Genomic DNA, 72,089 nt, shown 5'->3' on the forward strand with positions numbered 1-72,089 from the left:
CTTTACTTTGCTTCTACCCTTCTCTACCAGTCTCTCCCCAGCTTCTGTGGGTGGAGCTCTCCTAACCGTTTCTGGTTTAGCACTGTCCAAATTCATCCAATTTTTGCTCAAAGAAACTCTTAAAATATTGAATCTGCCTTAGTCATCTTTTAACAGCCTGGAGATTTTTGAAACATTGATACGGAAGGAAAGCGAAATGCAGAGCCCTGACTTACAGGAAGCAAAGGCTTGAATACAGCTTTGAAGACCACCTCAGAGGCAGAGGAGGGAAGCCTCACCCTGACTGGGAATCTTCAATTATGCAAATACACTTCAAAGATCACAAGAAAGGAATCTCTGAAACGGTCTGTTCTGAGGAAGAAATTGCTCTGTGTAATAATAGAAAATGGTATCTCTGTATCATGTCGAGCTACTTTTCCTTTTGTTCTCTCGAGAATGCTTTTATTTTCTCCTAAGTTAAGGATTGGGATCATTATGTGTCTGAAAAGTGTTGCTTGTTTTTTTGAGATATCTTTTTTCTTTTATTTCAGTTGTGTATGAGAGACTGGCAGCTGAGGACCTGAAAAGTTGAAGATTCTCTTTTTCATGGGCAGCTGCGAGTCTGTTATAAGTGATGTTGAGCCGGGGACTGTGTGATGAAGGAAGCTGAACCAGGCCTTCTTTGGTGATGAAGGCCTTCTTCATGGGCATAAGAGTGAGCACCCTGGAACCCACAGTGGCATTTGCACCAGGGCCACTCCCTGCAGAGCAACATCGCTGTGTCTGTTGAACAGCCAGAGGAGAAGTGGAGAGCGAACAGAAAGCCAGAGCAGGGGAGAAACACAAGGGACTTCTGCCCAGAACACGTGACACACAGATCTAGGAACCTGCAGAAATTCCAGGGAGGGCAGCGGAGGCCTTGCTGGTAGGATCATAATGTAGGCATCAATATGAATGTGACTTTCTTTTTTGCCATGAAGAAGGCGGCAGAGTTCCCATTTCCTTGTTCATTTACATAAATACTTGGACAGGTTCTTTAAATATGAACATCATGTCAGGGTGAGGCCCAGCATTAAAGAGTTTATTTTAAAACATGACATCATGTCAACATTCGCCATGATCTGTTTTAAAATAATTTGATTAGTTTAGCTGAGCTATACCCCATGAAAACGCTCAGTGAAGGAGAAAAACCACAAATTACACTGGGAGTTAGGAAACTTGAAGGAAGAAGTAGGCAAATGTAAGAGAGTGGAAATCAGAGGATTCCAGTGGGCACCAGTATCACCACTGAGGGTCATTGTAGGTAATGACATGCCTGGAAGGGAAGGCAGAGAACAAGGACAGCGGTGCTATGAGTAAATTTCATTTATAACACTTGGTCTCTGGCAAGTCTGGAATTTATATTCACTGTTCGTTTTGAGAAAGGCTCACAAATTTTACCTAAAAACAAAAATCCAATACGAAGACAAGAAGTCTCCAATCCATTGTAAACCTTGTAATATTTCAGAGTTAAAACTTAGCCCCAAGTCAAAGGCCTCCAGAGAGATGGTCCGGCTAAAGGGCAGGGTACAAATGATGCTGATGCGAGTTGAGGTGATATTGATGGGCTGTTCGAAAGGCATCTGCTCGCTGTATCAAACCCCTGCCAGCCATAATTTAACGGGACAGAAGTCATTATTTTGCAGTGTTGTTCTCTTTGTACCCATAAAGCTTGTATTTGCTTTTCTTTGCAAGCCTCATCGCTCTGTGACTCCAGATCAGCCAGTGAGTATGAGCTGTCTTAGTAAGAATGACAGCCACAAATCTGGTCTTCTGGAGGCTAATCAACTCGAGTTGTTTTCTAAGCTGCACCTTTATTCTCAGTTCTGGCGAACTGAGAAGGGCAAAATTCTATGGTCTTTTATGGTCCACGAAGCTTCTAACATTTGTTTTCTAATGAGAGCAGTCGTACCTTTAACTCAAAAAGGAAACTGAAGTTATAGCCTCTTGTTTAACTGAATTAATACTTTGAAATTTGATCACAAAGAAATCAAGCGAATCTTTCTCTGATTTGTTTGGATGTAATCTAGCAGTCAGCTGCTAAATCCCTGCCCTTTGGAGAAGGGGTAAATTTAGCTTGAAACACCCAATTCCACAGCCTGTCATCCAAAGCCCTCCTCATGATTTATGTGAATTACTGTGAATTTATGTTCTCACGGTCCATTTCCCTGGACTCCTGTGTCTGTGAGCGCTGCTTCTGTTATATCCCATTCGACTCTAATGAGAAGTTTTTTTTGTTGTTGTTAACTGATAAAATAAAATTCACTTTCAACAAGTGTTCAGTGAAATTAGAGCACTTAATCAAAAGTAAAATTTGGTGGTTGTGGAAGGAATCACATTGTACATAATTCAGTTTTCCACCATCCTGACTTTCTTCTCCCACTGCTGCTCTGCTCCTTGCATCTCTTTTCCTTTCTTATTCCTATCAACTCCTTTCTTCATAATGACACGGGCAGTAGAGCAATCAGCTTTTTTGAAATTGAGATATAATTCACATATGACATTGTGCAAGTTTAAGCTGTAAAATGTATTGATTTGATACCTTTATATACTGCAATATGATTACCATGGTTATCATTATCATGGTTTACAGGGTTAACTAACACCTCAGTCATGTCACACAATTATCATTTCTTCTTTGTCAGAACAGTTAAGATCTAGGCTCATAGCAACTTTGAAATTTTATATAAGACAGTATTGTTGACTGGAATCACTATGCATTAGATCCCCAGGACTTATTTATCTACTGGTTGTATAAATTGTAAGTTTGTTCTCTTAAACAGTATCTCCCCAATTCCCTACCCCAGCCCCTGGTACTGCCATTCTACCCTCTGTTTTTACAAGTTTGCCTTTTTCAGATTCTACATTTCCTCCAATTAAATACAGGGTTTCCTGCCAACACTTGTTATTTCTTATTTTCTTGATAATAGCTTTTGTAATGTGTGTGAGGTGATATCTCATCATGGTTTTGACTTGTATTTCCCTTACGATTAATGATGTTGGACATCTTTTCATGCACTTGTTGGTCATCTCTGTGTCTTCTTGGAAACACATCTATTCAGGACCTCTGTTCATTTTAAAATTGAATTGTTTGTCTCTTTTGTCATTGAGTAGTATGAGTTCTTTATATTTTTTGGAAATTAACCCTTTATCAGGTACATGATTGACAAATATTTTGTCCAGGTCTGTGGACTGCCTTTTCGTTTTGTTGATGGTTTATTTTGCTGTGCAGAAAAAAATTTAGTTGACATAGTCCCACCTGTTAGATTTTGCTTTTGCTGCTTCTGCTTTTAGTGTCATACCCCAAATTCATTGCCAAGACTAATATCAAGGAGCATCTTGCTTATTTTTTCTTGTAGGAGTTACCTGATCTTATGTTTAAGTCTTTAATCCATTTCAAGTTAATTTTTTTGTGTGAGTGGTATTTTTTTGTGAGTAGAGCAGAGGTCCAGGTTTCCCAAAACCATTTGTTGAAGAGGCAATCCTTTTGCCATGAAGGGTTCTTGGCTCCCTTGTCAAATATTAGTTGATCACGTATGTGGGGGTTAGCAATCACCTTTTATAATCTGAGCGTGCCCTTGAGATCTCACTCTCCACTCCTATAGCTCACAAAAATATTTGACACAAATAATTAGAGTGCTCCTCCTAAGAGGACATATAAGGAAATGAAATGCTCCTATCTTTTTATTTATAGGAATATTTCATATTCATTCAGTGTCTAATACTTGGTAAGAATCTTTTGTGTATAAAATCTTCCTAAATCATCATGACTACCCTGTGAGGTAGAAATTATTATCCTTGTTTGCAGTTGAGGAAAATAAGGGTTTCAGAGTTGAAAGTCATGGCTCACACACATCCGTCCAGTGAGAACACTGGGACGCCATGCCACACGCACCTGTTTTTCTATGCCACCCTGCCTCTCACGGTATCCTGGACATCACTGCAGTACCTCCTATTTGTGGATAATCTGACTACTTCAACAGCGCTTCGTTAAACATGACTACAGTTACGTTTTAGCTCCTCCATTCAGGAGGTGGAAAATATTTCCCCATCCCCTGAATTCGGGCTGACCTTGTAACTTGCTTAGATCAAGTTATCAGTTATATCTCATGCCTTCCAAGAATTGGCCTCAAGATGCCTTGAAGTTTCCCATCTCGTTTTCTTGGAACATTGCTGACAGTTTGTGAGGAAGCCTAGGGTGAAACACCATGTGGAGAGAGAGGCCCAGCCGTATCAAGCATTTCAGCTTTCTTAGAAGTATGACAGCAGCCCATTAGGCCCGGTCACTTCCAGCCATGCCCCCTGCTGATTGCAACTGCGGGAGTGCTCCTAGGCGAGACCAGCAGAAGAAACATCATCGACCTACAGAATCAGAGGAAACAAAAAACGGCATGGATGAACCTACCCGCAGGGCAGGGACAGAGACACAGCCGTAGAGAACGGGGAAGTGGACGGGGGGTGGGGAGGGATGGGGATGAACTGGGAGATTGGGAATGATAAATGTGCACTGCCGTGTGTAAAACAGATAGCTAGTGGGAACGTTCTGTATCGTTCAGGGAGCTCAGCTCGGTGTTCTGTGATGACCTAGAGGGGTTGGATGGAGGGGAGAGAAGTCTAAGAGGGAAGGGATACTTGAGTACACAGAGTGGATTCACTTCATTGTACAGCAGAAACTAACAACATTGTAAAGTACATGTACCCCAGTTAAAAAAAAATTATTATTTGGCTATGATATGTTAGACATCAATAGATAACTGACACAGCAAGCATTACTAAAAACTCACTGCAAGAATTCACCATGTTAAAGGAAGAAGAAGTATTGAATGTTCATGCAAAGGATAGTCAGGTTAACAAAGGTTATTTCATATGTTCAGATATTATTATTTTTGTTTCCTAAATGCAATTTAAAGCATATCATGGGCCAATGTTGTAATAAGGTAAAAAAAAAAAAAACCACGATATGAGTGCACTATTAAAAACCACAAATTATTTTAGGCAGGATAGGATTTCAGTTGCATTGTGAGAATTTACCAGTTCTATGAAATGTTTTCATTGTTATTAAATGTTCACTAGATTTTACAGTAGCCATTATATTGGTTTGAATAGCATACATTTATAAAAATGGAAACTAATGAGAAAAGCAGTTGAAATATAGAAAATTTACTTGCTAAAAAGCCCAAGCCTTTTATATTTAATTGCTTCCCATGTGACCTGTGAGTCAGTTAGCCTTGGGTTCAGATGTGGCTCTGACACGCACTAGCTTTGTGACCTTTGGCAAATTGCTTAACCTCTCTGAGGCTCAATTTCCTTAAGTCTCAAGCGGCTGGCATAGTGCCTGGCATATAATAAGATTTGATCAGTTTCTCCCCTATCTTAGGATATCCCATACCGACATTTAAAAAATGAAATAGTGCTAAAATTCAATTTGGGGACCAGGATCATATTAGAGAAGATATATTCCCCTGGTTATAGACAGATTTTCCATTAATTATTTTGGTTTTCCAAGGTAAATAACAATATTATCTTCAAATAATATTCAATTTGAAGGTCATACCTCACTTATTCTAATTATTTTATGTTTTATTTTTACTTTGTTACTATTTATGAGCTTGTTTATAATGTAAGTGTTTTTTGTCTTTTTTTTTTTTATTAAACTTTTAATTTTGTATTGGGGTACTGATTAACAGTGCTGTGGCAGATTTGTGAACAGCAAAGGTAGTCAGCCATACCTGTACATGTATCCATTGTCCCCCAAACTCCCCTCCCATCCAGGCTGCCACGTAATGCTGAGCAGAGTTCCCTGTTGTAATGCAAGTCTTTTCTTTTTTTTTTTTTTTAATTTTATTTTATTTTTAAACTTTACATAATTGTATTAGTTTTGCCAAATATCAAAATGAATCCGCCACAGGCATACATGTGTTCCCCATCCTGAACCCTCCTCCCTCCTCCCTCCCCACACCATCCCTCTGGGTTGTCCCAGTGCACCAGCCCCAAGCATCCAGTATACTTAACACAATGAAGAGAGTTTAGTACCTTGAACAGCTAGGAAAAGGGTGATTTGAAGTTTTTAAAAAAGTAGCAGCAGAGATAAAGGCTGTATCCCAGGGGTGAGGAGATGTGATGTAATAACAATGCAAACTAAGCAGATAACCAGGGAAATCCCAAGACCTGTTCTCAAAAAATATAAGCAAACTCCACTCCCCCCACCAAAATGGGGACGAAATATATCCTGGGCTGCAGTGTTGTCATTCAGAAGTTCCCAAACACAGTGCCCCACCTCCCCTCTTAAACAAGCTATTTTTATTAAGCACAAGTACATACAAAGAAAGAACCCAAGTTAAACTTGGCACAGAAGACAATTTTAAAAGTTATGGAATCTGTTTACCTCTGGATCAGCAATTTTCAAATGTTTTAACTTCATTCTACATAAAATATGATATTAGCCTGTGGGAGAAACATTATTTAATAATTTCTAAAAGCAAAGCATTTGCAAATTTTTGCACTTTAAATATTATTAGTAACAAATTATTTGTCACCTCCTGTTGTATCTCACAGCTAGTAAGGACATCCCAGTGGCAGTATCCATATACTTCCCTCTGTAATTCTTTGTTCCAAATAGAGCAAGAACGGAGCAACCTGGTCATGCCATAGGCTTCAGCTTAGGGTGTTAGTTCTGCGACTTAAGAACAACCTAAACGTCCGTCAACAGATGAGTGGATAAAGAAGATGTGGTACAGGTATACAATGGAATATTCAGTTCAGTTCAGTTGCTCAGTCGTGTCCGACTCTTTGAGACCCCATGAACTGCAGCACGCCAGGCCTCCCTGTCCATCACCAACTCCCAGAGTCCACCCAAACCCATGTCCATCAAATCAGTGATGCCATCCAACCATCTCATCCTCTGTCGTCCCCTTCTCCTGCTCTCAATTTTTCCCAGCATCAGGGTCTTTTCAAATGATTCAGTTCAGTTCAGTTCAGTCGCTCAGTCATGTCTGACTCTTTGCAACCCCATGAATTACAGCACGCCAGGCCTCCCTGTCCATCACCAACTCCCAGAGTTTACTCAGACTCACGGCCATTGAGTTAGTGATGCCATCCAGCCATCTCAGTCGTCCCCTTCTCCTGCTGCCCCCAATCCCTCCCAGCATCAGAGTCTTTTCCATTGAGTTGACTCCTCACATGAGGTGGCCAAAGTACTTGAGTTTCAGCTTTAGCATCATTCCTTCCAAAGAACACCCAGGGCTGATCTCCTTTAGAATGGACTGGTTGGATGTCCTTGAAGTCCAAGGGACTCTCAAGAGTCTTCTCCAACACCACAGTTCAAAAGCATCAATTCTTCGGCGCTCAGCTTTCTTCACAGTCCAACTCTCACATCCATACATGACCACTGGAAAAACCATAGCCTTGACTAGACAGATCTTTGTTGGCAAAGTAATGTCTCTGCTTTTTCATATGCTATCTAGGTTGGTCATAACTTTCCTTCCAAGGAGTAAGCGTCTTTTAATTCCATGGCTGCAATCACCATCTGCAGTGATTTTGGAGCCCAAGAAAATAAAGTCTGACACTGTTTCCACTGTTTCCCCATCTATTTCCCATGAAGTGATGGGACCAGATTCAAATAATTACTCAGCCATAAAAAGGATCGAAATTGGGTCATTTGTAGAGATGTGGATGGACCTAGAGTTTGTCAGAGTGAAGGATGTAAGGAAGCAAAAAACAAATATCATATATTAATGCACGTATGTGGGATCTACAAAAATGGTACAGATTAACCTATTTACAGGAATAGGGATGAAGACATAGAGAAAAGACCTGTGGACACAGTTGGGGAAGTGGAGGGTGGGATGAATTGGGAGATTAGGTTTGACATAAATACATTACCATGTATAAAGTGGATAGCTAGTGGGAACCTGTGGTAAAGCACAGGGAGCTCAGCCCTGTGATGACCTAGAGGAGTGAGATGGGGAGTGGGTGGGAGGGAAGCTCCAAGTACAGAAGAAAATAACAGTGTTGTGAAACAGTTATACTCTAATTAAAAAAAAGATAACAAATACTGTATGATGTCACTTATATGTGGGATCTAAAAAAAATAATACAAATGACTACATAAAAAAACAGACTCAGATATAGAAAACAATCGTGGTTACCAGTGGGGAGAGAGAAGGGGAGTAAGACCGATTAGGGGTAATGGATTAAGAGATACAAATACTATGTATAAAATAGATAAGCAACAAGAGGATATTGTATGGCACAGGAAATTAAAGCTATTATCTTGTAATAACTTTTGATGGGGTATAATCTGTAAAAATACTGAATCACAATGTTGTACATTGAAATTAATAAAACACTGTAAATCAACTATTTTTTTTTCTTGAAATCAACTATAGTTCAAGAAAAAAAAAAAGTAAGCCTTGCAAGAATACTAGCAGTCAGATTGGTGATGAATGTGACAAATGGTCACTTTTTGCCCTTTACTGAGGTCGGGACACTGGTAAGGCAATTGAGTAAGGAAAAAACATAACCCTCCTGTGTGTTTCTGTTATTTTCATGCTACTACCAGACTCACAGCTCTCCTGACACCAGATGCACAGGTATTCTACATGGGAGGCAGTTCTGTGACACCAGCTGTGTATCTTACAATTCAGTTCAGACCTGACTACCTGTGCTTACTGTCAGATCCCACAGGTTAAGGGTTCAGTCGCAGAAGGCTGCCCCCACTTCAATGCCAATTGCGAATCCCAGGTTGTTACACATTTCTGACCAACGGACTATAAGTCCTAGTTGCCACAACCAGCTCCTTGGGTTCAACAGTTTGCTAGAATGGCTCATAGAACTCAGGGAAGCAGTTACTTATGTTTGAATGAGTGAGTGAGTGTTAGTCGCTCAGTCATGTCTGATTCATTGCAACACATGGACTGTAGCCCACCAGGCTCTCTGTCTACGGGATTCTGTATGCAAGAATACTGGAGTGGGTTGCCATTCCCTTCTCCAGGGGAACTTCCCAACCAAGGGATCAAACCCACATCTCTTGCATTGAAGGCAGATTCTTTACCATCTGAGCCACTTACAAGTATATAATAAAGGGGCTTTCCAGGTGGCACTAGTGGTAAAGAACCCACCTGCCAATTCAGGAGTCATAAGAGATTGGGCTTCAATCCCTGGGAGAAAAGGAAATACATACCCATTTGAATGCAGAGTTCCAAAGAATAGCAAGGAGAGCTAAGAAAGCCTTCCTCAGTGATCAGTGCAAAGAAATAGAGGAAAACAACAGAATGGGAAAGACTAGAGATCTCTTCAAGAAAATTAGAGATACCAAAGGAACATTTCCTGCAAAGATGGACACAATAAAGGACAGAAATGGTATGGATCTAACAGAAGAAGAAGATATTAAGAAGAGGTGGCAAGAATATACAGAAGAACTACACAGAAAAGGTCCTCATGACTCAGATAACCACGAAGGTGTGACCACTCACCTAGAACCAGACATCCTGGAATGCGAAGTCAAGTAAGCCTTAGGAAGCATCACTACAAACAAAGCTAGTGGAGGTGATGGAATTCCAGTTGAGCTATTTCAAACCCTAAAAGATGATGCTGTGAAAGTGCTGCACTCAATATGCCAGCAAATTTGGAAAACTCAGCAGTGGCCACAGGACCAGAAAATGTCAGTCTTCATTCCAGTCCCAAAGAAAGGTAATGCCAAATAATGCTCAAACTACCCCACAATTGCACTCATCTCATACTCTAGCAAAGTAATGCTCAAAATTTTCCAAGCCAGACTTCAACAGTATGTGAGCTGTGAACTTCCAGATGTTCAAGCTGGACTTAGAAAAGGCAGAGGAATCAGAGATCAAATTGCCAACATCTGTTGGATCATCAAAAAAGCAAGAGAGTTCCAGAAAAACATCTACTTTGGCTTTGTTGACTATGCCAAAGCCTTTGACTGTGTGGATCACAACAAACTGGAAAATTCGTAAAGAGATGGGAATACCAGACCACCTGACCTGCCTCCTGAGAAATCTGTATGCAGGTCAGGAAGCAACAGTTAGAACTGGACATGGAACAACAGACTGGTTCCAAATAGGAAAAGGGATATATCAGGTTGTATATTGTCACCCTGCTTATTTAACTTATATGCAGAGAACATCATGAGAAATGCTGGGCTGGATGAAACATAAGCTGGATTCAAGATTGCTGGGAGAAATATCAATAACCTCAGATATGCAGATGACACCTCCCTTATGGCAGAAAGTGAAGAAGAACTAAAGAGCCTCTTTATGAAAGTGAAAGAGGAAAGGGGAAAAGTTGGCTTAAAGCTCAACATTCAGAAAACGAAGATCATGGCATCTGGTCCCATCATTCATGGTAAATAGATGGGGAAACAGTGGAAACAATGACAGACTTTATTTTCTTGGGCTCCAAAATCACTGCAGATGGTGACTGCAGCCATGAAATTAAAAGATGCTTGCTTCTTGGAAGAAAGGTTATGACTAACCTAGATAGCATATTAAAAAGCTAAGACATTGCTTAGCCAACAAAGGTCCATCTAGTCAAGTCTATGGTTTTTCCAGTGGTCATGTATGGATGTGAGGGTTGGACTATAAGGAAAGCTGAATGCTGAAGAATTGATGCTTTTGAACTGTGGTGTTGGAGAAGACTCTTGAGAGTCCCTTGGACTGCAAGGAGATCCAACCAGTCCATCCTAAAGGAAATCAGTCCTGAATATCCATTGGAAGGACTGATGCTGAAGTTGAAACTCCAATACTTTGGCCACCTTATATGAAGACCTAACTCATTTGAAAAGACCCTGATGCTGGGAAAGATTGAAGACAGGAGGAGAAGGGGACAACAGAGAATGATATGGTTGGATGGCATCACTGACTCGATGGACATGAGTCTGAGTAAACTCTGGGAGTTGGTGATGGACAGGGAGGCCTGGAGTGCTGCTGTCCATGGGGTCGCAAAGAGTCAGACGTGACTGAGTGACTGAACAGAAGTGAAGTGAACTCTTGAGTCAAATTAAAGACTATAACAGTACACAGTTTTCTTGGATTACAAATGAAGCTAGCAAAAGTGGCTTCTATTAGAAACTCAACAACCATATCTTCTAGATAGAGAAAATTCCCCAAAGCAGATAAACAGAAAACATAAGAAAACACAGTGTCTAGATGTGAGATAATTCTTTTCCTAAATGTGCTAATTCATAGGTTGCTCTGTCGTTTGTATCACTCACTCTCCTCTTAAGATTCTCTGCCCTTCTACCTAATAGTCTTTATAATCTCTATTTTCCAAACCTTCTTGTTCACCCATCACCCCTTAACCCCATCTCCTTACAGAAAATATTCTTCAAAAAATAAAAGGAATAAAAATTCCAGCCATTCCATATTTCTTCTCTGTCCAATTTTTCATTTTAGGGAATGATTACATGAGAGGTTGTTGCTCAGTTGCTAACTTGTGCCTGACTCTTTGTGACCCCATGGGCTTCAGTACAGGCTTCCTTGTCCTTCACTATATCCTGGAGATGACCTTAATGGGTTAGATTCAAGAGACAGTCACATTTCTCAGCTCTAGAAGGTTTTCCTTTTGACACATGTCTTCCTGCTTTTTCAAAAGATACCGTACAGTAATCATGGCCTAGACATGGAACATTTATGAAAATTGAGATTATCCAAAACAAGACCCTAGAACTGGAGTAAGGAATGAGAAATTTTCTAAATATTTTGTTCTGTATTCATGGACATAATGAGTTAAACTTTTTTTTTTCCCTCAAATTGCATATCTATAAACATCTTTCTTAATTTTATTTAACAGAGAAATCTAGATCTTATCTGCTGTTCTCTGACAAGTTTTTTTTGCTTTCTTACCAAAGTCCAGAACTAAAACGTATTGCTTGACTAAATTCCTGGAGATAAAATATATCCTGGTACACTGAAGAGGAAAATAAGGTCAGTTGCAGCTGACCTTACTGCCAAATGCCCGTGAAAAGACCTGACCTTTTAAACATTGTCCGTGTCATAGAAACACTGACGTATATAAAGATAGTTGTGGAGACCACTTTATGGTCGAGATGTGAGAGAAGTCAGAAACCATTTTTGATTTCAGGCAACAAATTGTGCCTCAACTGTCTTTACAGCCAGTGTTTTAAAGAGATTAAAGTTCAGTGGTGTGAGGGTGATAGAAAGACTTTGACATCCATTACAGCTATGTATTTCTGAAGAAATATGCTCTCCAACAATGTAACATTTATTCAGCCCAATTTTCCAATTCATAATCCCTGATTTGTGACTGGTTAGGGTAGTCTATATTTATGAAAAGAAATACTCTTTGAATCAATTTGGGGAAAAGGGAAGGCGTCATCTCTGATAACCGCGTGACTTTTTTTTCCTCGGACCTCTCTGCTATTTCAAGGCTCCTAGGATCAGGCAGCTGTTTCTGCTTTTGACGAATACTCTGTTTTCCTGTGGGAACTTTGTCTTATTTAATGCTACTAAAGTATGTAGAACTTAGTTTCTCAATGACTATTTATTGAATGAATAAACAAACAGACTCATCATTTCATTAAAGGAGCTAAGATAAAGCTTTGGCTTTATCTGGTGGCTCAGCCGGTAAAGAATCTGGCTGCAGTGCAGGAGACCAGGGTTCAAACCCTGGATAGGGGAGACCCCCTGGAGAAACGAATGCCAACCCACTCCAGTCTTCTTGCCTGGGGAATCCCATGGACAGAGGAGCCTGGCAGTCTACAGTCTATGGGGTCACAAAGAGTTGGACATGACTGAGCAACTAATACTTTCATGCTTTTGCTTTCAAGAAGCACAAGCCAAGTTAATTTCTTAGCTATTAGGTATGAAAGACTGAATTACACAGAAGGAAGGCTGAGAGATAAGAACTGTACCCAAATATTATAATCTCATGGATACCACCTGAGAAATCGATCCTGCATTTAGCCCATGTTTGCTGTTCTGGACTTTAATAGTTCATAATCCTTGTCTTCACTGAAAATGGATCACCCTTTATGTTTCTCGACTTTTTCCTGAACAGTTCAATTTTACCTGTTTCATCAGTTATTTTTAGAGGATCCTTTACATTTACTCATCTATTCCTTATGCTGCTGCTGCTGCTAAGTCACTTCAGTCGTGTCCGACTCTGTGCGACCCCAGAGACTGCAGCCCACCAGGCTCCTCTGTCCCTGGGATTCTCCAGGCAAGAACACTGGAGTGGGTTGCCATTTCCTTCTCCAATGCATGAAAGTGAAAAGTGAAAATGAAGTCACTCAGTCGTGTCCGACTCTGTGCGACCCCATAGACGGCAGCCCACCAGGCTCCACCATCCTGGGATTTTCCAGGCAAGAGTACTATTAGGGTCCAATTCCTTTCAATTTATTACAGGAGAATTAATGCTATTGTTCATAATTCCTTTACCAAATCTAGAAAAAAGAAACTTCAGTGCTCAAGCAGATAAACAGCCCAGCCAGGCAAAGGACTATTTTAAAAAGAGGCGGCCAGGTCTATAAAGATACAAGATATCCTCCCGAAGTCTTTTGTGCAATGTGAAGCTCTGATGTATGCTAATTTTTGCAGGTATCCCAGATGCTATATTCTTATGACTTGCAGAATTTTCTTTATCTTTAAAATATTTATTCAACTAATACTTTTTAGTGCATATATTCAGTCAGGTGAGGACATAAAGATATTTAGTAAGAGAAAATGAGTTGTATTTATAGTATGAGTCTGACCTTCAATTCTCACTTGGTATATCCTGCATTCAAATTTTTTTATATTAAATACTTTGTGTGTGTGCTAAGTCACTTCAGTCATGTCTGACTCTTTGTGGCTTTATGTACTGTAGCCCTCCAGACTCTTCTGTCCATGGGATTCTCCAGGCAAAACTACTGGAGTGGGTGGCCATGTCCTCCTTCAGGGGATCTTCCCAACCCAGGGATTGAACTCGCATCTCTTGGATCTCCTGCATTGGCCGGTGGGTCCTTTAACATTAGTACCACCTGAGAAGCCCATTAAATACAAACTTTTAAATAAATCTTATTCAAAACACCATTGATCATAGTATAACTGACTATAAACTATTTGTAAAAATAGTGACACAGTTTGCGTTTTAAAAAAAAGTGTTAATCAATAGTGGGTTAATAATAAGTAAATAAAGTAAAATAAATGTTATTTTTCTGATGCTAGTATTTTCCAAATTAACCATATTTAACAATGCAATATTTGAGCTATGTCAAATGTACTTTTGGGGGTTCCCAGGTGGTGCTATTGGTACAGAACCTCCCTGCAAATGCTGGAAACATAAGAGATGCAGGTTTGATCCCTAAATTGGAAGATCCCCTGGAGGAGGAAATGGCAACTCATTCCAGTATTCTTGCCTAGGAAATCCCATGGACAGAGGAGTCTGGCAGACTGCAGTCCAATAGGTTGCAAAGAGTCATACATGGCTGTGCGACTAACACTTTCACTTTTAGGCTTAGACTTTTCTCAGTTTGGCTATCTTAGCCATTTTTGGAAAGCTAAAAAGTACCTGTAAAAATATATCTGCTGATTATAATTTCTACATCTTAATCTTCTTATGCACCTGGTCCTCGAGGACTCAGAAGTAGTCAGGTTTAAACAATTTATAGCTAGATCTTATTGCACTGGGTTTGACAACTTTCAGCTCGGTGTGTCTCCCACAGGCATAAAAACAGCTAAAGAAAGCCCCAAGGAGCCGAGGCAGGTTATTTGATCTCCTCAACTTAACTTTCAATTCCTTAAGAAAGGTATGTTTTGAGCCCACTTCATAAAGTGAACTTCGTGACAGAGAGAAGCAAAATTAAATCAGGCGGGTTACACCTAGAACTATGCTCACTTTCGGAAAGGCAAGACAGGAGTCTTGTGTGGTAGTTGTCACACTGCATGAAGCACTTCTTTGTTCATTTTTCTTAATCAACATTTTTACATGGACTTAAAATCTGAGGATTTCAAGTAATTTTTAAGATGATATAAAAACTTATATTTTGAAAATTCCCCCTCTAGGACTGTGGAAGCATGTATAGCATAAACTGGAGAAGGCAATGGCACCCCACTCCAGTACTCTGGCCTGGAAAATCCCATGGATGGAGGAGCCTCGTAGGCTGCAGTCCATGGGGTCGCTAGGAGTAGGACACAACTGAACGACTTCTCTTTCACTTTTCACTTTCATGCATTGGAGGAGGAAATGGCAACCCACTCCAGTGTTCTTGCCTGGAGAATCCCAGGGACGGCAGGGCCTGGTGGGCTGCCGTCTATGGGGTCGCACAGAGTCAGACACGACTGAAGCGACTTAGCAGCAGCAGCAGCATAGCATAAACTAACTTCAGATCAAACACTTTATAATTTAAAAAATGAGATTATCTTGGCAAAGAAGAAGAATTGTTTCCTTATAAAACAGCATATAAAACCCTATATTTCAGTCAGATATAATTATTTGAATTTGAAACCTGCAACTGTCTCTAAATATGTCTACCTACCTATCTTTTCAAAGTTGCATGTTTTAAAGTGGAGTTTATCAGCTCTTTTTAGCATTTTCTTGAAATGTATAAACAAAATCAGATAGTAATTATATGCTCTAGGAAAATGTTAGAGAGAGTAAATAAACTTCACCTTAATATATACAAGCCTTGAGAAATTTGTTAAATTATACTCAAACTGCATTATGTTAGAAAATGTTTCCACAGAGAACTAACAATGAATGGATAAGTACAAGTAAATATTGTAAACAATCTTATGTCTTATTAATAGGCATGATAATGCTATAGAAAACTCATCATTTCCAAAACATACTTTGTACAGTGTGGTCTATTTTTTTAAACTCTATCTATTTATCTGAAGTCATAACACATGCTATGGAATTTAAAGTATATTTTAAATTTAACATTGGGCTTTTTTAAAAAAAAAAATGTGTGTGGCTAAGGAATTTTGTTTTAAATACATTTGCACCATAAAGACTGATTTCTAAGAATCAAAGTAGAGAATGTTCCTAGGTACTAAAAATAGAATAAAAAAAAATAAACTCAAATTATTAGCATGTCTGAGTTCAAATCCAAGAATGATATTAAGGAGAAACAGAAAGATAGTGTTTCTTGCTATTTCTAGGCAAATAGTCTTTCTAGGTAGCAGTAATGATTCCTAAGAAATTTAAGAAATCATGCAAGATGAAGAGAATTTAAGCTGGTCCCTCAATTGCTCTTGATATTTTTAACAATGAAAATTAGTGCCAAGATACCCGTCTCAGTTCAAGATATGTTTGAAAGGATAATGGGGAACTGGTAAGAATTTCTGTCTCTGGGATATGGGAGTGAGATTTTGTTTTCTCTTGTGAAGGTTTTTAACTGTTCTTACCACAAGAATGTATAAAACTATTTAAAGAAAATGAAAGAAGGATGAGGAAAAAGAAGGAGAAGAAGGAGAAGGAGAGGCAAAGACTCAAGAGATCATTAGCTAACAAAGTGACTGGTGGTGATAATGGCCACTCATCCATTGAGGTATAGCCGATTCTCATGAGGATGAGCAAGCTAGCCTGATTGAAAATGCTGCATTATTCTGGCCTTGCAGATCTGGTCAAAACTTAAAATGTACTTCCTAAAATATTTGAAATTCACTACGGAAAGAGTCCAAGACAAAGGCTGAGTTACTTTTCTTGGACTTTGTTGTTGTTCAGCTGCCAAGTCACGTCCGACTCTTTGCAACCCCATGAACTGCTGCACGCCAGGCTCCTCTGTCCTTCACTATCTCCTGGAGTTTGCTCAAATTCATGTCCATTGAGTCGGTGATGCCACCCAACCATCTCATCCTCTGCCACATCCTTTTGCCCTCAATCTTTCCCAGCATCAGGGTCTTTTCCAGTGAGTTGGCTCTTTGCATCAGGTGGCCAAAGTACTGGAGCTTCAACTTCAGCATCAGACCCTCCAATGAATATTCAGGGTTGATTTCCTTTAGGATTGACTGGTTTGATCTCCTTGCTGTCCAAAGGATTCTCAAGAGTCTTCTCAGTCTTCTCCAGCACAATTCAAAAACATCCGTTTTTCGGTGCTCAGCCTTCTTTGTGGTCCAACTCTACATCTGTACATGACTACTGAAAAAACCAGTTTTAACTACATGGACCTTTGTTGACAAAGTGATATCTTGCTCTTTAATATGCTGTCAAGCGTTGTCATAGCTTTCCTTCCAAGGAGCAAGCGTCTTTTAGTTTCATGGCTGCAGTCACCATCTGCAGTGATTTCCTATTTCATCTGTACCCTAGTTCTAGCTTATTCTGCATACTATTGTGTACTTTTATTTATTTACTTTTACTAAAATATGTTTTGGGGGAAAATGACATCATTTTAATATTATACATGTATTGTTCATATGTGTATATGTCATATAGTATATTACATATATCTTATAGTGTATTATATGTCATATAGTCTATTATACTTTAATGAATAAAGCCTCATTTGGGAGAGGGCTACATCAAGACATAGTAATTTTCATGTACATGTATAAATGCATCAGCAAGTGCATTCCACGTGTTCAGATTCATGTGCTTTCTGTTCTAGTTATTGCCTTATTGCCTCTATAGAGTTCTTACTAATTTATGCTTGTGTCAAAAAGGCATGAAAGTGCTTTTCCCCACATTATTCAAGGCAAAGTATTAACAAAATATTTGGTATTTGATCATTTAACAAGGGATCAGTTCTCTCTCATTATATTTTTTACTTTATCTTCATGTTATAATAGTGAGGTTGGGTACTTTTCATATCGTCTGTTCTATTTGTACTTCACTTTCTGTGAGGCAGTTTCTAATATCCACAATGGGTTGGCAGCCCAACACTGTACCTCACCTGAGTTTTGTCCTTATATGGATATTGGGATTCCCTGCATGGGTGTTCTGGTTTATGTTCAGTGAATATAGTTATGTTCATAGACTAAATTGTTTATGTTTTTTAAAGTAATTCAAAGCCCATTACCACTCTTTACAGCAGTGATTCACTGAAAATCAAACAGTGCAGTTAACTTCCTAAATATTACTTCACTCAAATAATTGCATACAATTTTTGCTCTTGAAAGTCTTTTTAAAACTTGGTTATACCATAATTTATTTTCAATTAGTGAATCTTCTTAATCTTAACCCTTTGCAGAATAAACTACTGTAATGTTGTAGAAGATAACCTGTGTCATTCTGAACTTTCTCAGTGGTTTAATCCAGAAAACTGATAGTCTTCTGTAATTCCTCCTCATCTACCCCAGAATTCCCTCTAAGTTGCCTTGATTTCATTGATAACATGGAATATCCCAAATGCCCTTAAACTCTCTCCAGCTTCGTACTGTTCATGGCGATGCCCTCTCACTGTGACTAACTGGTTTCCCCACTGCCATTCCTGATTCTTAATTCATCCTCCACAGTTCAGTCAGACCAGTCTTTTCAGAACATAAGTTCTTTCACATTCAAATGCTTTCTGTTGCACTTAGGATATGTTTATTAATTTTTGGCTTAAACTTTAAGGGTCCTATCTAACTTTCTAACTCTAAAGTACCCCCTTTCCCTCCCTTGCTCGCTGTACACTCTAATCACACTGGGATGTTTCCCCTCTCATGGATATAAAGCTCTTTATCTTGAAAGATTTCCAATCGTTCTGCCTTCAGCCTAGAACCCTCAACATCCCACTCTCTTTGTCAGGTCCTAGTATAGTATAGTATAGTATAGTATAGTATATAGTATAGAATAGTATAGAATAGTATAGAATAGTATAGAATAGTATAGAATAGTATAGAATAGTATAGTATAGTATAGTATAGTATAGTATAGTATAGTATAGTATGGTGGTGGTTTAGTCGCTAAATCGTGTCTGCCTCTTGCGACCCCATGGACTGTAATCCCCCAGCCTCTCTTGTCCATGGGATTTTCCAGGCAGGAACACTGGAGTGGGTTGCCATTTCCTTCTCCAGGGGATCTTCTGGACCCAAGAATTGAATCCGGGTCTCCTGCATTGCAGGCGGATTCCTGCATTGCAGGAGGATTCTTTACCTACTGAGGTAGGAGAGAAGCCCTTATACTATACTATAGTATAGTATAATACTATAATATACTCAGAAATAGTATTATTTCTTCTGAGAGGCATTCCCTGCCTCCCTTTCTCCCTATCTCTATTTGATGTTGTGTCCCATATTTTTCCTCCAAAGCACTTCCCACAACTAGTAATTATATGTAGGGGGGGATTTGTTTGATGTCTTTCTCTCCCATGAATGGAAGAACCAAGTTTTCTTACTGTTGCTGTTTGGAGTACAGCAACAGTTGTAGTGTATACTTGTACAGTAAACTCTTGCTGTTCACTACAGCCCAGGTAAAGAGGCACCACTATTTACATGAATAAGGTACATCAATAAACAAATGACATGCTTTCTCTGTTCTCTTTATAATAGTCAGTAAAAACTACAGTTTTATAGCATATAAACAGTCAAACAGTTTTTCCAAGTTGTTTTTCTATAATCCTGAAGCATAACATTTTGAAAAACCTTAATAATGAATCATTTACATGATTTCTTTTTGAATGAGAGTACATATTACTATATCTTAAAATGATTTTCAGTCTTAAACATAGGACAATTGTACCAACATTTTATATATATAAAGTGATATTTGTCATTTATGTGATTTGGCAGATGATGTCAATATCCTATCAATAAAACACTTTCTATTATTTTTTATCCAGAGTAATAGAACACACTTATTTCTCATTAATCCCAAAAGAATAGTTGGATGGCCATCAAATAAGCCTTTTTTCCCTTTCTTTTTATTCTCTAAATAATGCAGACACATTTATCATTACAGTTTGGTGTAGTTAATTATCTTTCCACTTTATATTACTTAATTAATTTGGTTTCTGACTATTCCCTTGTCTGAATCCATAGATTAATTCATTTATTAACAAAGTCTACTAGTACTTCTAAAAGAGATATCCATCTCTGTGAAGACATGATATTTTATAGATGCTATGTCCTTGGGGGTAGAAAAGAGAAGTCAAAAACAAGAAAACAGAAAGAAAAACACTGATGTACACTCAGTGGTCAGCAAATGACATATTCACAGCCCCCCACCCCACCCAAAGTACACTATTCTTAAAAAAAAAAAAAAAAGAAGTCTTGTTAAATAAGTGGTGCTGGGAAAATTGGGCAGCTACGTGTAAGAGAATGAAATCAGAACATGTTCTAACACCATACACAAAAATAAAATCGAAATGGATTAAAGATCTAAATGTCAGACCAGAAACTATAAAACTCTTAGAGGAAAACATAGGCAGAACACTCTTTGACATAAATGACAGCAAGATGCTCTATGACCCCCCTCCTAGAGTAATGGAAATAAAACAAGAAATAAACAAATGGGACCTAATTAAACTTAAAATCTCTTGCACAACAACAGAAACCATGCAAGATGAAAAGGCAGCCCTCAGAATGGGAGAAAATAATAGCACGTGAAGCGACTGACAAAGGATTAATCTCCACAGTATACAAGCAACGCGTGTAGCTGAATACCAGAAAAACAAACGAATCCAAAAGGGGGCAGAAGACTTAAACGGACATTTTTCTAAAGAAGACAAAGATGGCTAATAAACACATGAAAAGACGCTAAGATCACTTATTATTAGAGAAATGCAAAAAACTACAATGAAGTATCATCTCACACTGGTCAGAATGGCCACCGTCAAAAAGTCTACAAACAATAAATGCTAGCGAGGGTGTAGAGAAAAGGGAACCACCTTCATTGTTGGCTGGGTTCAATCCCTGGGTTGGGAGGATTCCCTGGAGAAGGGAAAGGCTACCCACTCCAGTATCCTGGCCTGGAGAATTCCATGGGCTGTATAGTCCCTGGTGTTGCAAAGAGTCAATCACGACTGAGTGACTTTCATTTCACTTTGCACTGTGGGTGGGAATGCAAATTGATATAGCCACTATGGAGATAGTATGGAGATTCTTTAAAAAACGAGGAATAAAACTACCATATGACTCTAGTACTCTTGCCTGGAGAATTCCAGGGACAGAGGAACCTGGTAGGCTACAGTCCATTGGGTTGCAAAGAGACATGATTGAGCAACTTCTCACACAACATATGACCCAGCAATCCCACTACTGGGTATATACCCTCAGGAAAACAGAACTGAAATAGACACATGACCACAGCATTCATTGCAGCACTATTTACAATAACTAGAACATGGAACGGAGAAGGCACTGGCAACCCACTCCAGTACTCCTGCCTGGAAACTCCCATGGACGGAGGAGCCTGCTAGGCTGCAGTCCATGGGGTCGCTAAGAGTTGGACACAACTGAGAGACTTCCCTTTCATTTTCCACTTTTCATGCATTGGAGAAGGAAATGGCAACCCACTCCAGTGTTCTTGCCTGGAGAATCCCAGGGATGGGGGAGCCTGGTGGGCTGCCGTCTATGGGGTCGCACAGAGTCAGACACGACTGAAGCGACTTAGCAGCAGCAACAGCAGAACATGGAAGCAACCTAGCTGTTCATCAGCAGATGAAAGGATAAAGAAGCTGTGGTACATATATGCAATGGAATATTACTCAGCCACAAAAAGGGACATTTGAGTCAGTTCTAAGGAGATGGATGAACCTAGAACTTATTGTACAGAGTGAAGTCAGAAAGATAAAGACAAGTATTGTATATTAATGCATATATGTGGAATCTAGAAAGATGGAATAGATGATCCTTCTTGCAGGATACAAAAGGAGACAGACATAAAAAACAGAGTTTTGGTCACAGTTGGGGGAGGGGGACAGGGTAGGATCACTGGAGAGAGCACTATTGAAACATATACATTGCCATATGTAAAACAATAGCCAGTGGAAATTTGCTGCATGATTCAGGGAACTGAGGGCTTCCCTCGTGGCTCAGCTGGTAAAGAATCTGCCTGCAATGCGGGAGACCTGGGTTTGATTTCTGGGCTAGGAAGATCCCCTGGAGAAGGGAATGGCTACCCACTCCAGTATTCTGGCCTAGAGAATTCCACGGACTGTACAGTCCATGGGGTCGCAGAGAGTCATACATAACTGAGTGGCTTTCACTTTCAGGGAACTGAAAACTGGTGCTCTGAGACAACCTAGAGGGGTGGGATGGGGAGGGAGGTTTAAGAAGAAGGGGACATGTGTAGGCCTGTGGCTGATTCATGTTGATGCATGGCAGAAACCATCACAACATTGTAAAGCAATTATTCTCCAATTAAAAGTAAAATAAAATATTTAAAAATTATTCCAATAAAGTAATAAACTGAGAACAAGTACAAAGTCATTGGTCTTACTCTTATCCAATGTAGCAATTTCTGTGAAATGAATGATTCAATTGCTGTTGCTGTTTGTGTTGTTAAAATTTGCTTTTGGAGATGTTATTCTTACAAATGAATCTTTAAAGACACTCGTATTTTAGGAGATGTAGCAATATTTTCTTAATTGTAAACTGAAGAATAATATGGAAGTTGATATTTCAGTATACTTTCTATATGCATTAAGATTAATGAATCCTTAGGTATAGTGTTTCAGTCTAATTTTCATTTGTTTCTATAGCTACAATCAATATTTAGCTCTTCATGAATTATTCTCATTTGATATCTAAAAAATTCTGCAACTTCAGGTCTAACTAATATATAATAGCAAACTTCTTAGATTATTGTCCCTAACCCTTACTTTATAAATGCTCAAAATTGTGGTCCTCCAAAAGTTTTTATTAACTTTCTCTATTCTCTTTTCAATAGCTAGTTTTACAGAATAAAGCATTGCTTTGGTACTGCTCCTGTTGCTGCTAAGTCGCTTCAGTCGTGTCCAATTCTGTGCAGTCCCATAGACGGCAGCCCACCAGGCTCCCCCGTCCCTGGGATTCTCCAGGCAAGAACACTGGAGTGGGTTGCCATTTCTCTCTCCAATGCATGAAAGTGAAAGTGAAGTCGTGTCTGACTCTTCAGGACCCCATGGACTGCAGCCTACCAGGCTCCTCCATCCATGGAATTTTCCAGGCAAGAGTTCTGGAGTGGGGTGCCATTGCCTTCTCCTGCTTTGATACTGCTGCTGCTGCTGCTAAGTTGCTTCAGTCGTGTCCGACTCTGTGTGACCCCATAGACGGCCTCCTACCAGGCTCCCCCGTCCATGGGATTCTCCAGGCAAGAACACTGGAGTGGGTTGCCATTTCCTTCTCCAATGCATGAGAGCGAAAAGTGAAAGTGAAGTCGCTCAGTGTGTCCAACTCTTAGCGACCCCATGGACTGCAGCCCACCAGGCTCCTCTGTCCATGGGATTTTCCAGGCAAGAGTACTGGAGTGGGTTGCCATTGCCTTAAGACTATGTAATTGTTAGATTTTACTGAAATGGATAAAAACTAGCAACAATTTATTTATATGTGAAATAAAATGTAATGATTAATTAAGAAAGTTAAAATTTAACATGAAAGTTAAAATTTATATGCAGTTTTAAAATTATTATTGTATTGTTCAAATGACAACATGACTTTATTTGTAATAAGGAGTATACTATAATAAAAATGCCAGTTAAATAGAATTTCACTGAGTTTTTCTTTATAAAATAATAATTTTTATGAGGAAAGGGATTCCTTTAGACTTAAAAAGAAAGATGCATTGTTATCTTTAAAAACACTACATTGAAAATATTGTAAACATAAGGAAAACCACATTGGAGTTCTGTTGCTTTTGCAAAATTTCCTTTTTAGTTCCGAGGGATGATGGCATCACATTAGTGTCTTATTAATATTAGCATAAATAAGTACTAGCTTTAAAAAAATACTCGTTCATACTTGTAGTTCAGATAGTCTTATTTTCATTTTTAGATAGTATTTTAGCTTATAGAATCATACTGAAAATTAATTCAGGCAATGTTAATAGTTTGCAAGATCCCAAGGACACATTTACATGCTAACAGTTATAACTATTAATTTTAAATGTATTTTCACCTGAAAAATTTAACTTATCTAAAGCTATTAACTTAAACATACACAGGAAAACCTGCAGTTCAATATAAGAATATACAAAAAGTAATGACCCATCACAAAGGTTTGGAATAGACACATTATTTCTAACTATATCAGAGGATATATCATGTTTAAAAACATGTCTGTGTTTATATAATGTATATCATCTATATCTATCCAACTTGTAATTTTTAACTAATTATTAAGCTGTCTATGTCACAGTTTTCTCACTATTAAATGATGATAATGATTCTCATATGTACTCTTGTGCAGAATTAAAACTGAAGCTCCAATACTTTGGCCACCTGATGCAAAGAACCAACTCGTTAGAAAATACCTTGATGCTGGGAAATAGTGAAGGCGGGAGCAGAAGAGGGTAGCAGAGGATGAGATGGTTGGATGGCATCACTGACTCAATGGATATGAGTTTGAGCAAACTCAGGGAGATAGTGAAAGACAGGGAAGCCTGGTGTGCTGCAGTCCATGGGGTCTCAAAGAGTTGGATACGACTTAGGGACTGAACAACAACAATTTAGGTATGCCAGGTAAAAGATTTGGAGTAGTGCCATGTACTTAGTGAGCTCTCACTAAAGATTTGCTATTATAGTTATTAGATGCTTAAAGAGTTCTCAAGTAAATACTGAGAGCAGAGTTTCTAAAATCAGCATTATAATTCAGTATCAACATTTTAGCCTTCTTCAAACTGTGCTTCACATGTGCACAAGAAACACGATTTTCTTCGTCCCATCCAATGACTTTCAATAATAAAGGAAACAGCATGGATTATCACACAGGAAAATGCCACAAAATCTTATGAGCGAACATGTTTTGTTGCATTTTCTCAAGTGTACCCAATGAAGGAGAATACGACAGTGTGAAAGACATTTCACGCCTTGTAAACATCTTACAGTGGATTTTACAAGGAAGCCTGTATTTTAAATCAAAGACAGTCATTTCAATCAGTAAGCACTCAGTGAGCCATTCTAAACTGAAAAATTATTTTTGTGGAAGGCCCTGGTCTGACTAATGTGAGAATGAAGTAGTTCATGTTTTAAAAAAGGTGTTAACATCGTAGTATGAGGAGTGAATCTTTATGGTAATTGTTGCCAATGTTGATAGTAATATCCATCTATATATGTCACATTATGGAAATCACTTATGAGCTATGGAATAAGAGCTTGAGTGTCTTTTTTTCCCCTGAAACTTTTTTTTTAAAAAAGCTTTTCTGAGATGCAATTTACAGATACAGAATCTATCTAAGTATACAATTCACCCAATTTTAAAGAATTATGCAAGTATTACCATAATCTGAGTTTAGAATATCTTCATCATCCCAAAACGAAATCCTTTATCCATTAGCAGTTGTTTTGTAAATCCTGCTCTGCATCTCCTGGGACAATCATATCATTTTTGTCCTTTATCCTGTTAGCATGTTGCATTACATTGATACGTATATAGACTTTAACCAATGTCCCGTGACTGGTATAGTCCAATGTGGCCATTATAATCCTTTTCATGTGTTGTTACTCAGATTGCTAGTATTTCGTTGAGTTTTATGTCTATATTGATAAAAGAATATATTTCTATAGTTCTGTTTCCTTGTGATATCTTTATCTAATTATCATTTTAGGGTGATGCTGCTTTTATAATAAGTTGGAAGTGTTCCCTCATCTACATTTTGGTAGGGTTTGTGAATAATTGACATCATTTTTAAGTGTCTGGTAGAATTCACCACTGAGATCATCCGTTCTTGCATTTATTTTTCTGGGATATTCCTAAATTATGAATTCAATCAATTTACTTGTTTGTAGGTCTGTTCAGATTGTCTGTTTTTTTCCTTGACTCAGTTTCAGTAGGTTTCATTTTCCTAGCAGTTTGTCCATTCGTGTATGTTGTCTATTTTGTTGATATATACTTGTTCATTATACACTTGTATGATCCTTATTTCCACAAAGTTAATTGCAATGTTTCCTCTCTCATTCCAGAATTTAGTAATTTGAGTCTTCTCTCCTATTTTCTTAATCAGTCTACTCCAAATTTTGTCAACATTTTGTATCTTTTCAAAGACCCAACTTTCAATTTTGTTGATATTTTTCTGTGCCTTTCTCCTATTTGTTTCCCCTCAAATAATTATTATTTCCATTTTCTTGCTTGTTTTGTGTTTATTCTTTTTTAAAAGTTTAGTTTCTTACAGTAGGAGATTAGATTATTGATTTGAGGTCTTTCCTGTTTTTAGTATAGGTGTTAACAACTATTACTTCCCCTGTAAGCACTGATTTTTGCTGCATGCTCTAAGTTTTGAGGGCTTCCCTGGTAGGTCACTTGGTAAAGAATCTGCCTACAATGCAGGAGACCCTGGTTTGATTCCTGGGTCAGAAAGATCCCCTGGAGAAGGGATAGGCTACCTTCTCCAGTATGCTTGGGCTTCCCTGGTAGCTCAGTTGGTAAAGAATCCACCTACAATGCAGGAGGCCTGGGTTCGATTTCTGGATTGGGAAAATCTTCTGGAGGAGGGCAGGGCAACCTACTCCAGTATTCTTGCCTGGAAAATCCCTATGGACAGAGGAGCCTGGCATGCTGCAGTCCATGGAGTCTCAAAGAGCTGGACATGATTAGCAACAAAGCACAGAACAGCACATCGGTTTTGGAATGTATGTTTTCATTTTTAGTCATTTCAAAGCATTTCATGATTTCTCTGTGATTTCTTCTTTAATCAATTTCCATTGGTTAATTACAAGTATCTTATTTAATTTCCAAATATTTGTAGGTTTCCTAAATATCCTTCTATTTTATTTCTAATTAAATCACAAAACAACCTTTGTATGATTTTAATTTTTAAAATTTGTTGAGACTTTATGGCTTGACATATGTTCTCTCCTGAAGAATGCTTTCTATATACTTAAGAAAAAATGTATGTCCTGCTTTTCTGAGGGTGGAGTCTTCTATAGATATCCATTAGGTCTACTTGGTGTATATTATTTTTAAGACTTCATTTCCTTGTTGAAGTTCTATCTAGCTGTTTTATCCATTGTCGAAAATGCAGTACTGAAACCTCTATTATTGTTGAATATCAAATAAGTTACTGTGTTTTTTTTTTCTGGCATACCAAGTAATTTACCATTAACCATTATTTTTATATTTTGCATCTTGTTTTCTATTTTCTCCTTCTGTCAAAGTGAAAGTTGCTCAGTTGTGTCTGACTCTTTGCAACCCCATGGACTGTCCATGTAATTCTCCAGGCCAGAATACAGGAGTGGGGTAGCCTTTCCCTTCTCCATGGGAATCTTCCCATTCCAGGGATCAAACCCAGGTCTCTTGCATTGCGGACGGATTCTTTACCAGTTGGCTGAATTCAATCCCTGGGTTGGAAAGGTCCCCTGGAGAAGGGAAAGTTGACTCACTCCAATATTCTGGCCTGGAGAATTCCATGGACAAAGAGTCGGACACAACTGAGTGATTTTCTCATTCTGTCAGCCTCTGTAATTTTTTCACATCTTTACTATAATTTTAGCAAAAATTTCTTTGAGAATTCAAAGATAATGTGCAAGATCAATCTAATTATCTTTACCACAGATTCTTCATCTGAGTAGCCACTCATTCCAAGTATATTTACTACCACATGTTCAGCTGGGGATGTAATAATGAATATGGCATACTACTGTCATGAGAGTCTCGGAGAAATACGTTTATGGAACTAATAGCTAAATATTTAGAATAGCTATTATTATTACTATCAGTAATTATTAGTATCACAGGTAATAAAATCATCATCTGTGAGCTAAGCTTGGCTCAATGTGCTTTCATACCCAGGCCAGATAATATAGTGGATAACATCATACTCTAATGAAAATGAAACTGTGGTAAAGTTACTTAAACCCTCGTTGTCTCAAGTTTCAATCAATAATAGTGCTTATATTCAGTTCAGTTCAGTTCAGTCGCTCAGTTGTGTCCGACTCTTTGTGACCCCATGAATCGCAGCACGCCAGGCCTCCCTGTCCATCACCAACTCCCAGAGTTCACTCAGACTCACGTCCATCGAGTCAGTGATGCCATCCAGCCATCTCATCCTCTGTTGTCCCCTTCTCCTCCTGCCCCCAATCCCTCCCAGCATCAGAGTCTTTTCCAATGAGTCAACTCTTCCCATGAAGTGGACAAAGTACTGGAGTTTCAGCTTTAGCATCAGTCCTTCCAAAGAAATCCCAGGGCTGATCTCCTTCAGAATGGACTGGTTGGATCTCCTTGCAGTCCAAGGGACTCTCAAGAGTCTTCTCCAACACCACAGTCCAAAAGCATCAATTCTTCAGCACTCAGCCCTCTTCACAGTCCAACTCTCACATCCGTACATGACCACAGGAAAAACCATAGCCTTGACTAGATGGACCTTTGTTGGCAAAGTAATGTCTCTGCTTTTCAATATGCTATCTAGGTCGGTCATAACTTTTCTTCCAAGGAGTAAGCGTCTTGGTTATTATAAAGATTACATGAGACACAAGAGTTTGACCCCTGGGTTGGTAAGATCCTCTGGACAAGGAAATGGCAACCCACTCCAGTATTCTTGCTTGAAGAATCCCTTAGACAGAGGAGCCTGGCGGGCTACAGTCCACATAGTCACAAAGAAGAGGAACAGAAGAGCCACTTAGCACATACACACAGCTATCTGAAGACTGCTCAAAACTAGACACCAAAAGCACATGATACATGTTCACCAAAATAAAACAAAGCAAATAAACAACAAAAAACCGATGGTTTCTTTACTGGTATTCTTTGGTAAGCCTTATAATAGTAAAACTGTTTGGAAAGCCATCACACAGTATCATGTAAGGTGACAGAGGCCCATGCTATTTCCTAGATGGAGGCAATACTTTTCAGTATTAATAATGCAGTTGATCCTGTGTTTCAAAAGACTATTAAAAATTCAATTTTCCTTACTCTTTCCATTTATTGGGTGCTTACTTACATATATTCAGTATTTTGCTTATATGCTAATAGACAGGTATGATTTTCATTTTGCTAAATGAGAAACTGAGGCCTACAGAAGTTATGCTGCTGAATCAATGGTCACAAATTACAGAAAGAATATGCACTCTTGACACTGAGAGAATCAACCACAGATGCTCTCCCAATAAAAACCTGCATACACTCTCATAATGATATTTTACTTAGTCTGAAGGAAGTATTCTTTATTATGTAGGCACTTATTGGTAAAGATAACAACAACCAAAAATCATCAACATTGAGGGAAAGCTAATATTGTAGGAAAAGCATGTAATTCAATAAAAATCCAAAGCAAAATTTGTTATAAAAAGATAAAAGAAACTATAATTAGAATTTTCGCTAAGATTGCAGAGAATATTTTTAGAAATAGATTAGATTGCTGTATAAAAGATCAGAAATTTCTTGGATAATAAAATCTATATAATTAAAGCAAAAATTAACAGGGCAGAAGAGGAGATGGAACCAAGTTGAAAATCAAATTAATAAGCTATGAAATTGAGCTGCAGTCTTCTCTCAGAATACAGTAATAATGATAATTACAAGTGAAAGATTAAGAAACAGAGGAATTGTATTTAAATTGATAAAAGTTATTATTCAGAATTCCACAAACTATCATACATATTGTATAAACTTTTCCATTAAATTCAGGAGTAATCAAAAATGCTATCAGCTCTATATCACTGAACTAGACAATTAAGATGATGCCCAAAGATGAAAAAAAAAATACAGAGGAAGAGGCAAAACCTTGATTGTTAGTGTTAAATTGTCTGCCTAGAGATTTTAAGGTAATTAACTGAAAAACCTGTAGGACTTCAGTTTAGTAAAGTGGTCCCATGTTAGATCAACATGTACAAATTAATAATTTCCTCTGATAAAGCAAAACTAATTGGACAATGTAATGAAACACAATCCCATTCACAATAGCAATCAGTTCAGTTCAGTTCAGTCGCTCAGTTGTGTCTGACTCTTTGCGACCCCATGCAGCACGCCAGGCCTCCCTGTCCATCACCAACTCCCGGAGTTTACCCAAACTCATGTCCATTGAGTCAGTGATGCCATCCAACTACTCATCCTCTGTTGTCCCCGTCTCCTCCCACTATCAATCTTTCCCAGAATCAGAGTCTTTCAAATGAGTCAGCTCTTCGCATCAGGTGGCCAAATATTGGAGTTTCAGCTTCAGCATCAGTCCTTTCAGTGAACACTCAGGACTGATCTCCTTTAGGATGGACTGGTTGGATCTCCTTGCAGTCCAAGGGACTCTCAAGAGTCTCCTCCAACATCACAGTTCAAAAGCATCAATTCTTCGGCGCTCAGCTTTCTTTATATTCCAACTCTAACATCCATACATGACTACTGGAAAAATCATAGCCTTGATTAGACAGATCTTTGTTGGCAAAGTAACGTCTCCGCTTTTTACTTTTTATTTTTATTTTTTTATTTTATTTTTAAACTTTACATAATTGTATTAGTTTTGCCAAATATCAAAATGAATCCGCCACAGGTATACCTGTGTTCCCCATCCTGAACTCTCCTCCCTCTTCCCTCCCCATACCATCCCTCTGGGTCGTCCCAGTGCACTAGCCACAAGCATCTAGTATCGTGCATCGAACCTGGACTGGCAACTCGTTTCTTACATGATATTTTACATGTTTCAATGTCATTCTCCCAAATCTTCCCACCCTCTCCCTCTCCCACAGAGTCCATAAGACTGTTCTATACATCAGTGTCTCTTTTGCTGTCTCGTACACAGGGTTATTGTTACCATCTTTCTAAATTCCATATATATGCGTTAGTATACTGTATTGGTGTTTTTCCTTCTGGCTTACTTCACTCTGTATAATAGGCTCCAGTTTCATCCACCTCATTAGAACTGATTCAAATGTATTCTTTTTAATGGCTGAGTAATACTCCATTGTGTATATGTACCACAGCTTTCTTATCCACTCATCTGCTGATGGACATCTAGGTTGCTTCCATGTCCTGGCTATTATAAACAGTGCTGCGATGAACATTGGGGTACACGTGTCTCTTTCCCTTCTGATTTCCTCAGTGTGTATGCCCAGCAGTGGGATTGCTGGATCATAAGGCAGTTCTAGTTCCAGTTTTTTAAGGAATCTCCACACTGTTCTCCATAGTGGCTGTACTAGTTTGCATTCCCACCAACAGTGTGAGAGGGTTCCCTTTTCTCCACACCCTCTCCAGCATTTATTATTTGTAGACTTTTGGATCACAGCCATTCTGACTGGTGTGAAATGGTACCTCATAGTGGTTTTGATTTGCATTTCTCTGATAATGAGTGATGTTGAGCATCTTTTCATGTGTTTGTTAGCCCTAATATAGATCAATGGAACAAAATAGAAAGCCCAGAGATAAATCCACACACATATGGACACCTTATCTTTTACAAAGGAGGCAAGAATATACAACGGATTAAAGACAATCTCTTTAACAAGTGGTGCTGGGAAATCTGGTCAACCACTTGTAAAAGAATGAAACTAGAACACTTTCTAACACCATACACAAAAATAAACTCAAAATGGATTAAAGATCTCAACGTAAGACCAGAAACTGTAAAATTCCTAGAGGAGAACACAGGCAAAACACTCTCTGACATACATCACAGCAGGATCCTCTATGACCCGCCTCCCAGAATATTGGAAATAAAAGCAAAAATAAACAAATGGGACCTAATTAACCTTAAAAGCTTCTGCACATCAAAGGAAACTATTAGCAAGGTGAAAAGACAGCCTTCAGAATGGGAGAAAATAATAGCAAATGAAGCAACTGACAAACAACTAATCTCAAAAATATGCAAGCAACTCCTACAGCTCAACTCCAGAAAAATAAATGACTCAATCAAAAAATGGGCCAAAGAACTAAATAGACGTCTCTGCTTTTTAATTTGCTCTCTAGATTGGTCATAACTTTTCTTCCAAGGAGCAACTTTTAATTTCATGGCATAAATCATTATCTACAATGATTTTGGAACCCCAAAAGTAAAGTCTGCCACTGTTTACCCATCTATTTGTCATGAAGTGATGGGATCAGATGCCATGATCTTCGTTTTCTAAATGTTGAGTTTTAAGCCAACTTTTTCACTTCCTCTTTCACTTTCATCAAGAGGCTCTTTAGTTCTTCTTCACTTTCTACCATAAGAATGGTATCATCTGCATATCTGAGGTTATTGATATTTCTCCTGGCAATCTTCATTCCAGCTTGTGCTTCCTCCAGCCCAGCATTTCTCATGATGTACTCTGCATAGAAGTTAAATAAGCAGGGTGACAGTATACAGCCTTGACGTATTCCTTTTCCTCTTTGGAACCAGTCTGTTGTTCCATGTCCAGTACTAACTGTTGCTTCCTGACCTGTATCCAGGTTTCTCAAGAGGCAGGTCAGGTTGTCTGGTATTCCCATCTCTTTCAGAATTTTCCACAGTTTATTGTGATCCACACAGTCAAAGGCTTTGGCATAGTCAGTAAAGCAGAAATAGATGTTTTTCTGGAACTCTCCTGCTCTTTCAATGATCCAGTGGATGTTGGCAATTTGATGTCTTGTTCCTCTGCCTTTTCTAAAACCAGCTTGAACATCAGCAAGTTCATGGTTCACTTATTGCTGAAGCCTGGCTTGGAGAATTTTGAGCATTACTTTGCTAGCATGTGAGATGAGTGCAATTGTGCAGTAGTTTGAGCATTCTTTGGCATTGCCTTTCTTTGGGGTTGGAATGAAAACTGACCTTTTCAAGTCCTGTGGCCACTGCTGAGTTTTCCAAATTTGCTGGCATATTGAGTGCAGCACTTTCACAGCGTCATCTTCTAGGATTTGAAAAAGCTCAACTGGAATTCCATCACCTCCACTAGCTTTATTTGTAGTGATGCTTCCTAAGACCCACTTGACTTCACATTTGAGGATGTCTGGCTCTAGGTGAGTGCTCACACCATAGAGATTATATGGGTCTAGAAAATCTCTTCTGTATAGTTCTTCTGTGTATTCTTGCCACCTCTTCTTAATATCTTCTGCTTCTGTTAGGTACATACCATTTCTGTCCTTTATTGAGCCTATCTTTGCATGAAATATTCCCTTGGTATCTCTAATTTTCTTGAAGAGATCTCTGGTCTTTCCTATTCTATTGTTTTCCTCTATTTCTTTACATTGATTTTTGAGGAAAGCTTTCTTGTTTCTCCTTGCTATTCTTTGGAACTCTGCACTCAAATGGGTATATATTTCCCTTTCTCCTTTGCTTTTCACTTCTCTTCTTTTCACAGCTATTTGTAAGGCCTCCTCAGACAGCCATTTTGCCTTTTTGCATTTCTTTTTCTTGGGGATGGTCTTGATCCCTATCACCTGTACAATGTCATGAACCTCCATCCATAGTTCATCAGGCACTCTATCAGATCTAGTCCTTAAATCTATTTCTCACTTCCACTCTATAATCATAAGGGTTTTGATTTAGGTCATATCTGAATGGTCTATTGGTTTTCCCTACTTTCTTCAATTTAATTCTGAATTTGGCAATAAGGAATTCATGATCGAGCAATCAAGATTCCTAAAAAATAAAAAAAGGATGGGGACAGTAATCCTAACATAAGCTGATCAAAAAAAGAAAACTATGAATACCATAAAAATATTAAAATCGTAAAAATCTACCAAAAGACATGTTAAAATAGTTGAATAAATGGATAAACAGATGATTTTTTGGTTGAGAGGAAACTGTCAAATGTGTACAAATTAAAATATAAATTTAGTGCAAAACCCCATTGCAGTCCCAACAGGATATGTTATAGAACTTGACATGCTGATTGTAGTATTATTCTGAAAAGTTCAAAAGGACTAATAATTTTTAAAACAGTCCAGTGAGTGAGTAATGACCCTATATGTTAGATTATAATCCAGTAATTGAAGCAATCAACTTAGATACAGGAATATGCAAATAGATCAACACAATTGAATTTAAAAGTAAAGAGACACAACCTGTACGAGAATTTTATATTTAAAAGTTTCTGAGAATTGTGTGAAGTCCCTGAAATGGCTCTGCACTGGTAATTCAAAAATCAAATAGGTCATATTTTGATATTTGGCAAAACTAATACAATTATGTAAAGTTTAAAAATAAAATAAAATTAGAAAAAAAAAATCAAATAGGTCAAAGTGCCTATTATTGGGAAGGCACTATTCTATTATTGGAACTAAAATTTAATGAGTGCTAATCTTTTTGTTGACACAGTGCTAATGACCCTGGATAAGTCATATAACTTCTTAGTCTATCAGTGTTAATGAAAAATAAGAATAATTTAAAAGTCTTTCTCCCCAAGTCTTTAATGTTTGAGGCAGAATCAAATAAAATTAGCCAAATAAAAATCTTCCACAATTCATAAAATAATATATGGATGCAATGCTCTTTGGACTGGAATTTTTTTTTTTTAATGTAGGCAGAGGACAACGAGGAATTACATACAAAATGGTAATTATTGGGAGAATAGAACTTTGGAATTTATAAGGTAAAAGTCATTAAATCATTGCAAATTTCCAAATCCACAAACAGCACTCTGAGATAAACTTTCTACAATAAAATGCAAGTTACTGATGTATGCAAAATTTGAGAGAGGAGAGAGAAAAAGTCAAGAGTTAAGTTTTAGGTATGTGAAGATTGAGGCTTCTTTGGGATAGTTAAAATGTTGAGTAAACAACTAACTATCCAACTATGGAGTTTGTAAGGGAGGCACAGTTCGAAGGCATAAAATTTGGAAATTATCAGTACAGAAGTCACATCGGAAGCCATGAGATCTTCACATAGTGAGTACCAACAGAAAAGGGAAGATGTTGGAGGAGAGAAGTAGAACAGTTAGACATTAGGGGAAACTGGATAAGCCAGAAAAGAAGACTGAAAATAAATAGCCAAACAGGATGGAGGGAAACAAAGAGATGTGGATTTTATGAAGGCAAGTTAAAAAAAAAAAAGTTTCAATACAAGAAAGCAAGCAGTTGCATAAAATCCTGATGATAAGTAAGATGAAGATTGAAAACTCATCATTGACGTGAGCAATGTGACAGTTACTGGTGATCTTGATGACAGTTTTGGTGGAGCAAAGAGCATATTCAGCTGATTGTGGGCTTCAGAGAGAATAAAAGGAAAGGGATTTCAAACAGAGAGTGGGGCTTTAAAGGCAGTAGAGGAATGGAAAGTAGCTAAATGAAGATATGGAATAAAGGGAAAGTGTTTGTCTTTATAATGGAAGAATTTGTCTTACGTGCTGATACAGAAGGATTCAGGAGAGAGGCAAAAGATTCAATTTTAGGAGAAGGAACAATTACTGGAGTAAGTTTTTTGAGAAGGTGAGAATTCAGGAATCTAACAGATAAGTGGAAAAGTTGGCTTAGATAAAATTACATTCGATATTCTGAGTTCCAAATTCTAATATGTAGAGCTATCCTACTTCTTTCTGGTCAGGAACTGAACTATGGAGGGGGAAAAACTAGACCTTCCTTGGTGGCTCAGACAGTAAAGCATCTGCCTGCAATGCAAGAGGCCCAGGTTCAGTCCCTGAGTTGGGAAGATCCTCTGGAGAAGGAAATGGCAGCCCACTCCAGTACTCCTGCCTGGAAAATTCCATGGATGGAGGAGCCTGGTAGGCTACAGTCCATGGGGTCACAGAGAGTCGAACACGACTGAGCAACTCCACTTTATTTACCTAAATGTATTTGATTTACATTAAATTTCTAGCTGAGACAGGTACAGCTCTGATATCCCAATGATCTGTGAAGTTTATCAATCTCCATACAAGAATATCAAGCTGTCAGATTATATGTGTTTGTTGCAAGTATCTTTGCCAGGTTAGTAGCTCGGCATATTTGACTATGTGATGCAATTAAATTTCAGGGTGACTCACCTAATCTACGAATATTTTCAAAGTTCTTATTTCTTGACAAAAATAAAAAACAAATTCTGAAATCTCAATTTGATAAACTCTGTAAGATTGATAAATACCATCAGTTAAAATATTTGTTTATATCTGTAACATCATAGTTAATGCTTAACTCATTTCACATAGGATACCCATGATAGATTAAAAAGCAGAGACATTACTCTGCCAACAAAGGTCTGTCTGGTCAAAGCTATGGTTTTGCCAACAGTCATGTATGGATGTGAGAGTTGGATTATAAAGAAAGCTGAGCACTGAAGAATTGATGCTTTTGAACTATGGTGTTAGAGAAGACTCTTGAGAGTCCCTTGGACTGCAAGGAGATCAAACCAGTCCATCCAAAGGAAATCAGTTCTGAATCTTCACTGGAAGGACTGATGCTGAACTGAAACTCCAATACTTTGTCCACCTGATGCAAAGAACTGACTCATTGGAAAAGATCCTGGTGCTGGGAAAGATTGAAGACAGGAGGAAAATCAGATGACAGATGATGAGATGGCTGGATGGCATCACTGACTCGATGGACATGAATTTGAGCAAGCTCTGGATTTGGTTATGGACAGGGAAGCCTTGTGTACTGCAGTCCATGGGGTTGCAAAGAGTCAGACACAACTGAGTAACTGAACTCAACTGAACTGAACCATGCTGCTGCTACTGCTGCTAAGTCACTTCAGTCGTGTCTGACTCTGTGCGACCCCATAGACGGCAGCCCACCAGGCTTCCCCGTCCCTGGGATTCTCCAGGCAAGAATACTGGAGTGGGTTGCCATTTCCTTCTCCAATGCATGAAAGTGAAAAGTGAAAGTGAAGTCGCTCAGTCGTGTCCGACTACAGCGACCCCATGGACTGCAGCCTGCCAGGCTCCTCCATCCATGGGATTTTCCAGGCAAGAGTACTGGAGTGGGGTGCCATTGCCTTCTCCAGAACCATGCTAGAAGATATTAATATTTTATCCCTTAAATCTGTAAAATTGAGAGTATTATGTTTCTTGACATAATGCTTTGTAATGTATGCAAAATTACAAAATTCAGTTTGATTACATTGTTAAGTTTTTAAATACTTGCCGAAATAAAAACAAAGAATTGCTACAATGACATCACATAAAAAGGTAAGAATTTTGATGGAAGGAAAGCATTTACCAGCTTCCCGGGTGGCACAGTAGTAAAGAATCCACTTGGCCAATGCAGGAGACACAAATGACATGGATTCAATCCCTGGGTTGGGAAGATTCCCTGGAGAAGGAAATGGCAAACTGCTCCACTATTCTTGCCTTGATAAGTCCATGGATGGAGAAGCCTGGCAGGCTACAGTCCATGGGGTCACAAAGAATCAGATGCAACTGAGCACTTGGTTAATAGTACTTGTATTCTGACTCCAAATTGACCAGTGCTACAAGGTCATTAATTTAAAACAAGGGGAAAGTGACATATTCTATCTTCTAGTCACTATTACTGCATACCAAATTACCCCAAGATTGAGGAGCTTAACGCAACAAGCAGTTTTATAATATCATTCAGATTGGGGTGATTCTTTTTGCTGATGGCCTCGCCTGAGACCACTTGGTGGAACTTAGCTGGTGGATAGGATGGTCTAGAGGGTCCAAGATAGCTTCACTCAAAAGTCTTGGTAGAGATAGCTGGAATACTGAGCCCAGAGGGAGATTTTCAATCGGAATACATACACGTGCTCTCTCCCGCCTATGATCTCAGGGCAGTTGGACATGCTACACAGCACCGGATTTTCCTCACAGTGAGCTTTCCCAGGGAAGCAGGAGGAAACAGCTTGGCTTTTAAAAGCAGCTTCAGAGTTGACCTAATGTGACTTTGGCTGTGTTATATTGGTTGAAGCAGTGGCTGGCCCACTCAGATTCAAGGGCAGGGAATGTAGACTCCCAGCTTTCAATGGGAAGAATGTCAATGAGTGGGTGGCCCTTCCAAAAGAATCCATGACAAATCATCCTCTGCTGCTGCTGCTGCTAAGTTGCTTCAGTTGTGTCCAACTCTGTGCGACCCCACAGATGGCAGCCCACCAGGCTCCCCTGTCCCTGGGATTCTCCAGGCAAGAACACTGCAATGGGTTGCCATTTCCTTCTCCAATGCATGAAAGTGAAAAGTGAAAGTGAAGTCGCTCAGTCGTGTCCAACTCTTCGTGACCCCATGGACTGCAGCCTACCAGGCTCCTCCATCCATGGGATTTTCCAGGCAAGAGTACTGGAGTGGGGTGCCATCGCCTTCTCTGTGAGGATAGAGACTGTACCTTTTTTCCTGTTTCCCTGGTTTGCAATAACAACATCATTCTGGTGGGGAAAGCAGACCAGTTTTGGCAGCCCTGGTGGGGAAGGTGGATCTTGCATTTACCGGGGTTGGGGGCGGGAGGACCCTCTCTGGAGGGAATGCTAAATGGGTATACATGAGTGGGACAGGAGGCTCTGGGTTCACACACCCCCGTGACAACAGGGCAGGCTTGCCTGGGGGCCCTGCCCTTGAGGATAGGAAACCATCCTCAAAGATCATCAAATTAATTAATTGAATACTTAGAGATTAAAACTGGCTTCAACTTCATAGAATTTTCAGAAAACAGGTGGGACGTAAGTTCAATGAGTAAAAATTATGAAGTTAGTTCAACCTCCTAGAATAATTCTGAAGATAATTTTATGAAACCAGGGATATCTCTTCCCTTGATAGGAATACTAGAATGATCCACAAAACCTCGTGACCCTGTGAAAAAGACATAAGATGGATACTAGTACGATCAGGTAGGTTAGTAGTAAGTGCCTCAAGATTTGCTGTGACTCCAGAGGGTATCCCAGTAGGCACAGAAAACTTATGTGTCACTGCCACAAACTTGGAGTGGATTGTAAAGATGTTGAAGATATAATCCAAGTTCAAATCGTACTTAATAGAACAGAACTTCTCAGAATACTTCCTGAAAATACTTGTTCAGCTGGATGTTCTGTTAATAATAGGTCTCCATAGTCAATACATTTGGAAATATCACTCTCGGCTTTCAGAGAGTGAGAATTAAAGATACTGTTAAATTTAAAGTACAAAAATATTTTTTACTTTATGTTTTCTGACTATGAACCCACATTTTTGCCCCTCTTTTGTAAAATTACTCACTTGCTAGGAAATGAGCATGCAAAATTAAAACAAAGAAAACAGAACTTAAAAATAGCAAACATGTAAAACATCATGTATGAAACGAGTTGCCAGTCCAGGTTCGATGCACGATACTGGATGCTTGGGGCTAGTGCACTGGGACAACCCAGAGGGATGGTATGGGGAGGGAGGAGGGAGGAGGGTTCAGGATGGGGAACACATGTATACCTGTGGCGGATTCATTTTGATATTTGGCAAAACTAATACAATTTGTAAAGTTTAAAAATAAAATAAAATTAAAAAAAATAGCATCACAATTATAACTACTAAGTAAGGGCATGTATATAGCTTCGAAGAAGTGAACAAGGTAAGGAACAGAACCGACAGGAGATTCAATATGAGTTCTAGGTTGTGAAGTAGTACCAACATACCTGATACTTGTTGCAATTTATTAGAAATATAAATCCATTAGGGATGAGTTAAGATCATTGATCTGTAACATATGGGATAGAGAATTCCTAGAGCAGCTTAATTTTGGATTCTTCATTATAAGAAGGATTTTAAGAAAGAGGTTCAAATTTATAGAAGAAATTCGCTGATGAGGGTATTTAATCCACGTCACTTGAGAAATGTTATAAAGATGAAATAGAATGCCTCAAAGGGAATCGATCCCCACTCACAGGAAGCTTCTATCAGTTGGTTGATACTGTCATTGGGCCCAGTACATGGATTAAAATATGAGAGGTGTATATAAAATTGCATAGAGATATCAGCTCAACATTTACAAAACCTGCCAATGCTGTTTCTCACTTTATCTCTTTTGACCTGCTCTTCTTTATTAAGCCCTATTCCCTATTTCCAACATTACCAAGCATTGTCCCTTGGCTTGCTTCATTTCACTTAAGACATCCTTTCTTCCTTTTTGTTCATATTTTGACCCACATTTCACTTGGTACATGACTTTTTTGACTCTCCCCTAGGTCCTTGGCACCACTGCTATGAGCAGGAGGCACTCTCACCTCCAACTCCTTCCCTAGCCTTGTAGAAATAACCGTACGTTCCACTTGGCAACTTCACTCAAGTAGGGTTTAGTAAAATTCTGGAATCTGATAACATTTTGAAAAGATTGTTCTTGAATGTCCTTTCCATTTCATATTCAAAAATATCTTCAGTGAATTGAACTTGACACTAACTTCAATATCTTCTCTACATCTTTCTTCTATGAGCCAGATCTACCCTCCTTAGCAAATATGTCAAAGATGCCAGCAGCTGACAACAACTTTGAACATTATATGCATCCCCAAATCTCAGAAACTTCTGTAGGACTTCTTAAATGGTAAATAATTACGCAAAAGCATAAACTCAAATAAGACTATTGTTTATGGAGCAGCTTCTCAGGAAGCCAAATTGTTTGGAAACAAGTGAGAAAATGTTAGAAATTTTTTGTCTCTGGGTGTCACTCTATAAAGTTGGATTTATAACGATGGAGAGGCAAAGACGAAGGGGTAACCGTACTTGGGAAGTTTGACACCCCAGACATTCGTTACAAGCCACATGGCATTCTCAGATTGAAATCAGATTTGATGCTAATGTGCATGGCATCCTTAAAGTACCCGTGGTGGATGAGAGGATAGGAACTGAAGACAGAATTATAACCACCACTGACCAAAGCTGCTTAAGCAAGGACGATACTGAGCACCTAGTCAAGGAGGTTGAGAATTACAGCCACTGCAGTTGAGAAGCAGAGACAAGATATGCCTTCAAAGACTTCAGTTGAATCATATACATTCAATATCAAGGCCACAGAAAAAGATGAGAAACTTCAAGGGAAAATTAATGGCAAGAATCAGCAAAAGATGTTTGACAAGTACTCTAAATTATCTGCTGGCTGGACAAAGTCAGACTTCAGGGAAAGATGAATTTAAACATCAGACAATGACCTAGTAAACAGAGGTCTGCAAAATCTTCATTATCAAGCAGTTTCAACTTTAGGAAGGATGTCTGTCAGCTTCCTGGGAGACAGAATTCCTTCTAAAGATACCTCCTTTGGGCTCACAAATGCTAATGACCGATTTTCCACTTAGTCAAGATCGCTTGAAAACCCAAATTTCAGCATCATGGAACTTCATTCATATTTAATACATAAATCATGCATTAAAGTTACTGGGCTTTCTCAGTACTTGATAGCACACATGAAGAAAGTTAATACCATTGTGTTTTATCAGTGTTTGTGTAAAACACATAGAGAAAGTTCATGTGTTAAATAATCATTTAAATAGTTACATAGACAAAATAAATCATTACATTCATGCTTTAAATAATGCTGCACCCAAATGTATGTCTTTACACAAACACGGATAAAGTACACTGGTACATAGATAAATGTGAATATATGTATACATCTCCTATAGTGTGGACAGTAGTGCTGGGAAAGAGGAAATTAGGGAGAGAAAAGGTGGGTGTACCCGGCCTTTCTTACAACAGATGTTTCCAGGGATCTTGGAAGGATAAATGCTTCTTCAAGGCACTCCTAAAACATAATTTAATTTTTCAGAACATAAATTACAGGGAATAAGTTATTAGAGTTAATCCAAGCTATATAGCTGTCCAAAAACTACAATGATGAATGAGTATAAAGTTTATTCTTTTTAAATACTAAGGAATATAAGTATGCATACTATTTTAACACTTTTAGTCTTCATAACAACCTTGAGAGTTGGCTACAGTTATTTTATAGATGAACACAATGAGATACAGAGAAATTAGAGTATTTGATCAAAGTTACATAGCTAAGAAGTATTTCTTTTAGAGCATAAAATCAGGAAGTTTCATTTCAAACTTCGTGTTCCTAACTAATTTCTCCATTGTCTCCCTTTGGATCATAAAATGTCTGAAAACAGTTGTATATATCTATGGTCAACAGTCTGTTATTTAATGCGATGATGAGTATACATAGCATTGCTAATGCTAAGTCACTTCAGTCGTGTCCGACTCTGTGTGACCCCATAGACGGCAGCCCACCAGGCTCCCCCGTCCCTGGGATTCTCCAGGCAAGAACACTGGAGTGGGTTGCCATTTCCTTCTCCAATGCATGAAAGTGAAAAGTGAAAGTGAAGTCGCTCAGTCGTGTCCAACTCTTAGCGACCCCATGGATTGCAGCCTAACAGGCTCCTCCATCCATGGGATTTTCCAAGCAAGAGTACTGGAGTGGGGTGCCATTGCTTTCTCTGATACATAGCATTAACTGGTTCCAAATAGGAAAAGAAGTACGCAAGGCTGTATATTGTCACCCTGCTTATTTAACTTATATGCAGAGTACATCATGAGAAACCCTGTGCTGGATTAAGCACAAGCTGAAGAGAAATATCAATAACCTCAGATATTGAGATGACACCACTCTTTTTTTTTTTTTTAGCATCTACTTCTGCTTTATTGACTATGCCAAAGCCTTTGACTGTGTGGATCACAACAAACTGTGGAAAATTCTTTTTTTTTTTTCTTAAAATTTATCCTGAACCCTCCTCCCTCCTCCGTCCCCATACCATCCCTCTGGGTCGTCCCAGTGCACCAGCTCCAAGCATCCAGCATCGTGCATTGAACCTGGACTGGCATCTCGTTTCATACATGACATTTCACATGTTTCAATGCCATTCTCCCAAATCTTCCCACCCTCTCCCTCTCCCACAGAGTCCATAAGACTGTTCTATACATCAGTGTCTCTTTTGCTGGAGATGACACCACTCTTATGCCAGAAAGCGAAGTAGAACAAAAGAGCCTCTTGATGAAAGTGAAAAGGGGAGTGAAAAAGTTGGCTTAAAGGTCAACATTCAGAAAACGAAGATCATGGCATCTGGTCCCATCATTTCATGGGAAATAGATGGGGAAACAGTGGAAACAGTAGATGACTTTTGGGCTCCAAAATCACTGCAGATGGTGACTGCAGCCATGAAATTAAAAGACACTCCTTGGAAGACAAGTTATGACCAACCTAGACAGCATATTCAAAAGCAGAGACATTACTTTGCCAAAAAAGGTCCGTCTAGTCAAGGCTATGGTTTTTCCAGTGGTCATGTATGGATGTGAGAGTTGGACTATAAAGAAAGCTGAGCACTGAAGAATGGATGCTTTTGAACTGTGGTGTTGGAGAAGGCTCTTGAGAGTCCCTTGGACTGCAAGGAGATCCAACCAGTCCATCCAAAGGAAATCAGTTCTGAATCTTCACTGGAAGGACTGATGCTGAACTGAAGCTCCAATACTTTGGCCACCTGATGTGAAGAATTGACTCATTGGAAAAGACCCTGATGCTGGGAAAGACTGAAGGTGGGAGGAGAAGGAGATGACAGAGAATGAGATGGTTGGATGGCATCACCAACTCAAAGGACATGAGTTTGAGTAAACTCTGAGAGTTGGTGATGGACAGGGAGGCCTGGCGTGCTGCAGTCCATGGTGTTGCAGAGAGTTGGATATGACTGAGTGCCTGAACTGAACTGAATCTTTTGCCAGTCCAACATATTAAAATGACTTACAAATCTTTTGCTGATTCATCCACAATTACACTACAGGTTACACTATAACTGAACTGTTGAACAATTATAATTTCCCCCAAAGTACTGAAAAATAAAAACACCATGCTTTTTACTAATATCCTTAGAGATAATTTATGTCAAATTCAAATGTCTGCTATCATGACACCATCCTTTTAATTTTCTAGGAGAGACTTGTTTAGCTCAGTTCAGCTCAGTCACTCAGTCGTGCCCGACCTTTGCAACCCCATGGCCTGCAGCACGCCAGGTCTCCCTGTCCATCACCAACTCCCAGAGGTTGCTCAAACTCATGTCCATCTAGCCGGTGATGCCATCCAACCATCTCATTCTCTGTCATCCCCTTCTCCTCCCGCCTTCAATCATTCCCAGCGTCAGGGTCTTTTCCAATGAGTCAGCTCTTCGCATCAGGTGGCCAAAGTATTGGAGTTTCAGCTTCAGATCAGTCCTTCCAAATGAATATTCAGGACTGATTTCCTTTAGAGAGACTTGAGGGATAGAGTAAACTGAACGCTCTCATTTTTTTTTCCCAGCATGTTCTACATTAGGCACAGAAGTAAAATAAAAATTATTAAATAAGACTCTCACTGATTTTGAAAAGGCACATTTATTATTATTATTGGTATGGCATAATATCACAGCATCATTAAAGATATCACCTTGAATGCAATGTTTGGAAAATCTTTAACAGATAATCAGTGTTGAGGATAGGTCCCTGACCAGCAAAGCTGTTTTTCGTATGAGATTTGTAATTGAGCTCTGGACAACTTGTGTTCATTGAAGAAGCCAGCTCAGCTTCTGATCTAAGTTCCTATTAATGCTTTTATTTTATTTTATTTTTTTTTTAATGTCTCTGCTTTTTATTTATTTATTTATTTATTTATTTTTTTTCTTCCAATTTTATTTTATTTTTAAACTTTACATAATTGTATTAGTTTTGCCAAATATCAAAATGAATCCTCTGCAGGTATACATGCGCTCCCCATCCCGAACCCTCCTCCCTCCTCCCTCCCCATACCATCCCTCTGGGCCGTCCCAGTGCACCAGCCCCAAGCATCCAGCATCATGCATCGAACCTGGACTGGCAACTCGTTTCCTACATGATATTTTATATGTTTCATTGCCATTCTCCCAAATCTTCCCACCCTCTCCCTCTCCCACAAAGTCCATAAGACTGTTCTATACATCAGTGTCTCTTTAGCTGTCTCGTACACCAGGTTATTGTTACCATCTTTCTAAATTCCATATATATGCGTTAGTATACTGTATTTATGTTTTTCCTTCTGGCTTACTTCACTCTGTACAATAGGCTCCAGTTTCATCCACCTCATTAGAACTGATTCAAATGTATTCTTTTTAATGGCTGAGTAATACTCCATTGTGTATATGTACCACAGCTTTCCTATCCATTCATCCGCTGATGGACATCTAGGTTGCTTCCATGTCTTGGCTATTATAAACAGTGCTGCGATGAACATTGGGGTACACGTGTCTCTTTCCCTTCTGGTTTCCTCAGTGTGTATGCCCAGCAGTGGGATTGCTGGATCATAAGGCTTTTAAATATTTACCAGGAATGCACTGCACTCCAATGGTAATGCAATATGTACAATGAAAATCATGTATCTTTTTTATCACATTGAGATTAAGAAGCTGTTAAAAATTTATCAAGAAAAGTGACTTTCATACCTAATATCTTACTTTCAGTTTTCTTTCCTTCTTATATTCCTTGATGTGAACTTAAAACGGAAAGATATTTGTAATACACAGTTCATAAATGTCCCTAAAAAAGCCAAAATATTACTTCTTTCAATGGGACTATTTCCTGGTAAAGCATGAGAAACTAAATAAAATTATTAGATAAAATTGTTCACTGAAAATATCAGTTTCCAACAAGATGAAAGTCCTCTGGCTTAAAAGATGATAATGGTTGCTAGAACTGTATGAAATCAAATGTATGTATGCAATTTAAATGTAAATCAGGCACATACTTTGGTCCTGTCCAGCAATGCAGACCTTGTGAAAAACATGTCAGTTAGTTTAAAGAAAACACACCAGATATGGCAATTGCTGAAAGCAGTCAAACATTTGCCTGGAGACTTTTTAGAATCTATTAATTTTGAAATCTTTTCAGTAAGGAAAATGGAGAACAGTATCAGTATTAAAGTTAAAGAGGATTTTCTTAACAAGTGACAAAATCCGTTACTTTCAGTTGACAGGATTACTTTCCTGAGTATGGCAATTAATATATTTGAAATTGTGACAGACAGAATGTATAATATGCTCTTTAAAGAATAAGAAGTTTGGAATAATCATAATATAATAGGGCATAGGATTCACATTAAATTTTTGAAGAATGCAATTGCTATCATGACCTGCTTTTGAGGGTTATTCTCTTTCACTCATAACAATTTACTTGCCATATATATAGATTTAAATATTATAAAATCATCTGCATTTGAAAAAAACTTGCTTATTTATTTGATAGGGCCTTGCTTCTTTCTATGTAGCTTCTCTTTTACATACTGTGTTTATTCATTTTCTTTTCATTTCTTTCCAGATGATTTTATTTTTACTAAGAACTTAGAAATGTGCAATTGAAATTACTTGAGTAATTAGATAATGATATATGAAATAACTTTTATAAAAAATATTATAATTGTATTATTGTTAGCCTTCAAAATAATTCTAAAGCAGGTCTTCTTTTCTCATATTATAAAAACATTTATATAAGGATTATGTCTATTTATTGCCAAAATAACATTTTACAATATAATGCTGTGTTTACTAAAATCTAATCCATATCTAGAATATACGTTTCCATAAGCCAGATTTTATTTTCAACCAATGACATAGTATACATCACAGCATGGTGCTGGTAAAAAGAAATGATTCTTTTGATTTTGCTAAGAATAATTTATTTTATAAGTTTAAGAGACAGTCTTTGGTCCCAATAGCCTATCTTGAAATTTTAAACATTAGTCAAAATTACAATGAGAATTAAATTGTGGTCGTGGATGGTTTTAAGTAGAACTGGACAGATAATTACACTGCTACGTAAAGGGGATATGTTTATGTTATATATTTTATTATTTAAAATCATATTTTAAAACCATATAGAAATAAATATAATATGCGATGCTCTTTTTCAAAAATTAATGTTATATATCTTTTAATAACCTATAATGGAAAATTATTTCAAAAATTATATATGTGTTTATGTGTAACTGAATTACCTTGCTGTGTACCTGAAAGTCAACTTGGGTACCTTGCAAGTCAACTATACTTCAATAAAATATATATATTAAAATTAATGTCATAATTTAAATAAAAAATCAACAGGTAATGCTGTTTTAATGACCTTTTAAATATTTATGCAGTTATTCATAATTATATTTTAATAACTGTTTACCCTTTTATACTTACAAAAGGCTCTATTAAAAAGGAGACTATTTTGATAGTGAAAATACTACTTTTGAGAAAAATAGTGAAATCCAGTGAAATACAATAAAATGGCAAATTGATCTTTAAGGATGTTATTTTAAAGAACAAAACAAACTGAATTAATGAAAATGAATATTTTTATTTCTAAACTTTACTGTGCTGTGCTTAGTCACTTAGTTGTGTTCAACTCTTTGTGACCCTATGGACTGTGGCCCGCCAGGTTCCTCTGTCCATGGGATTCTCCAGGGGCAAGAATACTGGAGTAGGTTGCCATGCCCTCCTCCAGGGGATCTTCCCAACCTAGGGATGGAACCTGGGTCTCCTGCATCACAGGCAGATTCTTTACCATCCGAGCCACCAGGGAAGCCCCTAAACTTTACTAGTGTTTAGCATTGCTGGTACATATACATTTTAGGAAAAAGAGTTAACCTGGGATTTAGAGGTTAGTATTTTAAATCTTTTTTTATTAAGGTAGAATTTACTTATTTTGTGTGCACAGATCTTGAGTGTGCATTTCAGTGAGTTTTGGTATTTATATAAACTCATGAAACCACCATCCCAATCAACACATAGAGCAGTTTCATCACCTCAGAACATCCTTGGCATCTGTCTCTTCAATTTCCAGGGCACATGGCAACCACTGTTTTGATTTCTGTCATCACACATTTGTTTTGCTTATTTCTATCTTGATTCATGATCCAGCAATCCCACTGCTGGGCATACACACTGAGGAAACCAGAAGGGAAAGAGACACATGTACCCCAATGTTCATTGCAGCACTGTTTATAATAGCCAGGACATGGAAGCAACCTAGATGTCCATCAGCAGATGAGTGGATAAGAAAGCTGTGGTACATATACACAATGGAGTATTACTCAGCCATTAAAAAGAAAACATTTGAATCAGTTCTAATGAGGTGGATGAAACTGGAGCCTATTATACAGAGTGAAGTAAGCCAGAAGGAAAAACACCAATACAGTATACTAACGCATATATATGGAATTTAGAAAGATGGTAACAATAACCCTGTGTACAAGACAGCAAAAGAGACAGTGATGTATAGAACAGTCTTATGGACTCTATGGGAGAGGGAGAGGGTGAGAAGATTTGGGAGAATGGCATTGAAACATGTAAAATATCAGGTATGAAACAAGATGCCAGTCCAGGTTCGATGCACAATACTGGATGCTTGGGGCTAGTGCACTGGGACAACCCAGAGGGATGGTATGGGGAGGGAGGAGGGAGGAGGGTTCAGGATGGGGAACACATGTATACCTGTGGCGGATTCATTTTGATATTTGGCAAAACTAATACAATTATGTAAAGTTTAAAAGTAAAATAAAATAAAAAAAATTAAAAAAAAAATTTAGACTCCTCTAAAAAAAAAAAAAAAGAATTTAACACTGTAATTTTTAAAAGTCAGTCTTATTGTGCCATTTTTCAGTATTCCCAAATAGTATCTCACTATATGAAAATATCATTTTTAAGAAATAATTCTCCTGTTTTGGGGGTATTAGGTCAGTTCCTCTTTTTTTTTTTTTTTTTTACATTTTATGAATATAGATGCAACAAACCATCTTGAATGTGTCTTTTTGTGGCCTGTGTTTTAACTGAGGGTCAGTATCTAGAAATGGATCATAGAGTAGATACAGACTTAGCTGTATATTAAACAGTCAGTTCTTAGGAGTCATTATACCATGGGAAACTTTAATCAGGAAAGTGTGAGAGTTACTGTGGCTCTGCATCCTCACAAACTTTTAGGTTTTGGACTTTTACATTTTAGTCATACTAGAATCCCATGGATGGAGGAGCCCAGTAGGCTGCAGTCCATGGGGTCCCTAGGACTCGGACACGACTGAGTGACTTCACTTTCACTTTTCACTTTCATGCACTGGAGAAGGAAATGGCAACCCACTCCAGTGTTCTTGCCTGGAGAATCCCAGGGACGGGGGAGCCTGGTGGGCCGCTGTCTATGGGGTCACACAGAGTCAGACATGACTGAAGCGACTTAGCAGCAGCAGCAGCAGCAGTACATAGGAAATAAGAAACCTACAGGTTTTCTGATTAGAAGTTATTGGAGCAGCTCCTGGGTTAGCATGGTCAACAGGTAGTATTTCATGGACCTATATTATACTACACAGGCTTCCCTGGAGGCTCAATGGGTAAAAGAATTTGCCTGCAATGCAGGAGACCAGGTCCTATCCATGGGTTGGAAAGATCCCCTGGAGAAGAAAATGGCAGCCCACTCCAGTATTCTTGCCTAAAGAATCCCATGGACAGAGGATTTCTATGGGCTCCAGGATGTGGGGTTGAAAGAGTTGGACATGACTTAGCAACTGAACCATCGCCACATTATACTATACCGTTTATAAACTAAAGTTATTGTTGCACTTTAAAAATATATTATAAACACTTTATGAATATTTAAAATTCAAAGTATCATTTAAAAATAAGCACATAAAGGAATTTTGAGAAAGATATTCACCAACAAAAATATAACAATAGTTCTAAAAAGTGTAGTAGAATTCTATCTTGATTTTGAGGAAATTTCCATGAAGTATGGCTTTGATAGGGCTCAACTATGGAATAATTCTGAATTATACACAATTAGTCTTTTGCAATGGAACATGCAAAATAAGCCAGTATCAGAGAATCCAGCATTCCGAGCAAAAAAAAAATATCCTTGGTCCAGGAGAAGTTCCTGATGGACATCAGGAATGAAGCAGGGAAAGATTATCTAGCATTCTGAACTTGGGTCTAGATCTAAGGTGCTGAATCCAGAAGATCAAGTGAACCACGAACATGGGACCAGATGTGAGCAGAACCAGGCTAATACTGGTTCTGCATAACTCAATCCCCCCCACCCCCCACTGCCCCAAGAATAAGTACAGGGAAAATAAATCAACTTTGCAGACTTGGCCAATATTACAGAACAAAATAAAGTTATATTTCTTTTAAGGCTCAGCTAAATGAATATATTTAAAATATATTTACTATAAAAGGAGGAGGAGGAGGGTGGGAGAGGAAGGAGGGGAAGAGGGATGGGAGAAAGAAAAAGAATTTGAAACCATCTGCTGTGAATTTCAAAACCTGCAAAAAGACAAACTTTCTAAGTAACATGGGCTTCCCTGGTGGCTCAGAGGGTAAAGAGTCTTCCTGCAATGTAGGAGACCCGGGTTCGACCCCTGGGTCGGGAAGATACCCTGGAGAAGGAAATGGCAACCCACTCCAGTATTCTTACCTGGAGAATTCCATGGACAGAGCAGCTTGGTGGGCAATAGTCCACAGGGTCTCAAAGAGTCAGACACGACTTAGAGACTAAAACAACATTTGTTCCTATCACCGCTGCATAGTGTGTATAACATACTAATCTTTAGTAGAAAACTGCAGCAGGAGTTAACCACCTTTGGAATGGATCTCTTCTTCTTTTCTTTTTTTTTCTCCTTGGAAGCTAACTCTATCACCCTTAACTTACAAAGTAGCTTTACTATTTCTAAAAATCTAAAGCGTTTTGCCTGGGGCTGAAAGCTCACTTTCAAGAGACAGAAAAAGACCACTTCTCAGTAATTCCTGAGTTTAAATCATATTTAAAACTATTGTTCTTTTGCAGACAGCAGGAGTTTAAAAGTGAGAAAATTGTATTTGCAAAATAATAAATACAATATTATATTCAAAAGACTCATTTTATAAATACTCATCCAATTTGTTGATTCTTTAAACAACCATTTTAAGAGTGTCATTTTAATAACCAACTTCAAAAGTTTTATTCCTTAGAATTATATTACCAGATTCTCAAAAAAATTTTTATAATAATAAATCACAATTGGCAGTATTGCTTCCTCTTAATTCCTCTCTCTCTCTCCCTCTCTCAGATGGACACATAGACTCATCCAGACTCACAAATATAGGAATGAAGCACTAGAATAGATTATATGGTATTTTCTAAGTATAGTACTTAAAACTTATTCAGATTTCTATGAGCTCCTGAAGAGAAGATTCAGGGAGGGGCAGGCAGCAAGTGCCAAGGTCAGAGAAAGGGCCACACAATCTTGGGTGTTTGGACTGCTGACGCCCACGGAATGCGGAAAGATGCCTTGACTGTGGGGAATCTCTGATGGTTCACGCTGGTTTTTTTTTTGTTTTTTTTTACACGTAAGGGTTGACATCTTTATTTTTAAAATTTGTATTGAGTGAGGAATGGCCACAATAAAGAGAACTCCACAAACTGCCAGAATACAGAAAGGACACCCCAAACTCAGCAATTTAAACAAGATGAAGAGACAGAGGAATACTCAGCAGATAAAGGAACAGGATAAATGCCCACCAAACCAAACAAAAGAGGAAGAGATAGGGAATCTACCTGATAAAGAATTCCGAATAATGATAGTGAAATTGATCCAAAATCTTGAAACTAAAATGGAATCACAGAAAAATAGCCTGGAGACAAGGACTGAGAAGATGCAAGAAAGGTTTAACAAGGACCTAGAAGAAATAAAAAAGAGTCAATATATAATAAATAATGCAATAAGTGAAATTAAAAACACTCTGGAGGCAATAAATAGTAGAATAACAGAGGCAGAAGACAGGATTAGTGAATTAGAAGATAGAATGGTAGAAATAAATGAATCAGAGAGGATAAAAGAAAAACGAATTAAAAGAAATGAGGACAATCTCAGAGACCTCCAGGACAATATTAAACGCTACAACATTCGAATCATAGGGGTTCCAGAAGAAGAAGACAAAAAGAAAGACCATGAGAAAATACTTGAGGAGATAATAGTGGAAAACTTCCCTAAAATGGGGAAGGAAATAATCACCCAAGTCCAAGAAACCCAGAGAGTCCCAAACAGGATAAACCCAAGGAGAAACACCCCAAGACACATATTAATCAAATTAACAAAGATCAAACACAAAGAACAAATATTAAAAGCAGCAAGGGAAAAACAACAAATAACACACAAGGGAATTCCCATAAGGATAACAGCTGATCTTTCAATAGAAACTCTTCAAGCCAGGAGGGAATGGCAAGACATACTTAAAAGGATGAAAGAAAATAACCTACAGCCCAGATTATTGTACCCAGCAAGGATCTCATTCAAGTATGAAGGAGAAATCAAAAGCTTTTCAGACAAGCAAAAGCTGAGAGAATTCTGCACCACCAAACCAGCTCTCCAACAAATACTAAAGGATATTCTCTAGACAGGAAACACAAAAACGGTGTATAAACTCGAACCCAAAACAATAAAGTAAATGGCAACGGGATCATACTTATCAGTAATTACCTTAAACGTAAATGGGTTGAATGCCCCAACCAAAAGACAAAGACTGGCTGAATGGATACAAAAACAAGACCCCTACATATGTTGTCTACAAGAGACCCACCTCAAAACAGGGGACACATACAGACTGAAAGTGAAGGGCTGGAAAAAGATTTTCCATGCAAATAGGGACCAAAAGAAAGCAGGAGTAGCAATACTCATATCAGATAAAATAGACTTTAAAACAAAGGCTGTGAAAAGAGACAAAGAAGGTCACTACATAATGATCAAAGGATCAATCCAAGAAGAAGATATAACAATTATAAATATATATGCACCCAACACGGGAGCACCACAGTACGTAAGACAAATGCTAACAAGTATGAAAGGAGACATTAACAATAACACAATAATAGTGGGAGACTTTAATACCCCACTTACACCTATGGATAGATCAACTAAACAGAAAATTAACAAGGAAACACAAACTTTAAATGATACAATAGACCAGTTAGACCTAATTGATATCTATAGGACATTTCATCCCAAAACAATGAATTTCACCTTTTTCTCAAGCGCACATGGAACCTTCTCCAGGATAGATCACATCCTGGGCCATAAAGCTAGCCTTGGTAAATTCAAAAAAATAGAAATCATTCCAAGCATTTTTTCTGACCATAATGCAGTAAGATTAGATCTCAATTACAGGAGAAAAACTATTAAAAATTCCAACATATGGAGGCTGAACAACACGCTGCTGAATAACCAACAAATCACAGAAGAAATCAAAAAAGAAATCAAAATTTGCATAGAAAAGAATGAAAATGAAAACACAACAACTCAAAACCTGTGGGACACGGTAAAAGCAGTCCTAAGGGGAAAGTTCATAGCAATACAGGCACACCTCAAGAAACAAGAAAAAAAGTCAAATAAATAACCTAACTCTACACCTAAAGCAAGTAGAAATGGAAGAAATGAAGAACCCCAGGGTTAGTAGAAGGAAAGAAATCTTAAAAATTAGAGCAGAAATAAATGCAAAAGAAACAAAAGAGACCATAGCAAAAATCAACAAAACCAAAAGCTGGTTCTTTGAAAGGATAAATAAAATTGACAAACCATTAGCCAGACTCATCAAGAAACAAAGGGAGAAAAATCAAATCAACAAAATTAAAAACGAAAATGGAGAGATCACAACAGACAACACAGAAATACAAAGGATCATAAGAGACTACTATCAACAATTATATGCCAATAAAATGGACAACGTGGAAGAAATGGACAAATTCTTAGAAAAGTACAACTTTCCAAAACTGGACCAGGAAGAAATAGAAAATCTTAACAGACCCATCACAAGCATGGAAATTGAAACTGTAATAAAAAATCTTCCAGCAAACAAAAGCCCCGGTCCAGACGGCTTCACAGCTGAATTCTACCAAAAATTTAGAGAAAAGCTAACACCTATCCTGCTCAAACTCTTCCAGAAAATTGCAGAGGAAGGTAAACTTCCAAACTCATTCTATGAGGCCACCATCACCCTAATACCAAAACCTGACAAAGATGCCACAAAAAAGAAAACTACAGGCCAATATCACTGATGAACATAGACGCAAAAATCCTTAACAAAATTCTAGCAATCAGAATCCAACAACACATTAAAAAGATCATACACCATGATCAAGTGGGCTTTATCCCAGGGATGCAAGGATTCTTCAATATCCGCAAATCAATCAATGTAATACACCACATTAACAAATTGAAAAATAAAAACCATATGATTATCTCAATAGATGCAGAGAAAGCCTTTGACAAAATTCAACATCCATTTATGATAAAAACTCTCCAGAAAGCAGGAATAGAAGGAACATACCTCAATATAATAAAAGCTGTATATGACAAACCCACAGCAAACATTATCCTCAATGGTGAAAAATTGAAAGCATTTCCTCTAAAGTCAGGAACAAGACAAGGGTGCCCACTTTCACCATTACTATTCAACATAGTTTTGGAAGTTTTGGCCACAGCAATCAGAGCAGAAAAAGAAATAAAAGGAATCCAAATTGGAAAAGAAGAAGTAAAACTCTCACTATGTGCAGATGACATGATCCTCTACATAGAAAACCCTAAAGAGTCCACCAGAAAATTACTAGAAATAATCAATGACTATAGTAAAGTTGCAGGATATAAAATCAACACACAGAAATCCCTTGCATTCCTATACACTAATAATGAGAAAACAGAAAGAGAAATTAAGGAAACAATTCCATTCACCATTGCAACGGAAAGAATAAAATACTTAGGAATATATCTACCTAAAGAAACTAAAGACCTATACATAGAAAACTATAAAACACTGGTGAAAGAAATCAAAGAGGACACTAATAGATGGAGAAATATACCATGTTCATGGATTGGAAGAATCAATATAGTGAAAATGAGTATACTACCCAAAGCAATTTATAGATTCAACGCAATCGCTATCAAGCTACCAACAGTATTCTTCACAGAGCTAGAACAAATAATTTCACAATTTGTATGGAAATACAAAAAACCTCGAATAGCCAAAGTGATCTTGGGAAAGAAGAATGGAACTGGAGGAATCAACCTACCTGACTTCAGGCTCTAGTACAAAGCCACAGTTATCAAGACAGTATGGTACTGGCACAAAGACAGAAATATTGACCAATGGAATAAAATAGAAAGCCCAGAGATAAATCCACTCACATATGGACACCTTATTTTTGACAAAGGAGGCAAGGATATACAATGGATTAAAGACAATCTCTTTAACAAGTGGTGCTGAGAAATCTGGTCAACCACTTGTAAAAGAATGAAACTAGAACACTTTCTAATACCATACACAAAAATAAACTCAAAATGGATTAAAGATCTCAACGTAAGACCAGAAACTATAAAACTCCTAGAGGAGAACATAGGCAAAACACTCCCTGACATACATCACAGCAGGATCCTCTATGACCCACCTCCCAGAATATTGGAAATAAAAGCAAAAATAAACAAATGGGACCTAATTAACCTTAAAAGCTTCTGCACATCAAAGGAAACTATTAGCAAGGTGAAAAGACAGCCTTCAGAATGGGAGAAAATAATAGCAAATGAAGCAACCGACAAACAACTAATCTCAAAAATATACAAGCAACTCCTACAGCTCAACTCCAGAAAAATAAACGACCCAATCAAAAAATGGGCCAAAGAACTAAATAGACATTTCTCCAAAGAAGACATACAGATGGCTAACAAACACATGAAAAGATGCTCAACATCACTCATTATCAGAGAAATGCAAATCAAAACCACTATGAGGTACCATTTCACACCAGTCAGAATGGCTGTGATCCAAAAGTCTACAAATAATAAATGCTGGCGAGGGTGTGGAGAAAAGGGAACCCTCTTACACTGTTGGTGGGAATGCAAACTAGTACAGCCACTATGGAGAACAGTGTGGAGATTCCTTAAAAAACTGGAAATAGAACTGCCTTATGATCCAGCAATCCCACTGCTGGGCATACACACTGAGGAAACCAGAAGGGAAAGAGACACGTGTACCCCAATGTTCATCGCAGCACTGTTTATAATAGCCAAGACATGGAAGCAACCTAGATGTCCATCAGCAGATGAATGGATAAGAAAGCTTTGGTACATATACACAATGGAGTATTACTCAGCCATTAAAAAGAATACATTTGAATCAGTTCTAATGAGGTGGATAAAACTGGAGCCTATTATACAGAGTGAAGTAAGCCAGAAGGAAAACATAAATACAGTATACTAACGCATATATATGGAATTTAGAAAGATGGTAACAATAACCCGGTGTACGAGACAGCAAAAGAGACACTGATGTATAGAACAGTCTTATGGACTCTGTGGGAGAGGGAGAGGGTGGGAAGATTTGGGAGAATGGCAATGAAACATGTAAAATATCATGTAGGAAACGAGTTGCCAGTCCAGGTTCGATGCACGATACTGGATGCTTGGGGCTGGTGCACTGGGACGGCCCAGAGGGATGGTATGGAGAGGGAGGAGGGAGGAGGGTTCGGGATGGGGAACACATGTATACCTGTGGCGGATTCATTTTGATATTTGGCAAAACTAATACAATTATGTAAAGTTTAAAAATAAAATAAAATTAGAAAAAAAAATAAAACTTATTCAAACAAATATGAAAATATGGTATGTAACCTTCAATATTATATTTCTTAGGAATTACCTAATGCAAAGTTGTTGCTAAGCAGCAGTTGGGATGTATAATAGGTCGACATGTTTTCAGTGTCATGTATGCCACTGGTGGCAAAAGGATGCAGCATTTTAAATCCAATCCCCATACACCAAAGCATTCAGAAGAAAGAGCTTCCTTTTCCTTAATCGTCAAAGGAAAATCCTAAGCATTAGTCTTATTGGAACAACTGAGTTCATATATGCACTCTGGAACCAGCTGTTGGGCACAAGGAGTTGTGTTATACTGAGGAATTAGGCCATCAGTGGCCCTAATGGCTGTTACTCAAAGGACAGGGGTAGAAGGGATGCAGAGAAGACAAAAAATTGACATCTAATTACAGAACTTACATATACTCTTTATTTCTATTAATTGCTCCACAAACAAATGTTTATTGAGTCTCTAATGACTTGGAGGCATGGGTAAGGCAGAGACTGAGAGAAATACAAAGAAATATGACAGAGCCCTTATCTTTCGCAAAACTAAAATCCAGTTTGATTTTAACCACAAAAACATGCAAAAAGATGGGAATACAGCAAGTTCTAAACTCTTAGGCATTGTCTTAGAGCAATGAGCGTTCAAAGAAAAGAAGGCTGGAGCAAGTGTACCACACATGCTCCTTAAAAGATACTGGGGCAATTCATAATATATAAAATGGAAATACGTAGCTGAAAAAATAATGTGAGTCTTTTAAAATTTTTATTGTTTTCCAACTTTTTATCTTGAAATAATTATACATTCACAGGAAGTTACAAAAAATGAAGAGGGAGGTCTCGTGTACCCTTTGCCTGACGGTAACACCTATGGTATGATAGCCAAACCAGGGAATTGACACTGGCCAATGCACAGAGCTTATTCAGATTTCACTAGTTTTATATGCATTTATTTGCATGGGTACGTGTGTGTGAAATGCAGAGTTGTGTACCCTATACCACAGTCAATTCAGAGCACAGCTCTATCAGCCCAAAGCTCCCTCATGCTGCCCATTTCCTGTTCTCTTTCTGTTCAGCTTTTAGAATTCTTTATATATTCTATTCATAGTTATAATTCTTTTGATGCAACAGTAGTTTGCAAATAGTTTCTCCCAGTCTGTGGCTTGTGTTTTCTTCCTCTTAATTGGGTATGAGTGTGTCTTTTAAATCGGGTTAGTAATTTTTTAAACTTTGCTAGAATCTTTATTTAGGACATTTTAATCCAGCCATTATATTCATATACCTGCATAGAGAGATATCTCAAGTTATGTTCACTGAATGTCAACACTTACTACTTGTGAGTGGTAAGATGTGGAATAATGTGTTGCTTTCCTAATGTTTGCATATTATCTGAATTTTGTAACAGGCATGTATAATTTTTAAAAAAACAACAAAGTGATTGAAAAAAGATGTGTGGTTTGTATGAGAATAGAGAAGATGGGAGGTAATTTTAGGCAGGAGAAAAACATTCTTGACAGAGACACAGAAGTGGGAAACAGGAAAGAAAGAAACAAAGAAAGGAAAAGACAGGACTGACCCAAAGAGCAGGTAGAAGTAGGTGAGCCATAGGGCAAGGGATCCTGAAAGACCACAAAAACTTTAGATTATATGGTAGATGTAAACAGTGATGATGCTAATAAAAATCAGTTCAGTTCAGTCGCTCAGTCGTGTCCAACTCTTTGTGACCCCATGGACTGCAGCACGCCAGGCCTCCCTGTCCATCACCAACTCTGGGAGTTTACCCTAGCTCATCTCCATTGAGTCGGTGATGCCATCCAACCAACTCACCCTCTGTCATCCCCTTCTCCTCCCACTAATAAAAATAAGAATTAATTTCCAAGGTGTCAATCAAATAATCTGATGATTTGATTTAATGGAAGGTGAAGAAATTGGAAATAGTCATATATTGTAAAGTTGTTTTTATTAAAAAAAATATATTCACTCCGAAATGCTGAAATTACATATATTAAGTTCTCTGTACACATTTAGCCTTTATTGATCTGGATAGTAAAATTTTAAGCTACATTCTGAGCATAATGATTAAGTATGTAAGCAAAGCTGTAAAATACATTTTTTTCCATGAAACCAAAACATATATATTCTCTTTTCCTCTAAGATGCTTATAGTTACACTTGTTTTAATTGTGTGTCACAGAGCCTTTCACAACATTTTTTTTTTGGCATGACATGTTTTAATTAAAGAGTCATATTTCAGTTTAGGAGGTTACCTAAATAATAACACATTTCAACAGTGACAATGCCAATTTCAGAATTTCTGTCATATATGCTGAAATTGGAATATTAAAAACTGGATTGCATTGATTTCAACAAAATGTTTTTCAAAGAAGAAAATTATTTACAATATTTGACTTGTAGAATCAATAATTTTAGAAGAAGCTCACAAATTATGCAGTTCTATGTTCTCATTAAGATTAGAAAATTAAGGCACAGAGAGGATGTGATTTATCTGAAACTGTACATTTTAAATGTTTACTCAGAATCTAACCTCAAGTTTTAACTCCAAATCCAGCATCTTTTCCACTGTACTGTTCTGTGTGTTAGATATAAAAGCTGATTCTAGTGAAATTCACTGAAATAAGAATCCATACATGACACCTCGCTCTTCATTGGTAGAAATTCCCTCATGACTTATTCATATGTTCTGTGTATAATTCCACTGAGCTACAAAGAATATGAATTTTTCTTAGAAGCTGAGACCAACTGTTAGCAAGAGTGTTAGAATTCAGAATGCAGGACTGAAATAGCTTATTAGAAGACCACATATCATGAGGAGTTACTGACATTTCTTCCTCAAATACCAGGGCTCAGGCCTGAAGCATTTCTAAAACTTACCAGGGAAAATGTAAGCTCAAAATCCAACCAGTTTTGGCACATGTAACTCTACAAAGAGTGGCACAGTCATTCATTAACAATAAATGAAGTAGTAAAAAAGACAAAAATGCCTTTCCACAGACACCTAGCTTTAATCTTTTTAATAAATACACTCAATAGTTAAATTGCTGTCCATGATGTCTTACTAATTCTATTCTATCATGTACATTACTTCAGAAGAATGTGAGATACACACACACACACACACACACACACACTGTAGGAACTGCTTTAACATAGAAAGGGAACCTGGGACCACATATTTTCAGAAAATGCTCTCTATAAGCCTCCAGATTGGTGGAACACAGATGCATCCCATATATGATTCTTAGTATAACAGCACTTACTTCCATTATTTATTTGCAGTATATGTGTCAGTCACTCAGTCATGTCTGACTCTTCGCTACCCCATGGACTGTAGCCCGCCAGGCTCCTTGGTCCATGGGATTCTCCAGGCAAGAATACTGGAGTAGATTGCCAGTCCCTTCTCCAGGGGATCTTTCCGACCAGGGAATTCTTGCTGGTGGTGAATTCTTTACCACCTGAGCCACAAGGGAATCCCTATTTGCAGTATAGTTGGCTTATAATTCAGTTTTACCATAACAACACTTAAAGATAAACTAAGAACACATTATTGTCTATTATAGAGGTGGAAGCATCATCTGAGTCTTAAGGAGATAGACTAACGCAGGATATTACAGCTAGAAAGTTGAGGTCATAGCCATGGAATTCAACTGCTTTTACTTAGGCAGTCAAATACTCTTTCCACTGTTTTTTCTTCTCACGACAGCCAATGTTTATGTAGTTATTTGTATTTTAAGTCTCAGCAACTTTGGTAAATTTGGAGAAAAATATTAGATTGAGTTCTGTGTTAATTTTTTTTCTCATTACTGCAAGTGTGTAACTACTCATTTAGGATAAATTAAAACACAAAAGGCAAATTTAATGACATGAGAGTTAAATAATATGTAAAATTAACCCATATGATGACTTTCCTAGTTATGGTTTATATTTTCCCCTCTTAAGTTCATCCAAACTCATTTTGCACTTGGTTCTTAACTATTAAAAAATAAAGCAAACTATTGTATTATCCAAGGCAATTTTTCCCTCTCATTAATAATTTCAAATACTCCTTCTATAAAATTTTCTGACTAGTCCAAGAAAAATGAAGATGAAAAGTTTTGCCTAGTCAGTAACAGAACGTGAAGAAAATCAATCTAGACAGTGTGTGTGCTATAGATAGATAGATATACATGTTTATGTGCAATTCAACTTGAAATAGTTTTAAATTTAAATTTATTTAATTGTAATGGTCTAGGCCCACATTATTTATAGTTTTGCACAAACATTAAGGCATTTCTGTAATCAATATATGTTGAAAGTAGATTTAAGTCTGGAGTTCTGCTTCATGTTATTTGTAAGATATTGGAGTTTAGGTATGTGGAGTGTGGTGGTTAGAGGCACATTATATTCACAATGAAGCTTAAAATAGTGCAAGCATATTAAGTGGTCCAAGACACAAAACATGTTTATAATCTATTTAACAGAATATCACTATCAATCTCTAAAAATCCTAAAAAAGTTTTAAATGCAATTGCATAGGTAAATCTACCTTTTCTAATATTAATTCTTGCTAAGTGAATCTTTAAAGGTATAAAGTATGTAACTAGTTTGGTAAAACATCAGAAACAATGTATTTATAAGGATTTTATTTGATATAAATATTACTAGTGAAATTCTAGTTATCAAAAAGAAACACTAGCCAGACATAAACATAAACTCTGGCTTATTTCCATTTTTATATTATATACTTATAGGAAAGAAGACCATTAAAAAGTATTTAAAATAAATGAATAATTGGGTTTCACTATTTTAGTAGTATTTATTCTAAGTTGTGGAGAAGGAAATGGCAACCCACTCCAGTATTCTTCCTGGAGAATCCCACGGACAGAGGTACCTGGTGGGCTGCAGTCCATGGGGTCCCAAGAGTCGGACACAACTTAGCGACTAAACCACCACCACCATTCTAAGTTGAATATTTGAACCATTTTTTGAGTTGAACTGATGTATACATTGACTAGTGACTGTTTCAAATTGATTCAGATAAAATTATGGCTTGCATTTTCATTTAGGAAATTTGAGAAACCACATGCAAAGAATCTAGAGGATAATGCTTTTAACAGTTTTGCTTGAAAGTGAATTGATCTTCTGGGAAAATATTCATATCTCATAAATGTAGGCAAGACAAGATTACACACAGTAAATCTGGATCTGTTAACTATAATTCTCCTTCAATTGCAAAGTAGACAAATATCTATAGGGAAAAAATACGCTTGGCTCAATAAGATTGTGAAACTAAAATATCTTATTGAAAAGCTTCAATTGAAGAGAAACTGATTGCTTTTGTGGTACTTCTACTAGTGAGAAAGAATAGAAATGTTTATTTTATCCTTTGTATCCTTTCTATAAAACCATCTAGGTTTCCTTTAGAACAAGTGATGCAGAGAAATCTTGGAGTATGACAGTATCTTTAAAGGTCAGTGCGTCCAACCTCTTTCCTAAAGTGGGGGAGTTCTGCAATACACCAGACAAAGGTCTTTTCTTTTGTTATATTTAACAATGCTATAATTTTCTTCCTATGCCTCTCATTCTTCATGATCATCATGCCCGTTTCCCTTAGCAGTCCAGAGCTCTTAGTTACCATTTTCCAGATAATCATCATCTAATCTCCCAGAATGGCACACAAAAAAACTGAACAAAGTATTTAAAATATGTTCACATCACTGCACAGGACAGTAATGCCACCCTAAATAAGAGTATTTTTTTTTGACATGGAATTATAATTGGATTACTCTTTTATAGGCATGCCTCTGGCATCACATGAGTTTACCTTTTGTTAACCTCTTGAACCCTGTACTTGTATAGTTAAATTTAGATGGAAATACAGGATTTTCTATTTATTTTAATTCAAGGTCATTTTCTCTGTATATCAAATAAAAATTTTATAACCATTCATCCTGTCTTTTTCTTATCTAGATTGTATTAGACAAGATCAAAAAGGACAGATAACTGGAAATTTTGCTCTAGATTGACATTAATCCTATAGCCAACACACTTAGTCTTAATTAACCTGTTTTCCTGTCTAAGGGCTTCCTTGGTGGCTCAGCAGTAGAAGAATCTGCCTGCAATGCAAGAGCCACAGGAGCTGCAAGTTCGATCCCTGGGTTAGCAAGATCCCCTGGAGGAGGAAATGGCAGCCCACTCCAGTATTCTTGCCTGGAGAATCCCATGGACAAAGGAACCTGGCAGGCTACAGTCCACAGGGTTGCAAAGAGTCAGAAACGACTGAAGAGACTTAGCACATGACTGTCTAAACCACATCTTTGATCAAAAAGTAATTCATTAATTCACTCAACACATTTATTGTGGACCTGCTCTCTGCCAAGAAGTCCTATTTGTCTTTTGCAGCAATATGAAAAAACAGATTAATCACTTGTGGAGTTTAATTAATGAACAAATTAAAGCCTTATCAAGTACAATATATATCTGTAACATTTATCTTGTCTACTAGTTTGCTAATCCTACTGAAAGAGAAAGGTTATTTTAATACGACGTATTCTTATTCCATTCTTTCTTCCGTAAAATTCTCAGTTCAATTACATGTTCTTGACTTTAAAACACCCTGTTCAAACAACACAAGAGAAGACTCTACACATGGACATCACCAGATGGTCAATACCAAAATCAGATTGATTATATTCTTTGCAGCCAAAGATGGAGAAGCTTTATACAGTCAGCAAAAACAAGACTGGGAGCTGACTGTGGCTCAGATCATGAACTCCTTATTGCCAAATTCATACTGAAATTGAAAAAAGTGGGGAAAATCACTAGATCATTGAGGTGTGACCTAAATCAAATCCCTTATGATTATACAGTGGAAGTGACAAATAGATTCGCGGGATTAGATGTGATAGACAGAGTGCCTGAAAAACTATGGATAGAAGTTCATGACATTGTACAGGAGGCAGGGATCAAGACCATCTCCAAGAAAAAGAAATTCAAAAAGGCAAAATAGTTGTCCGAGGAAGCCTTACAAATAGCTGTGAAGAGAAGAGAAGCGAAAAGCAAAGGAGAATAGGGAAGACATACCCATTTGAATGCACAGTTCTAAAGAACAGCAAGGAGAGATAAGAAAGCCTTTCTCAGTGATCAATGCAAAGAAATAGAGGAAAACAACAGAATGGGAAAGACTAGAGATTTCTTCAAGAAAATGAAAGATACCAAGGGAACATTTCATGCAAAGATGGGCTCAATAAAGGACAGAAATGGTATGGACCTAACAGAAGCAGAAGATATTAAGAAGAGGTGGCAAGAATACACAGAAGAACTCTACAAAAAAGACCTTAACTCAGATAACCACGATGGTGTGTGGTCACTCACCTAAAGCCAGACATCCTGGAATGCAAAGTCAAGTGGGCCTTAGGAAGCATCACTAAGAACAAGGCTAGTGGAGGTGATGGAATTCCAGTTGAACTATTTGAAATCCTAAAAGGTGATGTTCTGAAAGTGCTGCACTCAATATGCCAGCAAATTTGGAGAACTCAGCAGTGGCCACAGGACTGGAAAAGGTCGGTTTTCATTCCAATCCCAAAGAAAGGCAATGCCAAAGAATATTCAAACTACCACACAATTGCACTCATCTCACATGCTAGCAAAGCAGTGCTCAAAGTTATCCAAGCCAGGCTTCAACGGTATGTGAACTGTGAATTTCCAGATTTCAAGCTGGATTTAGAAAAGGCAGCGAACTCAGACATCTAATCGCCAACATCCGTTGGATCATCAAAAAGCAAAAGAGTTACAGAAAAACATCTACTTCTGCTTTATTGACAATGCCAAAGCCTTTGACTGTGTGGATAACAACAAATTCTGTGGAAAATTCTACAAGAGATGGGAATACCAGACCACCATTCTTGCCTTCTGAGAATCTGTATGCAGGACAAGAAGCAACAGTTAGAACTGGACATGGAACAACAGACTGGTTCCAAATAGGAAAAGGAGTTCATCAAGTCTGTATATTGTCACCCTGCTTATTTAACTTATATGAAGAGTACATCATGTGAAATGCGAGGCTGGATGAAGCACAAGCTGGAATCAAGATTGCTGGCAGAAATATCAATAACCTCAGATATGTAGGTGGCACCATCCTTAGGGCAGAAAGCAAAGAAGAACTAAAGAGCCTCTTGATGAAAGTGAAAGAGGAGAGTGTAAAAGTTCATTTAAAACTCAACATTCAGGAAACTAAGATCATGGCACTTGGTCCCATCACTTCATGGCAAATAGATGAGGAAACAATTGAAACAGTGACAGACTTTGTTTTTTTTTTTGGGCTCCAATATCACTGCAGATGATGATTGCTGCCATGTAATTAAAAGATGCCTGCTCCCAGGATGAAAAGCTATGACCAACCTAGACAGAGTATTAAAAAGCATAGACGTTACTTTTCCAACAAAGGTCCATCTAGTCAAAGCTATGGTTTTTCCAGTAGTCATGTATGGATGTGAGAGTTGGACTATAAAGAAAGCTGAGCGCCAAGGAATTGATGCTTTTGAACTGTGGTGTTGGAGAAGACTCTTGAGAGTCCCTTGGACTGCAAGGAGATCGAACCAGTACGTCCTAAAGGAGATCAGTCCTGGGTGTTCATTGGAAGGACTGATGCTGAAGTTGAAACTCCAACACTTTGGCCACCTAATGGGAAGAACTGACTCATTTGAAAAGACCCTGATGCTGGGAAAGATTAAAGACAGGAGGAGAAGGGGACGACAAAGGATGAATTGGTTGGATGGCATCACCGACTCAATAGGCATGAGTTTGAGCAAGCTCTGGGAGTTGGTGATGCACAGGGAAGCCTGCTGTGCTGCAGTCCATGGGGTCACAAAGAGTCACACATGACTGAGTTGACGGAATTGAACTGAACTGACTTGGCTTTAAAATATCAATGTAGTTTTCACCAGTATATACCTTCTTGGTTTGAATATTTGAACATCTCTCATCCCACATATAACAATCACCATTATTCCTCCTTGGTGGTCCTGCTAAATAAAAATTAATTGTGCAGATTGACACTGCTAGGCCACCATAATTCAGTCTGCCATTTCCACGGCAAAACTCTATACTGGAATTAATTCTTATGTTTCCCTAGTCACTTCACTCTTATCGTTCAGAGTTGTTATTTCAAATACTCTCTTGTCACTTCAAACTTCATATATCTACAGGCTCCTTTCTCTCTCAGCTCCTATTTCTTGGAGAAAATAGAAGCCATAAGCCGTGAATTCATTGGTACAAACCTATACAATTTCCTGAATGTCTTCCCTTCCAGGAGACCCTGTTCTACTTTACTCTTTGTTTTTCATATAGGTTCAATATTTTTCTCTATGTTAATTTCTTTCTTAAATGAGCTCATATCTATGCTAATTTTTCCCTTTTGAAACAACTCCTGTCTTTTTCTCTTTCACCCTCACACCAGAGTTTTTTTTACTTGTTCAGTCTCTAAGACCTTTCTGATTTTTGCAACCCCATGGACTGTAACACATCAAGCTTCCCTGTCCTTCATTGTCTCCTGGAGTTTGCTCAAATTCATGTCCATTGAGTTTTTTACTAGCTCTTTATACTAATTCTCCTTAACTCAGTCTGTCTTTTGCCTGTGACTCCTCAAAGCACTATAAAGACCTTGCTATTATATCCAGTAACTGTTTCACCCTCTTTTCTACAAATAGCTAATTTCTTCATCTAACGATATGATCTTTTTGAAACATTTTCTCCCTTTCCTATACAAGCCACTGTGCACTTTCAGTTTTCCTCCTAAACTTCTCACCCCTTCTTTCCAGTCAGCTTTGCTGGTGCCCCTTCCTGAAACCAAACTGTAAATGAACAAGGATCTTAAGGTCCGCCTCCCTGAGCTAGCTAACACAGAAATATTCCTGAGAAAATATTTACATCACCAGGGTATATGCCTCCCCTGAAGATCCAAGTATTATAGCTAACTGTCAGATGGATGTTTCCATACGGGTACAACACAGAAAACTTCAGCACAACAGTCTCAATACTGAGTTCATTATCTAGAATGGGTCCAGACAAAAAGAATAAACTTAGTGTTTCCCGAATTTTAAAGAAAATTTCTCTTTACTTGTCCTCATTCTAATATCATTAAGACATCTGACCTCATTATCAAAACATTCTCAGGAAATGAACTTATATTAGCAAATTATACTTTGGAGGGAATTTAAACCAGTCTTATATCTTTCCAAAGGTGATCGTTTTTAAGCCATTTCTACTGTTACTTGAGGGTAAAAATTTTTTTTGCAAAGAGTCCTTCCAATGTTCATGAAATTACATTACATTCCCTCTTTGTCATTTTATAAATAAAAAGTGAAGAGACTTTGGACCCCTAAGTGACTAAATTGAATCAGTGCCGGTCTGTAATTCCAGTATCTCAAAGTTCTGTAAATCACAAATATCTTAAAGAATTTGTTGCAGATTATGACAACAAAACCTATTCCAATCTGACACTAAGCTATTCTTGGTCTTTGTCCCACCCACTGTAAATACTGATACATTTCATTGCAGAACTATTAATGTGTTAAGAGTGTAGCATGTTTCCCCAGACCCTGAGATATTACTTAATATATTCTATACACCCATTTTTACCTTTCTAAAATCTAAGACATTGATCTCAAGGTTATTAGATCAAGAATTCTGAGCGTGTTTATCAAACTTCAGGTTTGCATAATTTATTTCTACAAGAAGAAGGTAGATCTCCTTTTTGTTGCATATGAAATCACTGAGAGAAAGCCATTTTAAAAAGCCATATTTTTAGAGAATAAGTTACCACACACATTTTCAGGATACTTGTTTTATATAGCTGGGTTGACTTTGGTGTCTTACAAGGTCTAACTCCTTTCCCGTTTTCCTTGGCCTGTCAATGGTGAATCAGTTAATTAATGCTACTGTGACTCCCTTAGTCTTCAAAAACCTCATAGGTCCTACTACAGTTTAAGACCAGCACTGCATAATCCAAGTGATTTTTGAACAATGATCCCTTATGGTTGCTGGATTAAAAAGCTCAGCTATTTCATAGCTTAGAAATTTCAGGCTCAATGAGGTAAATTGATATAGATGAGGGCTGATCCACTACTCTTGGTGCCCAGCTGAAATAACAAAGCCTTCTGAAAACTTCACCACCTCTCCAAGTGTGTGGTCTTGCAGGCACCCACACACTTGTCTTCACAGTTGCCACATTTCACTCACTAGAGATATCATTGTAGATCTTGGCCCATGTAACCCACACACACTTCATGCTGCCCTGATGCTCAGCCAGCACTTAGAAATTCTCAGGGCTATACCTTTCTATTTCCCATCACCACTACCACCCTCAATCCCATTCTACTTAGGGTTTTATTCAAGGACCTTTGAAACAGTCCTCAAGATGTTGTAGAGAGACTAGCAGTGTGCCCTGCCTAAATAAAATAATCCTGAGTAACCAGAGAGTCTCGGGTGATTTATGAATATTGATAAAAATTCATGCAGATGGCCCTGAAAAGTTTATAAGAATCTTCCAATAATGGCGTTTTTAAGTTTTCATGCTTTAGGGTGGTTTCTTTCAGTTTGAAAAAAGGTGAATGTCTGAAATTAAAGCATGCATAATAAAGCTGTGTTTTATGATTATGCTCTAAAAAGCATATGCTCTATGCCTTTCTCCTAAATTTAAATTAATACTCTTTTTAAAGGAAATAAAGGAACTAAATTATGCAACTGCCTTATTTGTTAAGTTGTGAAACTGAAGCACTTTCCAACCTGATAAGAAAATACAAACATACATGCATACACACAAGTCGGACCCTTACCTATAGGGCCTGGACTTGATTTTTATAACTCTGTATAATTCCTTGTCCCCTGAAGCCTTATTGTTTGTAACATAGCAATGAATGCTTGTTGTTATTATTGAAGCAGTTTTGCTGCTGCTTCAGGTTTTGTATTTCTTTTGCTTTATTTTACAAGAGGATTAAAATCTTAAAATTTTGCTGCTTAATTAACTGCCAGCTTTGTGTTTTACAAAATCATTTTTTTACAGTGTTAAGAATTAGGATGTAAATATCAGAAACAAAAAAGCTTCAAATGACTTAGAATTTATAATTAGTGAAATGATCTGTTTTGTAACTCACAATGAATTCCTTGGTTCATAGCTACTTTTTTTTTTTCCTTGCACATACAAAACTTTGCCCTTAAAACTTTTAAGAGACCTAAGCTCAAATAAATTTAAAATAAAATCTAGATAGCTTTGCCATCTACAAATAAAGTGAATATTCAGAATTTTGGGCTGCTCGGAGATACTGAATCAGTTGTGCTGAGATTCATTAATTTCCACAATTGGAATCAATTTTTTAGCTCACAAGAGAGTATTTAAAGCAGTTTTGAAGCAAATGAGTAATTGTGAAATGAAATACCACATCATCTTCTCAGCTTGAAACAGATATAAAAATGCAAATTTAATCATTAAAGGTAATCCTATAAATATTTCTAGTTATATCAATCATATAAATTAAAATCAGTTAAACATTCATGATAAGTATATGTACGAACTGAACCCACCTATGGAATAACAATTATACAGGGCCTGCTTTGTGCTGTTGCTGAAAGCAGATTTCATTTTTTCAAAGATGTGCATTTGAAGAAGACTTAATTCAGGAAATCCTAATCAATAGGACAAAATGACACAAATTAACATAAAATCTTCAGAGTATTTGCTCATAATCAGTGAACATCTTACTGAAGTATTTCAGGAACCATAGGATTGAGATGGTAGAAAGATCTGTAAAAAGCTTCAAAGGATATCAAATTCACTTAATAATGACACATAAATTTATATTCATTAAATAAGAAAAGCTCATGTCCATGCTTCTCCTATTGATTAATTTAGCCACACAGTGTTAAATAGAAAATAGCTTCTCTTTAAGGTATCCTGCTCTCATTTAACATAATTGCAGTGGTCACCACAAGTCAAGGAAAGAGGTTATGGCCACTTTTTAAAATTAGCCTAAATTCTAATTTCTCTGAATAACATTGGGATGAAAAAAAGTTGTAAAGTTTGAAAACTAAGTAAATATTTTGTTGTTTATCCATAGGCAATCAGAAGGAACAAACATTAGTGGCAAATGTAGTCTTTATTCGGAGAAGGCAATGGCCACCCACTCCAGTACTCTTGCCTGGAAAATCCCATGGATGGAGGAGCGTGGTAGGCTACAGTCCATGGGGTCACAAAGAGTTGGACACGACAGAGCGACTTCACTTGGTCTTGGTAGTCTTTATTGCAAATGAAGGTGAGTAGGAAAATTCATAGCAGAGGAGACTATTATAGAAAAATCCTTGGTTATGAGCTTCAGAATGTAAATGTTAAATCTGGGTGTTTTTTCCTTTAAGGCTTGTGGCTAGTTTGGCCATAACAAGATTGGCATTCAATAAGAGACTTTGAAAAAAAAAAGGAAAAAGAAACAAAAATTGATTTAAATTATCACCCCCTAAGTAAGCACTGAAGGCCAATTTCAATGAGAAATAGCTTCAAAAAGCTGGTTTATGAGGTCTCCAAAGATAAATAGAGGAGTTTGTTCATTGGAAGGACTGATGTTGAAGCTGAAACTCCAATACTTTGGCCACCTGATGCAAAGAGCTGACTCATTTGAAAAGACCCTGATGCTGGGAAAGATCGAAGGCAGGAGGAGAAGGGACGACAGAGGATGAGATGGTTGGATGGCATCACCGACTCGACGGACATGAGTTTGGGTAAACTCCAGGAGTTGGTGATGGACAGGGAGGCCTGGCGTGCAGCAGTCCATGGGGTCACAAAGAGTCGGACATGACTGAGTGACTGAACTGAACTGAACTTGTTAGTCAGATTTCCCAGGGTTGCTTAACTTCTCTGGGTCATACCTACCACATCTGTAAAACATAAAGAGCCATGAAGATATTTAATTATATAGAGATTTCCTGAGGCAATGTCTCTAGGTCCCTTTCAATCTGGGGTATACAACATAAGAAGGTCCTAGAAACCAGCATAAAATGGCAATTTGATAAAAGGTGATAAACTGAATGATTATTTCTGATAAAAAGGCAATTAGGATGAGAAACAACAGGAATTCAGGGAAGGAGCATCTTCAATTAATTAAAGGAGAGTTTAGTTCTATCAACGTATTAGGAGAGCATACATCCAAGATAAAAATGAGGTTTGTTGAAACTATGGTTGCTTACAAGGATAGTGGGAGCGAGGGAGATGAATTAGGAGTTTGGGATTAACATATACACACTACTATCTATAAAATAAATAAGGACCTACTGTGTAGCCCATGGAACTATATTCAGTATCTTATAATGACCTATAATGGAAAATTATCTGAAAAATATATACACATAAATGTATAACTGAAGCACTTTGCTGTATAGTTCAATACAACATTGTAAGTTAGCTATACTTCAATTTTTTAAAATGAACACTTAATATAGTCATAGAATTCAAACAGAAAGCAAGTGAGGTTTGTTGAAATTGGTGCTGTTGAGAAACTATCATGCGTGACTAACGAAGTCTGAAGTGCAAATTCAAAATTCAACCAAATAGAAAATAAAATAAGAACACCCTAGGCACAGAAGCCTAGATTTCCCAACCTCTGTTGTGACTAGGTTGTGATCAAGAGATAGAATTCTGAATTTGTGATCAAGAGATAGAATTCTGAATACTGGAATGTGAGTAGCACTCATGTGGTCCCCTTATAAGCCTGGCTCTTCAGAGCATCCTGCATGATCCTGCTGTTCTCTTTATCTGTCCTGTGATGCCTGAAAGCATAAGTAGTCACAAGGTCCCCATTAGACCAAAAAAATGTATTTATATTGTTTTTTGATATGCATTTTGCTTTTTGATATGGCAGTGCCGGGGTCCAGCCCCGGCTGATCCAGGGAGTTCAAAGCGGGGACGGCGTTGGCGAATGCACTGGCTTTAATTAAATATTAATTAGATATATAAAGAGTACTAGAATAAGGATAGCTCAGCAGGAAAATTCAGTGGAGAAAAGAGGCTGAGTAACTTGGTTTATGTGGGAAACCAATAAAACTTCAAGACAAGAAGCTTGCACCACTTACGAAGGCTGCAGGTGTCCTTCCGTTCTCCCGAAGGAGAGGAGACACTGAGGCCTCCGCGGTCGGATCTTAGAAGCCCAGGCATAATTAGTAAGCATGGTGGGTTCCATGCTCTAGATGGAGACTCAGCCAGAGTTTGAGAGAGAGAACGACATGGGGAGACCAGTATTTTGAGGAACTGATCCCCATTCTTTATTTTCCAGAGTCTGTTTTTATACACTGAGATGTTATACAAAAGTCACACGGGGACAGCAGTCCTGACTTTTATTAAAGTCAGGTGCTTCATACAAATGTATACAGAGGTCTTAGGGGTGTGACATCATCTTCTGGCCAGGGGGGCCTGCTGACAATTTATGACCCTCTCCTTGTGACAGCGGTCAGTCAACCAGAACACTTATTTCTCCAAGGGTGATTATTCTTAAAACAGACGCCACCTTCCGAAGGTACCAGATAAAGTTACATTTCTATAGGGTGAGGATGTAGTGGGTTTTAATTAAGGAAAGAATTTGCTTAGCCTAAGGTCTAACGTGATTAATATCAAAGGTTAATACTTATTTC

Source organism: Bos indicus x Bos taurus, chromosome 27 (genome assembly GCF_003369695.1).
Source record: "Bos indicus x Bos taurus breed Angus x Brahman F1 hybrid chromosome 27, Bos_hybrid_MaternalHap_v2.0, whole genome shotgun sequence".
Lineage (NCBI taxonomy): Eukaryota > Metazoa > Chordata > Mammalia > Artiodactyla > Bovidae > Bos > Bos indicus x Bos taurus.